This window comes from Schistocerca gregaria, chromosome 2 (genome assembly GCF_023897955.1).
Source record: "Schistocerca gregaria isolate iqSchGreg1 chromosome 2, iqSchGreg1.2, whole genome shotgun sequence".
NCBI classification, from domain to species: Eukaryota; Metazoa; Arthropoda; class Insecta; order Orthoptera; family Acrididae; genus Schistocerca; species Schistocerca gregaria.
In genome coordinates, this window is record NC_064921.1 from 856,635,782 (window position 1) to 856,707,870 (window position 72,089).

The window sequence follows — 72,089 nt, forward strand, 5'->3', positions numbered from 1 at the left end:
TATACAAGTGAAACAAACTTATGGGCAATAATGCCACTTTGAAACCACAATCAACTCCAAATCCGAAGGCCCGGTTGTCAATGAAGCACAATACTTAAAACTGAAAATACGTTTATTACTGGCCTCAATGTACAGGGAGAAGAGAATTTACCTCCTCAACGGAGAATATAGCTATTTATGCGAACATCTAACACTTTAGAATGTTGTTGGAATACTGGCATTTATACAGAGATCGAATATTTCAGAATATGCGGACACTACAAACGTAAAATATTTTAGGGTCATTCCAGAAAGGATAAATACTAAATAACTACTGATGGTAAGGTTATAACTGGCTAACCATAACACTCTAGCGACGTTAACTGCAACGTCACACTGCACGTCTTAATCCATCCCCTGAAGTAACAGCGTCCCACCGAGTCAAACGTTTCCATTGGGACCACCTACAGCACCTTGTCAACGAACGAGCGAGGTGGCGCAGTGGTTAGCACACTGGACTCGCATTCGGGAGGACGACGGTTCAATCCCGCGTCCGGCCATCCTGATTAAGGTTTTCCGTGATTTCCCTAAGTCGCTCCAGGCAAATGCCGGGATGGTTCCTTTGCAGCAGCACCGCCGACTTCCTTCCCCGTCCTTCCCTAATCCGATGAGACCGATGACCTCGCTGTTTGGTCTCTTCCCCCCAAACAACCCAACCCAACCCTTGTTAACGGTCCTCCGTAGAGCAGAGCCGGCGGATCGTCGCAGTCTCGTCGTGTAGTTACATACTCTTTGCTAAAACTTGCACCGCTATTGCAGAGTGTGCTTTTAGTTTCCTTGAACTTTCCATCGATCTGTGTCTCTATACTAGGGCTTGAGGCGGAGGAAATGTGCGCAAACGCAAGTTTTCTAATAGTAATCTTGTGTAGTGCCAGTTGAGCCGTTTCGGTAGCCACAACATGTTACAGTCCTGTCTCTGGTGAGCTACAGATATGGAAAAATTCCCATAAAACCATGAAAATATTAAGAAAATGAAAATGTAGTGCTAACCGATCGTCTTATTGAATGATAATTAACAGGTGTGGTCTAATCAAGCATCGTTTATCTATAACAGAAGGAGGCAGTCACTATTACAACAAGGTTTATTATCATAAAGTTTCAACATATGAAATACGGAAAGGAACATTTAATAGAGTCTATAAAATTTTTCAGGATATGTGGCCACATTGTCAATATGCAAAATTCCTCCAACGTTTCGGTCACTGTTGCGAACAGTAAGCAAAAGACTCTAAGAAAGGCCATCTGCGACAGTGGCCGAAATGGAGGAGAAATTTTACGTATTGACAATGCAATCAAGTACTCTGAAGAATTTTATGGACAGTGACAACGGCTGTAGCAGCCTATATTGAACATTTAATAAATGGACAAGCTATTATAACAGTGAACTCTAACCCTGACACAGGTGGTTGAGCACGATAAAAGCATAGTTTTGAGAATAAATCGTGGATATGTCGAGTGGCTGCAAGAATGGTTAGTTGGTTAAAGAAAAAAAAACATGGAGCATATTTGAACTCCAGTCCGCACGTGTGTTTAGTTTTCGATCCACCAGTGGCAAGAGTTTTTGTATTCATGCTCTGAAACTTGGCAAGAGTAATGCTGCTGGCCAGGTGTAGCAGACAATTACGAGTTACATTCAGTAATAACTTTGTAGATAAGTTGAACAAACTCCTACTCCTGCCTATTTTGCTATTATTAACTAGTGGTGCCATGACGTGAGGACGAAACAAAAAACCTTTCTCACTTCACGGCCAAAGTCTGTAGCTGGCTAATTGGAAAGTTTTAATTCTGCAAAGATTTAAAACGAACATTCTGCTGTGGCATAGCTGCCTTGGCAAACAGTAGTTATCATGCTGCACCGTCTGAAAGGTATAACCTCGCTTAGAATTTGATTTCTCCTGAAAGGATTCTTCCCAACGTCTTGGAAAATACTGTTTTTTTGACAGATTCTCTCTGAACTGCCCGGAGTTCGGGATTGGGTGAAGCGAATTCTTCTTTCGACTAACTGTGCTGGGAGACAGTCCCCAACACTGAAAACATATACGGCCTCTCCTAGCGCTTTTCAGTAAACATGTCGCCCAAGCCACTTTGGAAGCTTTCAGATCTGCAGGAAAATAGCAAGGTCCTCACCAAGAACAAAAAAGGGGGGAGAAGAAGCAATTAACAGGGCAGTCACTGGTAGTACTGAATATTATCCGCAGTTATGATGAAGCATAATAGATCAACGACATTGACCAAAGGGAAAGTGTGTCTAATTTCATGAAATATATTGTGTGACAGTTTTGGGGTAAAGTTGTCATGTGAAACTCTTACTCGATTGATGATGGCTAGTAGGAAACTCGTCGAGACGTTACGAAAACATCACGCGACAACTTGGCTGAAAACCCGAGCTGTAAATTTAAACGCAGCCAAAACCTCTCAGACAAACAGAAGCTAAACGATGCCAAAGTTGCCTAAGGAGGGCAATGCGTGAAGCGTACACTGAATTCGAAAGTAAAATTCTATGTACCGACTTGACAGAAAATCCTAGGAAGTTCTGGTCTTACGTTAAATCAGTAACTGGATCGAAACAGCATATCTAGACACTCTGGGATGATAATGGCATTGAAACAGAGGATGAGACACGTAAAGCTGAAATACTAAACACCTTTTTCCAAAGCTGTTTCACAGAGGAAGAAGGCACTGCAGTTCCTTCTCTAAATCCTCGCACGAACGAAAAAATGGCTGACATCGAAATAAGTGTCCAAGGAATAGAAAAGCAACTGAAATCGTTCAACAGAAGAAAGTCCACTGGACCTGACAGGTAATACAATGGTACTCACCTGAAGATTGCCAGAAGACTCTGCGCCGAAATATCGTGGCAGGACGTTACTGACATCCGGCAGTTCTCCCGTGTTTTTATGGAACAATCACTACGCCGGGGAAGCTTTAAACACCACATTAAATGAGGTTCCTTGGAGGAAAGACGGCGCAACTGTTTCAAAATACTGTTTGGTAGGTTTAAAGAACGTTTATTCAAGGAAGTTCGTGCTACCGTCGTGTTTCTCGCCTAGACATGATGATAAGAGATCAGCACGCGTACAGAGGCTGGAGATCACATTCTTCCTCGCTCAGTACAAACAGAAAATCGATAATACTGGCACGATGTACCCTGTGCGCACTGTACTGTAGGAGCTACGTGTCTTTTGTAGATGCAGTTCGAAATGACAATGTAACAAACTGCAGACTACAAAGCCGGTCGACAATGTATGGTAGGCCGCCGAACGAGTGCAATCGCTCTGCAGTTTGTCTCCTCGACTCCCAATGGTTAGCGAACATGGCAGTAGTTGTCGTACGATACAACGAGTAATGCGCTCTGTAACCTGGCTCGCAGATTACCGATGCAAGTCAGCTACATCAGGCACGTGTCGCAAATGTAAAATGTCAGCTTCTTCCAACAGCGCGTCAGATAAGATCGGGCAGTAGCGCAACAAGTGCTGGATGTTGGGTAAAAGTGTGCGGGGAAACCTTGAGTTGAGCCGTAAGTAGCGATGCCAGTTCTCAGCTGGGGGGACGCCTGACCTGACCTGCAGTCACGAGCATTCGCAGAACCTAACAAAACTCACCGCAGAGGCGAGGCGAGCATCTTCATCTGCTGACGCACGCGCGACCTGTCCTTTGATCCGATACGTCACAGCCGCACCTGTTCCACGACAGAGGAAAACGTTGCCCTTTCTGCGCTTCACAGGACCATATTTAGGGTCTATAATGCCTACAGTGAACTTGTGGTGAGATTCAGACCAAGGGAAATTTTATCATATTCAATCTACAAAACTAGCATTTCAGCGCATTTTCGAATTAAAAGCCTATAACACAGCATTAAATCACCGGAGGGAACACAAGCAGATGAGTATCGACGAATGAGAGTTCTCTCCTGTGTAAATAGAAAGAGAGCACGAGCGAACATCATTCGGCCGTGATCGCATTCGCTTGTGTTCTCTCCTATTTTGCTCTCTGTCCGTCTATAAGGCTCTGAGCACTATGGGTCTTAACTTCTGAGGTCATCAGTCCACTAGAACTTAGAAATACTTAAACCTAACTAACCCAAGGACATCACACACACCCATGCCCGAGGCAGGATTCCAACCTGCGACCGTAGCGGTCGCGCGGTTCCATACAGTAGCGCCTAGAACCGCTCGGCCACTTCGGCCGGCCGTCCGTCTATTATAAAACCATCTAGATGCAGATGGTGCCTCTCCGCTTCGGCGCTGGCAGTATACAAAGCTTTCGGAGGCAGTCTTGTCAACTTTTGTTGTTGACATGAGTTGTGTGAACGATGGAGTGATGTGAAGAGAATGCAATGAGTGTGGCATGCGAGGTCTCAAAATAACATCTTTTGCAAATACATCTAACGGCACGTTTTTCTTGTATTTCTCACTTGCATGAGCTTTCTATCTGATGATGAAGATTACTCGAAACGCGCCGTAAATAAAGTTTTTAGTTACCAAGACGTTTCCTTGGAATTCCTACATGCTACGTGCGGCTTGTGGCATCCCTTACAAATGGATGATTTCAACAGCCAAACGAAAAAATATAATGTTTCTGATGAATACAGAGGTCGTGGGTGCTCCTACGGTTGCCGGCCGTTGTGGCCGAGCGGTTCTAGGCTCTTCAATCCGGAACCGCGCTCGGTCGTAGGTTCGAATCTGCCTCCGGCGTGGATGTGTGTGATGTCCTTAGGTTAGTTTGGTTTAAGTACTTCTAAGTCTAGGGGACGGATGACCTCAGATGTTAAGTCCCATAGTACTCAGAGCCATTTGAACCATTTGAGCTCCTAGGGTCCTAGGTAATCACAACACAACTGACGAAGGAACAGAAATATGGAATAATATGAAACTATTGAGCTGATTAAAATTAAAAACAAACGAAAGACGTGTTCATTCCAATTGTTTGCGTTCGCGGTAGCTTTAATTAGCTACCTGGTGTATCACAGCTAAACAGGAAAGTACTTGGGCTCGAACGAACACAAATACACCAAAATCGTATGAGAAATAATGTAAAGCTCTCTTATTGCACTAGTGACACTCCCGCATCTGCAAAACTCTGCAGTCGTCCGTTAGAGGCCTGTGCGTATGCCATGCCGCATTGCACACTGACCTGCCGGTACGCCAGTCGGGACCAGTAGGGACGGTACAGTGTGCCCCTGAAGTTGCGTTTTGCGACATTATTTGTGTATTGAAGCGTCAGATGGCTCAGCGATTGGTAATCAATCCTGCTAATGTATTGCGATTGATTGAGATGAAGTTACGAAGAACCCTTCTTCGTGAAGATGGTATTGGTGTAGAAGACGAATCATTCGCATGTTTTCTGGTATCTATTATAGTGCAGAAATATGAGCATAAGTTAGAAACAGATACTGTGGTAACACTAAAACACATGATGATGATAGGGATGATAATGACGAACAACTCATTGCAAACGGTAGTGGTACGGCAAGTGCAGGAAGAGGCGATGGAAGCAGTGACAGTGAATACCAACCGTCTGCAAGACGGAGGTTAAAGTTGCAAGTATCATCACGGCGTTTGATGTCAACACACTGGAAAACATATACGATGATTATTACGTAAGTGGTTTCGACACATACGACAAGCTTCTAAAAAGATACCCCAAACTGAAGTATAAGAGCAATATTAAAAACATAGTGGATTACGTGGAAAAGAAAAAAGAAGGAAATACAGTTTTCAAAGGAAATCGTACACTGCTCTTGAAGACCATCAAGGAGCCTGTAATGGCGAAATTTGATGAAGCGTGAAAATGCGGTTCTGCCGTTCATTATTGGCATTTACAACATTGGGCATTGGACGTAGCCAGAAATCTTGGGTGTACAAACTTTTACAGCTTCACTAGGATTTATTACTAATTTGAAAAAGAAGTTTAGGATAACATCACGCCGTATCACTATGCTCCAAGCACGAAAAGAAAAGGACGACGAAGTAGAGCTGATTGAAAGAGCTCAAATGTTTGTTGCTGACGTCAATGAGCATATCACGAGAGAAAACATCGATATTAGTTCTCTACGGAACAGTGATCAGAGTCAGTTCAACTATGAACTTTCTTGTGACAGAACACTATCCATGAAGGGGGAGAGAAACACTGTCGCGATATTGCAGTCAGTTAACTGTGCAACACATAGTTACACGATCGATGTTGCTATATCAATGGACGGACGATTGGCAGACAAACTCTATATTTGATTGCAAGGATCCAGTGGAAAGTTTGGAGCACGCGTGTCAAGGGAAATAGAAACGCGGTGCCCTCCAAATGTCGTCGTCGATGCAAGTGCGAGTGGGAAGATGACGCAACAACATCTGAAGACGTTTTTTCTGTCAGTTTTGAATCCACATTTGTCGTGAAAGTCATTAGTACATTGTGACTCCTGGTCTGAACATAAGGATGAACGATTACTACTGGAAGCATCTTGCGGAAAACATGTAGATTTAAAAATCATTTCGCCTAAAACTACAAAATATTCACAACCTCTGGATGTGTATTTCTTCAGGCAATATAAAATACATGCCAAGAGAATAACGGACCCCATTAAACTACGTTCCAGTAATATGCAGCCGAAATTGCATGACAGATTCTTGATCATGAATATGCATTCTGTCATTTACAATCAGTTATCTGCGGGAGTATGCAGACCAATGCTTCGTTACGCGTGGCAGAATGCTGGCTACGGTATTGGTGAACCAGTGAACAACTTCAACAGTGTCACTGACGTGGCGTTCAACACTGATATTATAGAATGTGCAAATACGCCATGCGATCAACTTGCATTTCTTCACTGTGCGATTTGCAGTCATTCGTATTGCTCGGAGCATTTTATTGACATTCCGCATTTACATTTATAGTTAAGATTTCTGCATTGCGTATCGCGTCTACAATTACATCTACAGTGATATCTAGAGCATGACTGCAGAGTTTTGCAAAAAAAAAAAAAAAAAAAAAAAAAAAAAAAAAAAAAAAAAAAAAAAAAAAACGGCGCCCACCAGCAAATTCAGAGGTACATAATGGTCCTGTAACCAAACGTTCATACAGATCTGTTTATTCGAGCCCAAGTTCTTTCCTGGTAATTCGGAGATTTTTGGTGATACATAAAAAAACGTTTTACCTGGGATCACGATATCTGCCCTCACTAACTAACGGTCCAGTCATATTAGCATTACCACCCCCTATGTTCGACTTCAACGTGCAGTAACCACTCACAGACGGCGGATGACAGCATTGGCAGTGGATGGTACATAAAGCGTGCCTGACGACGGGTAAACAGTGCAGTCGTTGTCGTAACGCGGAAACGGAGCGATTTATCTTACGTCCAAAAGGGGATGCTCATTGACTTTCAGACGAAGGGTGGAAGCATTTCCGAAAAGGCTAAGTTTTCAAAACGTTCGCGTGCCGCTGTGGTTAAACTACACTGTGCATGCCAAATGGCGGTATCCAAAACCGGTGCCGAGGTGAAATTGGTGCACCAAGGATCTTAGATGATGGGGCTGATCGACGCCTGCTGAGATGTTTACGGGCGAATAGACGTGCAACTGTTGAGCAACTGATCGCCCATATCAGCTAAGGAACTGCCAACAGTATGTCCTCAACAGCAGTTCAGCGAGCGTTGCTCCGTACGGGCCTCCTCAGAAAGCACCTGTTTCCTGCACCCATGTTGACTGCTGTTCATCGGGGACGAAGGCTGGAATTTGCACGCCATTGCCGCTATTGGACGTCCACTCAGTGGACCCGAAAGTAGCATAAATTTCCTTTACTTCACGTCTATTGTCACAAATTTTTTGTAATCAGACCACCGGTTTCGGTCTATAATGACCATCTTCAGATCTGTTTTATAAAATCATGTCTGAAGATGGTCATTATAGACCGAAACTGGTAGTCTGATGACGAAATGTTTGTAACCAGACGTGAAGTAAAGGAAATTTAAATCACGTTTTATGCTCCATCGGACAGACGGCCGCTGGTACGTAGGTCGTGAAATGTCTGAAAGCAAACGCCCTGCATGCGTTATGCTCTGGGGAGTGTTTTCGTGGCATTCCGTGGACGATCTCGTCATTCTAGAAGTCACGATAGATCAACAAAAGCATTCAGCTATGCTTTGGGACCATGTCCACCCCTACCGGTTTACAGTAGGGTTTTGGAGCATATATTGTATTCAAACATTATGAATCATCTCGAAGGGAACGTGTAACACCATAGCTCTAATACTCCAATGATTTATTTTGCTTTTGTTTCATTTAATATTACATCGTTAAGCTTCTGTAAATCTGTTTGATTGAATCGATAACACAAAATTATATACTCCTTTCTTTGTTTAAAACTTTGATGTTGTGGCTTGATTCTATGCAAAGTAGTGTATCTGTCATTTAAATTCTTTGTCCCATTTGGAGGGAACAAAACTTACTGTATATAATTGTAATTTTGTGTGAATAATTTTTGGTAGGAATGTCAATATGTGCAAATGTTCTGTTTTATTTAATGCATTTGGTGCTGTTATGTAAACTGCTTATCCTCACTTAGGGTTCTTAGTTAGTTTGTATGTAAAAGGTGTTGTGGTTCCCCTCGGGAACGGAACTGGGTAGCGCGCGCAAATTGTGGTTGCCATAGGTAGAAAAGGTGGAACAAGAGTCAGTGAGCTAAGAGTGTTGAACGCGACGGCGTGACGGACGCGGAGTCGGCGGCAGAGACTTGCAAAGTGTGGAGCGGTTTGCGCGTGGTCGCGGCAGGTAGAAATACTTTGCAGTGCCGACTTGTGCCTTTCTGAGATTTCCATGGCTTCTACAGTGAAGACGTAGTGTGCGTTTAGAAATGAATATCTCGCAAGCTGTGTTGTTGTTTTTAACTAATTACGTGCTGTAGGAATCTATTGTTTCCCTGTTCAAAAAATGGCTCTGAGCACTATGGGACTTAACATCTATGATCATCAGTCCCCTAGAACTTAGAACTACTTAAACCTAACTAACCTAAGGACATCACACTACACCCAGTCATCACGAGGCAGAGAAAATCCCTGACCCCGCCGGGAATCGAACCCGGGAACCCGAGAAAGCTACCGCACGAGCACGAGCTGCGGACATTTGGAGCCAATTCCTTGCAACTCAAATCTCAAGACAAACACATAGCCAATCCAACATTAATTGCTGCTACAGTAGTGAGAACTCCGACAATGAACACCCAGACGGAAAAAAGTTAGAAAAATACGAACAGGCGCGCTCTGCTGAGCTCTGATTATCACCAAGGAAAATCCCTATCTGCCGGTGCTGCGTACATACATTATCAAAGTGTCTTCTTAACTGCAAGAACACGATCTGGCGTACCGGAGGCCGGAGGCGATGGCTGGTTGCTTCGACGTCCCGTCGAGGTGATGATAATGTCGCGAGTATAGCCCGAAAGAAATTGTCCTGGTCTAGTTGTTCCAGACTACAGACTTCCCAGCAATACAAATGCGCCTCTGATGGAGACGAAGAAGGCTCGCCACACAATCACTGGCGGTACAGTGATTGATTTTAACAAGCGAAGTCACACAGTAACTCCGATACAGTCAACTTTAGCCAAAACTGCTCAAGACAGACAACATAGGCCGCTTGTATGCAGAACGCTCAATTGTCAACTGTACCCGGAAAGTTACGTTGAAGTCGAAACTTCAGCAACTTCGTCAAACAGTTACAATTAAATAAAATTATATTAGACAGCCAACGGAAGGCAGGCTGTCCAGAGCAGAGAGAGCTCAGTCTTGTAACCTACTCCGACCGAAAAGCGAGAGCCGATTCTCTCAAGAGCACCCATACAAGCCGAAAACAGAACATTCCCGCCCCCACGACAATGGTCGTGGTTAAACGTTCCAATCAGCAACTCGAAAAACGGCTGGAAATTCCACTCTTTTGCCGAAGCACTACCACTCCACCAATGGAGATTCTTGGCGCCAATTTCTGCACCGATTTTGCTACGTCACGGAGCTATGCCCTGAGCAAGCCAATCACAGTTACGATTTTGCAGAAAACGTGGGAATTTGCCCACCAAGACTGCCTGAGAACACAAGTCATTCCCACGCCTCGCTGGTAGCGCGCCAGAAACGGTTTTCACTAAGTTTCTGCGAAGTAACGGAATCTCTAGCCCAGCCGCCCCTTCCGGCGCATCTGGGCATGTCGCTCCCGCTCTTATGACAATGTCGGCTCCTGTAAAGCATCCACTCGACTCCCTCACACCCGTCGGCTTAACCCTTTCAAGCTCAGCGGAACTCGCCTGTCACCGGACTACCCAGGTGACGAGAGACGTTGCGTGGGAAGGCCGCGTGTGAAGGAATAGCAACTTTTCACCGCATTCAATTAGAGAGGAAAATCGAATTACTCAGAGTAAGATAGAAATATCAGAGGGGGCTTCTGCCACCTCTCATATATATCAGATATAAACAAAGACATAGGTGAATAAATATGCAGGGTGATCAAAAAGTCAGTATAAATTTGAAAACTTAATAAACCACGGAATAATGTAGATAGAGAGGTAAATATTGACACACATGCTTGGAACGACATAGGGTTTTATTAGGAAAAAAAAGTTCACAAAATGTCCGACAGATGGCGCTGGACAGCAAAACTGCTACCGTGACGGGTGAGAGGTACGCCGATATGTTACAGAATAGGATCACCCCCAGCCTGGCTGTTAAACACCTGCTGGAACGTACGATGTTTATGCAGGATGGCGCTCCACCTCATATTGCTAGACGTGTGAAAGATCTCTTGATCGCATCGTTTGGTGATGATCGTGTGCTCAGCCGCCAATTTCGTCATGCTTGGCCTCTCAGGTCCCCAGACCTCAGTCCGTGCGATTATTGGCTTTGGGGTTACCTGAAGTCGCAATTATATCGTGATCGACCGACATCTCTAGGGATGCTGAAAGACAACATCCGACGGCAATACCTCACCATAGTTCAGAACATGCTTTACAGTGCTGTTCACAACATTATTCCTCGACTACAGCTATTGTTGAGGAATGATGGTGGACATATTGAGCATTTAATGTAAAGAACATCATCTTTGCTTTGTCTTACTTTGTTATGCTAATTACTGCTATTCTGATCAGATGAAGCGCCATCTGTTGGACATTTCTTGAACCTTTTTTTTTATTCTAATAAAACCTCATGTCATTCCAAGCATCTGTGTCAACTTGTACCTCTCTATCTACATTATTCCGTGATTTATTCAGTTTTCAAATTTATACTGACTTTTGATCACCCGGTATTTATAAGCACGCCGCAACAGTTTTTTCGTGTAACTTTGGAGTACTTATGGCCTGACGTGATCGATAGTAATCGGCCACTTTGACCTCCAATAACGCATGTGTTATTCAAGTTACATGCCTGTAATTCATACCAGTTTAGGTTTACACTAACAGCTTTCTAAAGACATGGCGATCGACAAAATCTGATGGACCATTAAATTTTGGGAACTCATTGCTTGGCGTTACTAGTATAATTTATTGTCAGATACTAAATTTTAAAATAATAAAGATATTGAAAATCTGATTACACCATCAGAATCGTTGTGCAAACAATAGTGTCGTACATGTTTCTTTTTGAGGCATCATGATTCATCTGGCTACTATTAATTTCTATACGAACCGTGCAATGTCTGCCATTAAGGTTTCACGAAGTTCGCCATCGTTGGCCCTTCCGGCGCACAGCGTCGCCAAGGAGTTCCCAGCCACGTGCTCGCTGGACCCCTCTCGTCTGGCTAACATGCTGCACCGCGTGTTTGCTGCCGGGCCCCGGCTGGCCGAGCGGGCCGTGCGGCCGCAGCTTCCTCAGAACTAAGAATATTTTCAGGGCGCCATGACTCGCCTGTTACCTCACAAGGCTCGAACTACACAAAATTTTACTGTACAATGTATGATTTGATGAACTGATGATAAAGTGAACCACTACTAATTTTGAGAACGGAACGTGTAGTACAATATTCCATCCATCTAATCATGTGTGGAGAATTAATTTATTTCGAATCTCTTTGTTCAAATAGAGTTAATCGTGGTTACGGGACTAAAAAATTCCTAAACAAGCGAGGTGTTCGTTCTAAGTAAGTCACTACTAATTAATCTAAACGTAAGAACTCATTACTAAAGACTTCGCACCAGACAAGAGCATCATTAGGAGCTACTTTAATAGTACGTACCAATGAGAAACTTTCTTTAAATATTTCAGTGACCAATCTAAGAGCTGAGATATACCAAAAATAACTAATTAATTAAGTTAAAGTCCAAGGAAGTTACTGTTCTCCACTCAAATGAAAGTCGCAAAAACGCAGTAAGGAATTTATTACAACGTAAGATTACATCTAACTTTCATATTCAAGAGCAGTACAAAAGTGATTCACTTTATAGCGGTCGTAATATGTTGTTGTAGCTCTCAGTCCGAAGACTGGTTTGATGCAGCTCTCCGTGCTACTCTTTCTTGTGAGAGCCTCTTCATCCCAGAATAACTACAGCAACACACATCTTTCTCAATCTGCTTACTGTATTCATCTCTCGGTCTCCCTCTACAATTTTTACCCAGCACACTTCCCTCCAATACTAAGCTGGTGTTCCCTTGCTGTCTCAGAATGTATCCTATCAACCTATCCGTTCTTTCGGTCAACTTTTGCCACAGATTTCTTGTCTTCCCAATTCTATTCAGTACTTCATCATTAGTACTAATCTTCAGCATTCTTCTGTAGCACCACATTTCAAAAGCTTCTATTCTCTTCTTGTTTTAACTGTTTATTGTCCATATTTCTCTTCCATACATGGCTACACTCCAGGCAAATAGCTTTAGAAAACACTTCGTAACAGTTATGTCTATATTCGATGTGAACATATCTCGCTTCTTCAGAAATGCTTTTCTTGCCATTATCAGTCTACATTTTACATGCTCCCTACTTCGACACTCATCAGTTATTTTCGTGCCCAAACAGCAAAAACTATCTATTGCTTGTGACGTTTCCTAATGTTATTAAAAATAGTTCAAATGGCTCTGAGCACTATGGGACTTAACTTCTAAGGTCATCAGTCCCCTAGAACTTAGAACTACTTAAACCTAACTAACCTAAGGACATCACAGACATCCATGCCCGAGGCAGGATTCGAACCTGCGATCGTAGCGGTCGCGTGGTTCCAGACTGTAGCGCCTAATGTTATTACCTCAGTATCATTTGATTTAATTCTACTACATTCCTTTATCCATGTCTTGCTTTTGTTGATGTTCACCTAGTATCCTCCTTTCAAGACACTGTCCATTCCCCTCCTCCAAGTCGTTTGTTGGCCCTGACAGAATTACAATATCGGAAAACATCGAAGTTTTTATTTTTTATCCTACTCCAAATTTTTCTTTGGTTCCCTTTACTTCTTCACAATGTACATATTGAATAACATCGGGGATGGGCTACAACCAGTCTCAATCCCTTCTCAGCCACTGCTTCTCTTTCATATCCCTCGACTCTTATGACGGCCGCCTGGATTCTGTACAAGCTGTAAATAGCTTATCACCCCATGTATTTTACCCCTGCTGCCCTCAGAATTCGAAAGAGAGTATTCCAGTCAACATTGTCAAAAGCTATAAGTCTATAAATGCCGTAAACGTAGGTTTGCCTTTTTTTAACCTATCTTCTAAGAAAAGTCGTGGAGTCAGTATTGCCTCGCGAGTTCCCACGCTCCTCCTGGATCCAAATTGATCTTTTCTAAGGCCTGATTCTACCAGTTTTTTCATGCTTCTGTGAAGAATTCATGTTTGTATTCTGCAACCATAACTTATTAAACTCATTGCTCAATAATTTTCGCACCTGGTGCTTTCTTTGGCACTGAAATTACAGTCTTCTTGAAAACTGACGGCATTTGGCCTATTTCATACATCTTGCACACCAGATTGAAGATGTTTCTCATGGCTCTCTCTCCTAAGGCCATCAGTAGTTCTGACGGTATTTCGTCTACTCTCGAGGCCTTGTTTCTACTTACACAGGGTGTCCCAGCTATCTTGTCCACCCAAAATATCTCTGGAACAATAACAGCTATTGGAAAACGACTTTCACCGGTATCAATGTAGGGCTGGGGCCCATGAATGTACATATTTGGAAAAATTCTAAAACGAAAGCATATATGTTTTTTAACACAAACTTATGTTTTTTTTTTTAAATGGACCTCCTATATTTTTTTCTTCAGCAATCAAGAGCATGACAAAGCTCATATACAATGGCGTTGATTGCATCGCAATATTCCCATTACATCCCGAGATATTGAGCCGCGAAGTTGACCCTTGCTAGCGCACATAATGGTTTCCCTCTTGCACGTTTTACGTATCTACGTATACAGTATGAACCAGTACCGATCGGTGTACACCCGTCAGGTTGCCTTATTTATCCTGCACACCTAAAATAAGGTTTATCTAATGCTCTGTATGACCCATTGTGCCTGTCGCGCAGCGCCTGGCTCTACCTAGTCAAGAGTCCAACGTTGTTCCCACTACTGCCACAGTTACCAATTCGCCTGGTTTATGATTTGCGACCCATGCAAACTCCTTTACTCCAACACCCTCCGAGCATTCCATTTGTTGTTGCTTTGGCGTGCAGTACATCGCTTGCCAGTGTAGTCGTGCATAAGAGTAATCTAGTGACGGCATGGAGGTAGTGCTGAAGTTGCTGTGCTCGCTACCATAGCTGTGAATCCTCAAATCAGCACACGTCAAATTGAACGTGAAGTTGGTGTGTCGAAATCAAGTGCACAGCGTATTCTTAAACGTCATGTACATTTACAACAGGATCTTCATGCAAATGACTTCCGCAATAGGGTAACATTTTGTCGGTGGGTTCGGCAAAAATTTCTGACTAATCCAATTTTTTTGCAGATTTTCTCTTTACCGACGAGGCATCGTTCTCCAACAAAGGAATTTTCAATATGAGGAATATACATTATTGGTCCTCAGACAATCCAAAATGGCTCCGTCAGGTAGAGCATCAGCGTCCGTGGAAAGTTAATGTTTGGTGTGGGATTATTGGAGATACCATTATCGGAACTTTCTTTATAAATGGCATCCAAAATGGCAGACAATACTCCAGATTTATACGACACAATCTTCCTGTTCTCTTCGACACCGTACCTCTGAACCGGAGAATGGTCATGTGGTATCAGCATGACGGATGCCCTGCAAATAACGCCTTACGAACACGACGACTTCCGAACCGTAAGTTCCCTGGTAGGTGGATTGGACGAGGTGGCCAAGTTAGATGGCCTGCCCGATCTCCGGACCTTACACCGCTGGATTATTTTCTTTGGGGAGCAATGAAGGATGCTGTTTACCAACATGAACCAACAACACCAGAGGACATGAAGCAACGCATTATTGATGCTTGTACAGCCATCAAAGAGGAAACAGTAGCACGAAGTAGGGCATCCTTCATCCGCAAAGTGACCCTATGTATGCAAGCCAATGGGCATCACTTTGAGTATGAGATGTGAACGCTATGTTTAGCATGTAGTGCTGGTATCACAGTGGAAGTTTCTACAAAGGGCCATTTTGCCCAGGACGTAAAGAAACATTTGTTTGCAACTATTTGTCATTTAACGCATTAGATAAACATAACATTGATAATTATGTGATAGTAAAACTAACTGGTTAAACATGTTTACATTCATCTTCTATGTCCTACCTGAACTTCCCAAATCAACACATTTTTACCTAAACAACGGTAAAACTTTTAGTCCACTTGCTCGTTTCACTAAAACCATCAACATGAATTTTACTATTACGAGTGAATGATTAAGTGTCACTTGCCCTAGATCTACAGTAACGTAAAGTTTTAACGTTGAGCGGTATAACCTTTTGAGTAACGGATTAACGATAAGCGAAGTTAACGTTGCGGTATACAGATATGTTACAGAACCACATCATCCCTAGCCTATGGGATAAATACCTGCTGGAATGTACGACGTTAATGCAGGATTCGGACCTCTTGATAAGTATGGAAGTGTGATTACGCATCTCCATCACATCGCGATTACGGGCAGCATGGGTTCACACCTGAGCCTCGGGACGTGCGCTAGCAGCGCATGTCGGGTGTTTCAAGCGTCAACTTCGCGTCTTAATATCTCGGGATGTAATGGGAATATTGCGATGCAATCAACGCCATTGTGTATGTGCTTTGTCATGCTGTGGATTGCTGAAGAAAAAATATTGGAGGTCCACTCAAAAAAACATAAGTTTGTGTTAACAGACAAATATGCTTTTTTTTAGAATGTTTAAAAATATGTACATTCATGGGCCCCAGCCCTACGTTTATACCGGTGAAATTCGTTTTCCAATAGCTGTTATTGTTCCAGAGATATTTTGGGTGGACAAGATAGCTGGGACACCCTGTATATTTCAGAGCTTTGTCAAATTCTTCTCACAGTATAGTATCTCCCATCTCATCTTCATCTACGTCCACTTGCCTTTCTTTAATATTGGTTTCCTTTCGTACAATTCCAGCGATAGCAAACAGATATTACAAAGACCAAATTATACATTCCCTGACTATTCTGTGTACAAGATTGTCATGACGGAGCACAGTGCGTTATGGTAGCATAATATAAACAGCATTTCCATAATCGGATCGGATTCATTACAGCGAGATTAAAAAAATGAATTTTTAAACCAACAAGAACAGCTACGTTAAAAGAACGAAAATTTCAGATTGATGTCCATGCCAGAGATAGTATTTCGGTTTTAAAAATAATGTAACTATGAGCAAATACATTGATGAGCCAAAATATGATGACCACTTACCTTATTGATCGTTTATCCGTCTTTGGAACGAAATACATCACTGACTCTGCGTTTCAGGGATCCGACAGCATATTGATAGGTTTGTGGAAGTATCTGTCATTAGATGCCTACGCACAGGTCATGTAATTCGCATAAATAATGGACCGCTAATTTGCATGCGCGGTAATGGAAATGGGCGTTTGGCGTCATTGGCCGGGAGGTCCCTTATGGGGAAGGTCAGGCCGCCTTGGTGCAGGTCTTAATACATTCGAAGCCACACTGGGCGACCTGCGAGCCGGATGGGGATGAGACGATGATGAAGACAACACAACACCAAGACCCTGAGCGGAGGAAATCCCCGACCCAGCCGGGAGTCGAACTCGGGCCCCTAGGACGACGCTGACCACCCAGCTATCGAGGCGGTCTCCGTACGCGGTGATGGCTCCAGATAACAACCCAGATGGGTTCGAGATGATTTACACCAGGTGAATTTGATCATCGAGATGTCAAACTGAGTTCGCTACAACGCTCCTCAAACCACTGTAGAACGGTTCTGGCTCCGAGACACGGACAATTATATCGCTGAAAGGTGTCATCGCCGTCAGAGAAGACATCAATCATGAAAGGATGCAGATGTTTCGCAGCTGTCGGCGTGCCTTCGATTACTACCACAGGTCGCATGCAATCATAGGAGAATGTCTACCATAGCACAATACTCCTATCCGCCTGCGTGCGTGGTCCGCTGCACGTTTAGAGCCGCCGTTCACGTCGATGAGGGCGTTTGTGGAGTCGACCATCGACCTAGTGCAGCAAAAATTTGATTTTCCCGAAGAACAGACACGTTTCCATTGATCGACGGTCGAATTCCGATGGGCTCGTTCGCACTGTAATAGGAATTGATGATGTCGTTGGCTCTACAAGTGAACGCGTAGTGGTGTTCTGCTGCGAAGCACCGTGTCCAACAATGTACTATGAAGGGTGATCTCCGAAACGCTTGTGCAAGCACCAGCATTGTGCTCTTTGGGCAGAGATGCCACAGATCACAATCCGTCCTACTTCACAGAGCAGACCAGCCTCCGAACCCCACGTTCTATGAAGAGTCGTGGACGTCCAACCATTTAGCGCCTCAGTGGTAGTCGCACTATCCTTCTCTCTCTTCCCGTAGATGTCCATGACAGTAGCACGTGAACATTCGACCAGCTTCGCCGTTTTCGATATACTCATTCACAGGCTGTGCGTAATTATAAACCGCTCTCTATCAAAGTCGCTTATCTCAATGGATTTCCCCGTTTGCAAGCCATGGCTTCGGTAGGGCGATCCCCCGTCAGTGTCTGCCCCGCATACATATTTTTGTTACTGCGTCACCACCGGACGGCATCCAGCGTCGAGGTGGTCAGTGGCCATAATGTTTTATCTTATCAGTGTATATTTATTAGCCAAATGCAAGATAACAAAATGAATGTACAAACAAAACAAATTTTACCTGTACTTCATTTAGTGCTTTCCCAAATAATGAGCCTTAAAATTAAAGTAATAAATAATCTTATTGCCTAAATTGGTTTTTTCCTTCACTTGGTACTAATAAAGTTCCTTTCAATAAATATGCTCATGAGACACTGTCTTAACACGTCCTTACAAGTGAACCGCGCCTACTTTTGATCATCAGATTATGGCGTATGCTGGACTCGGCCAGAAATGGAACTGCAGTACTAAGAATTACAGATGCCCAAGCGTTTAGCAAAAATGGCGGGCAGCGAATGGTGCGACGGGAAAAGCACAGAGCGGTAATCCAAAGGTCGTGGTGCCGGGTCCCTACGTTATAACTTCTTTTTTTTTTCAATTCTTACGTTACTCTAAGAATAGAAAAAAAAGAAGTTACAACGTAGGGACCCGGCGCCACAACCTTCAATTCTTACGTTACTCTCGCAAGCAGTAAAGGAAACAAAAGAAAAATTTGGAGTAGGTATTAAAAGAAATAAAAACTTTGAGGTTCGCCGATGGCATTGTAATTCTGTCAGAAACAGCAAAGGACTTGGAAGAGCGGTTGAACGGAATCGACAGTGTCTTGAAAGGAGGATATAAGATGAACATCAACAAAAGTAAAACGAGGATAATGGAGTGCAGTCGAATTAAATCTGGTGATGCTGAGGGAATTAGATTAGGAAATGAGACACTTAAAGTAGTAAAGGAGTTTTGCTATTTGGGGAGCAAAATAACTGATGATGGTCGAAGTAGAGAGGATATAAAATTTAGACTGGCAACGGCAATTTAAGCGTTTCTAAAGAAGAGAAATTTGTTAACTTCGAGTATAGATTAAGTGTCAGGAAGTCGTTTCTGAAAGTATTTGTATGGAGTGTAGCCATGTATGGAAGTGAAACATGGAAGATATATAGTTTGGACAAGAAGAGTATAGAAGCTTTCGAAATGTGGTGCTACAGAAGAATGCTGAAGATTAGATGGGTAGATCACGTAACTAATGAGGAGGTATTGAATAGGATTAGGGAGAAGAGAAATTTGTGGCACAACTTGACTAGAAGAAGAGATCGGTTGATAGGACATGTCCTGAGGCATCAAGGGATCACAAATTTAGCATTGGAGGGCAGCGGGGAGGGTAAAAATCGCAGAGGGAGACCAAGAGATGAATACCCTAAGCAGATTCAGAAGGATGTAGGTTGCAGTAGGTACTGGGAGATGAAGGAGCTTGCACAGGATATATTAGCATGGAGAGCTGCATCAAACTAGTCTCAGGAATGAAGACCACAACAACAACAATGTTACTCTCACAGCAAATATACCGATAATGAATAAAGTAACCCACATGTATACAGCTCTGTATGCTGTAACCTTTCCTCGAAAGTTACTGCTAACAGTTTAGAGATGCCTACAACATGGCACAGCATTGGCTCCCCTCAACTGACATTTCAAAAACGGCGAATGAGCACCAGGCAAAATAGAAGAAAGTAGACAGACGTGGGAATCTTACAGCAGCCATCTCCAAAAACTTTTTGACCGATATGATTAACAGTTTTAAACATGGATGATTCTCAGCAACCGTATACAATTTTCCAACATAGGAATTTTCGGCCAATCGGTTGCAAATAACACTATCAAATAATACACAGAAAATTAAGCACGGCTAAACAACACATTAACCAAGATGACAACTGTCATAACGTACAAAAGTTTCCTACGTAAAATTTCATTGCAAGAAAGTAATGGTCAGAATTTAAAGCAGCTATGCTCATGCCAAAAAAAAAAAAAAAAAAAAAAAAAAAAAAAAAAAAAAAAAAAAAAAAAAGTAGGTTCCAGCCTTGTTTCATATGCCTAGCTAGGAACCACATCTAACAGACCGGCCCAGTGGCTTACATTGCTGCCACGAAAGCAATACAAATAGCGCCAGCTATCGGGCGCGTACAGTGACATGTGCCCATTTGAAACATTTTAACAGACTATACAACCAGCATGGCGGCCTGGCAATAGGTAAGCCACTAGCATGCATATTATACGATATTTTCATCATTTCGCTCGAAGAGAAACTCTTTAATAATTTTTCTGCTGCTGATCTGCGTATTTTGTTATGTACTCGGTACGTGAACAATATTTTCATCATATGCAGTGGTTCCCGGGAAGGATTCAGCGTCACACCGCCTTCCTAGCCCTTTACCCTATCCTTCAACGTACCCTCCAAACCCACCTTGACCAATTCGCCGCTTGGTGCAACCAGTGGTTCCTCCGTGTTAATCCCTCCAAGACGCAGGCGATCATCATAGGCCGCACCACCCGCACCTTCCGCCTCCATGACTTCTACCTCACCATTTACGGCTGTCCTATCCACCTCACTCCTACCCTCAAATACCTTGGCCTCACACTCGACCGCCATCTCACCTGGACTCCCCATCTCCTTACCATCCAAAACAAAGCTCACCACTACCTCCGCCTCCTGAAACTCCTGTCCGGCCGGACATGGGGTGTGTATCCTTCCACCATCCTTCACACCTACAAATCCTTGATCCGCCCCATCCTCTGTTATGCCAGCATCGCTTGGATTTCAGTCCCTCCCCGGTTCTATCAAGCCCTCCAAATCCTCGAACGCCATGCGCTCCGCCTCTCCTTCCGCATCCGCCTTCCGTCCACGACGCGCATCCTGTATGACCTCATCCCCTTCCCCCACCTTCTCCTTTTCCTTGAACACATCCGCATACTCTATATTGTCCGCCGCCTTGATCCCCGTCACCCCCTAGATTCTCCCATCCTCTCAACCCCCAACCAGTTGCCGAGCCTTTACCATTGTGTCCCACCCTCTCTCCATCTCCACACCCTCCATCTCCTTTCCCAACACGACTTCCACCATCTACCCCTCCCGGATGATGAGCTTCGCCCTGACATCTACCCTTCCTAGCAACTCTAACTCCTTCTTCCTGCCTCCTCTTCTGGGCTCCCTTTCCTTCCCCTCCCTCCTCCTGAGCGGCTTCCCCATCCTACTCCCTCTCCGTCTCTTGTGCCTCCTTCCAGTGTCTCTGCGCCCCCTCCTGCCCTGTCTTCCCTCTTCCTCTCCCGCCCCATGTGTCTCCTGCCTCTTCGTGAACCCACTGATGCTCCTCCTCTCTTCATCCCGCCGCTTCCCCAGCTGCCCCTTGCTCTCCCCTCCTTTTCCATAGTCTCTGACCTTCTCCCTCGGCAGGTCCCACCTGGCAGTTTTATTGTTCGTCGTGTGTGCTTCAAATGGGTTTTAAGTGTGTTGTTCTGGAGTGTTTTTACTACTGTGATCGACTTTTAACCTGTGCCTGCGCATTCACTGTCTTCTCTGTGTTTTAAGAATCGCCAATTGTGTTTTTTAACTTACTGGTGACTTTTTTTTAAACTGCCTCCCATGAATGTGTCCATGTCACTGTATATTTTACCTCCATTTTCTCCCCTTACTCTGTTTTACGTTCCTCTTTTTTATCTCCTTATGTATGTATCGTTTTATTCTTGTTTTAGTTGTAGTGTCACTCGGCTGAAGAGCGGCGGATTGTGCCGCTGACAGCCCTCCCCTGCCTGTATGGGGAATGAAATCACAATAAAGAAGAAAAAAAAGGATTCAGCGTCTTCATATAACAATCAGCTTCATCTGTGAATTAGAAAATAATGAGTGTCAGCTTAATTACATGGACATCAGTATTGCCACTGACGGTGACAGACTTTCTTTCAGTATTTTTTGAAAATCAACTAACACAGATCAAATTGTGATAGCTAGTTCAGTGCATCCTCATTCCCATAAAAAAGCATTTTCCCATTCTAACATGCCTCGTACAATTTCTATACCTGGCAAGCTCAATGAAGAGATGCGTATAATTAAAACTGATGGATTTAAAAACGGCTGTGCTTCCTCGATAGGTGACAAGATCTTTGGAATTAAAACTCATGCATAAGTGACTACTTTAGGCATCATTGCTGTTTCTGACAGTTCCATTTCCAGTCCTTGTTTCTTATAAATTCGTCGTCTTCGTATTAAAAAAAATACTGATGCAAAATTACCTTCTCCACTAGCAATAATTTGCATAAAAATCTTACAGTCTCAAGCCCACACTTGTTCCTATACATAATTCAGGAGTGTATAAAATCACTTGTGATACATGTCCCGCTTACTATTGTTTATGTCAGCGGCAAGAAACAATCAATGCCTTCTCTGCGCTATAGCAATGGAGATACTATCAAAGACAGTGCTGCCAAAGCAGAGTTTCTAAACAAAGCCTTCCGAAATGCCTTCACAAAAGAAGACAGCTGCCAACATGAGTAATGGAGAAGTAAATATCCTTGGAGTAGTGAAGCAACTTAAATCACTCAATAAAAACAAGTCTTCTGGTCCTGACTGTATACCAGTTAGGTTCCTTTCAGAGTATGCTGATGTATTAGCTCCATACTTAACAATTATATAGAACCATTCGCTCGACGAAAGGTCCGTACCCAAAGACTGGAAAGTTGCACACGTCATACCAATATTCAAAAAAGGTAGTCGGAGTAAGGCACTAAATTAAAGGCCCATATCATTAATGTCGATATGCAGCAGGATTTTGGAACATATTGTGTTCGAACATTATGAATTACCTCGAAGAAAACCGTGTATTGACACACAATCAACATGGGTTTAGAAAATATCGTTCTTGTGAAACACAACTAGCCCTTTATTTGCATGAAGTCTAGAGTGCTCTTGACAAGAGATTTCAGAAGGTAGGAGACGAGATACTGGCAGAAGTAAAGCTGTGAGAACCGGGCGTGAGTCGTGCTTCGGTAGCTCAGATGGTAGAGCACTTGCCCGCGAAAGGCAAAGGTTCCGAGTTCGAGTCTCGGTCGGGCACACAGTTTTAATCTACCAGGAAGTTTCGGACACATCATTGTCCTCGTCCGATACGCGGCGCTGCTTGTATTGCTTTCGTGGCAGCTATTTAAGGCACTGAGCCGATCAGTCAGGTGTTGTTCCTGTCTGGGCATAGGTGACAAGGCTGGAACCCATTTTATTTTATTTTTGACTTGAACGTAGCTGCTCTAAATTCTGGCAATTACTTTGTTGCAATGTAATTTACATAATTAGCCTTTGACATCATAACAATTGTCATCTTAGTTAATATGTTTTTGCCATGCTTAGTTTTTTATATATTATTTTATAGGGTTTCTCAAAATTTCTTTCTGGTGTAAAAACCCTTATTAGGTGTCGGGACCTAGATTAATTGTACCAAACAGTTATTTGCAACCGGTTGACCGTAAAGTTCCTATATTTGCAAAATGATATTATTAAGCCCTACGTCCAGGAGAACAAATTTCTTCTGTTGATTAACTCGTGTGAAAGACAAACAAGTCCATAATTATATATTATTTTTTGAGATGAAAAAGGATTGTCATAGTGCAGTATCAAAATTACTACTCCCAAATGCACTCAGCTAGTGTCATCCTGCGATTTCTATTTCTGTCAACAGGTAAAGAACGTGAGCAAAATTCTCCAAAACTGCTCTTATCTCATCGAGAGAATAGATATCACGTCTTCGGATGACTGCTATATCACCAGCTATCCTCGCTAATATTTGGCGGTATGATGGACTGTGCGGGGTTTCCTGCCAAACCGTACGATGAAAGAGAACCTTTTATGAGTGTAAACCAAGTTTGTTTGTCAATAGAAACTTAATTGTAAAAATACGGCGTTTCTAGCATCTGCAAAATGCCGAGAAAATTACTCCGTATCCTGTTTTTAGGATGAATCTCTATCCAGCCGAGTAAATTGTCAACTGGAAAATAATAAAAACATCTTATTGTATTACGAAGCTCTCGTGCATGACTTAGAATCTATTCCTGGAAAGTTATTTCCAATCCAAAATTTTCCTCTTCCCTTTTTTTATCCCTTTTATGAAAATATTGATAATTATGATATACTGAACAATATTTCAGATTATGTATAGTGCAAGTGACGTAAAAATTGAAACTGAAAAACATCGACGTAAGAATGGACCACACGACCCTCGGATTACTTTTCTGGATTCTTCCGGCTGAGCCAACCGCAACCTAAACTCTGCTCCAACATAAATGGCTGATCTTTCACCCGACTCCCGTCATTAATGCTATTTTCTGTAACCGCTTGTCATTTTCATTCCTGGCCAAGCCATGCAATTCCATGAATCTGGACGAAGTCAATGACGAATATTCGGTGTCGCCGTTTTGTTGGAGTGACTTCGGTATCAAAAAACATCTTTGCATTTTTACGCGTACCGGTCTGGATGAGATATGGAATACGTCAGCTTTCCGCGCTGCGAATCCATTTAAAACTGTCACAATTCCGTTAACAATATTCTTTTAAAAGTCTCGGCAGTTTTACCAGCTGAAGTACCAAGCACTTCACCGGATGCTACTGCGAACTTTAGGCGAACTAGAGTGAAGTTTGAGATATGTAAGCTGACTTAACCCATATCATCTGTCAAATGAAAAATTTATCCGAATAAGCCCATAACAAATAATTATGTCTCCGTCTATTCCGATTGTAAGACTTTTTTTCTTTACGTTAAAATTTTACCACATTGCCCATTTTGTTTCACGACACCCTTAATACCCTGCGCGGAAAAACGCTCCTACACTCTGCTGTAATCCCGGCCACAGTCTTACAGCCTCACAGACGAATTCGTAAAAGAAGCATTGGAACTCACATTATCCCTAACGAACAACAGACCATTAAAGTTCGCGGAAGAGGACAAAGGCAGTGACGCATCTAAATGCAGAGGAAAGCTTAAGACTTCGGCTGCTTGTTTTGTCTGGAGTGACACAATAGAACACTGGAGATGGCAAGTCAGCCAATCAGGTGCTGGCTAATGTGCTCTAGCGGTGACGCAGGAGGTGAATAGTTTCCAGGAACTCCGGTAGCGGTGACCCACTGCACAGTAGCTGATTCAGACTATCTGAACGGTTTTAGTGCGCCTCGTCATTTAGTGGCTCCCCGCGTGACGTCATCATCGCGACACGGGGACACAAATCCTCTGGCGGTACACAAATACGGTTACGCACGAACCAGCCCATATCTCCAGAAGTTTTGAAATCTGGGTCAAGGGCAAAAGGATGCCATATTTACCCATTAAAAATTTACTGCAACTCTGAGCCACGAGACAAGAAGCCGTGCTAGTCATCGATGGCAACTGAAATCATAGAAAAAAGTCCTTGAGTGACGTGAACTTCTAAGACACTTAACAACTGTGGAAATTTCGTACCAGCTTCCAGATACTGTAGCTAACCCAAAAGGGCAATTACGCTACCCCAATAAATGGGCAGAACACGCGGAAGTAACTTTTTAAGCAAACCTCTTGTGGCAACAGTGAATGACGCTTTTAGCCAAAGAAGCAATGAAGATCTCCAGAGATGTTCTGTAGTAAGCAAGTAAAGAGGGAATCGAAAAAATGATTTTTCGTGTTTGCAAGAGAAAACGGCATCGCCACTGTCTGAAAGCAATAATGAAAGATATAATAAAAATATCTATAACAGGAGACGATTTTCAAAATAAAAACGATATTACGTAATGAAAGATTTCTTTACATACCACGATTCAATTTCATTACAACAATTTTTTACTCTCTCTCTCTCTCTTTCTTTTTGCTTTTTATCTCTCTCTTTCTCTCTCTCTGTTACACACACACACACACACACACACACACACACACACACACACACATTCTTTTTTTACTTTTATTTGTTTGTTGTGCTCGACTATCGGCGAGGCACGAAAACATTTGCGAATGAGTTTCTTAGTTTTGAGTACACTTACGAAAGAAATGTAAAAAACTATGAGAGTTACTGATTTATGATACTTAGTTTGCAGTCAGTTTTGAGTATTATTAGTAACTAAGCTCGAGTCCCTAAACCTTGTTACAGAAATGCGAATCAGACGCATTACGTATTCCACGCCGTAGCAGCCGCGTCTTGGAGACACCAGCTATGGTCACTTCCCAGCCCGCTGTAGGATCACATCGGTTCGTCTTCTTCCTGCTAGTACCGTAAGTGAGATTTGGCAACAAGGCAACGTATGTTTGGCAACTCTGTGATCGACGAGTTACTTCCTGTTGTGCACGGAATTAAGTCTCAAAGTTCACTTGATTTCACCTGTCATTTCCATTGAAAAATCCGAGTTATTATCGCTTGAGGTGTAACAAAAGATTTTAAATTTACGGTTTTCCGCCCAAGAAAGTTGTTGCACTTGGAAATCGCAACTAATCTCGTCCTTTAAATAGCGGTTTACGAGTTCTAGCCACTATTGGTCTCGTAATAGGAGGGTAAGAGACATGCATCTTCGCCAGCTCTATAGTAACGTGCTGACCTGTGAAAAAGCGTCCGTTATGGTTCGCAGTTCCAGTCTCAATGATTGTAGAGTTTTTATCTCTTCAGTGAAAGAGCTACAAGCAGCCAGGTCGAACATCGATAAGGAAATGGCAAGAAAATACTTTCGGCTCATAGTGCAATGGTGAAAAACTTACAATGCTGCACAACACGTAACGCCTCTTTCCGCTGCTGAGAAGCAGGTTTTGGGTTTCTAGGAATACATAACTTTATTTATGAAATGCCACATTTGCATACCTCTTGAGTATGACACAGCATACCAATTAAACACAGACCCAATCAAAATCTAAGTGAGTAGTATTTTACTAATTCGTGACGATAGAGGCACGCTTGTGTATAGATACTCAGTTTTATTAAAACAGACTTTCGTCGGAAGGTTATCGTGGGTAGTTTTATTTCATTTCTTATAATACAGCTCACAATTTTCGTAAGGTTTCCTTTAGTGTTGTTAAAACAGTAGTAAACATGGGAGAGAAATTAATCATCAACGATATATGCGACTTCTCTGATGTTACCTATGACAGTCTGACAATGCACAAGCAGTTTATTGATTACATGCATGTAGAAAACTTGTTCTGAGTTAAAGCTGTCAAACAAGATTTGAAGAAGAATAAAATGCCACCACTAGACGACAGCTAATGTAGAAAATACTTTTCTGACGTATTTTGGCACGATGCGCTCTCCCCATTCATAATACAAAAGTTTCGATATGCATCTGCTGCCTCGTTGTTTATTAAATCTGAAGAGAACAAAATGTCGCTGAAGTTAGCCCTTTTTCCACATGCGACTACTTTGGGTTGAGAAGTGAAGATAGTTATGTTACAAGTTCCATTGCGTTGATAACTTCAGCATACAGAATTGTTTCTTAAAGAATGTAGCAATGGATGTACTCGAACTTGCGACATCATATCTACGGGTCACGACACTTACCATTACGCTACTAGATGGCACATAGCATCTACATCTCCAGAACGCGGAACAATTCCTCCAGAACTTCTGCATTCCACAGTGCTGTGAGATATTGCATATGGCGAGGTCTATACTTATGAGAGACAAACAGTTATACCTTTTCTTTTGCACTGCAAGACGATTTCAACGAACAGATAGCGCAATAGAGTAGCTCAAGTGGAACGGAACACTTCCTATGTAAACTTCTGCATCCTACGCTGTTGGCAGTTCTGTGTAGGTGGCAGTTACGTGATTTTATTTCGGTGTTTACAAAATAGAGTCGAATGTATGCACTAGGTAGCCGAGGCAGCTAGTTTATGGTGATGAACATGCTGCAAATTACTACAGGGAGCCAGTGTGTCAGAATTCTCAACCAGTGTGACGCAACGGCGTTATGATAGAAAAATGAGCAACACAGAAGAGGAGTTGGTGGTCTGTTGGACTGATGCTAGGTTTATATATCTATGGTCTGGGTTAGATTCCAACTTCTGTCAATGATTTTAGATAGGGAGAGACAGATTCCATTCTCTTCTGGCTACACCAAGTGAAGAGGTTATAATGGCATTGTGGTCTGAAATTCACATTAAAAATGATATTCCTTCTCTAGCAAGTAGACGTTGGGTTGAACCACAATAAAGACTGTAGTGGCGACACGTAGAAACTCTATCACCAGTAACCTTCCTTATACTATTTATTTATTTCTAGTGACGAAACAAACGCTATGTAGGCTCACAGGACACTTATTCCATCTTTTATCTTAGCTTCTGTATGTCGATAAAATTGGTTCTGAACTGGGAATGCAACTCAGACCGCCTTTAACGCAGAATTTGATCCCTTCGTGACAATACATCTCGGCTACAATTTGTTGTTTGTTCAGAACTGCAGATTCCTCAACATCTCCACATATTTAACGTTCGTTTCCTATAGAATATAACAGCGATAGGTGGCGGGTTGGAGTCCTGGGAAGGAAAAACTTAATCTTTCGTCTCGTCATTTCAGTTAAAACATCTAGCTACTGCCTAGAAAGTCCTATATGTCACAGGTCATTGTGCTTCGATAACAATTCGATTAGGTTCTGTGTTCGAATCCCTGTCCAACACAAAGCTCTACCTCACGGCATTTCAAATAAGTTAGTTGTGAAGAAGCAATATTTAACATCTCTCGTAGTTCGTTAACAGGGACAATAGATGCTGAATAGGCATTCGCGTCGGTTAAAAATGTTTGCGTTGTGTAATTTAAAGTTGATATTTGCTAACTCATACTGTCTAAAATAGAGGTGTATCACTCTCTGTATGCCCAATCAAGAATGACATAGTTTCCGTCAGTCACGAAATCCTTGCTTTGTCTGCATGACCTGGTTTGAACCCATATGCAGAACGAGACGGTTCGTCGTGTCATTTGAATTTCATGCATATTCTTAACTAGCTGCTCGTGAATAACTTAAATTGTTAATGTCATTTTGTGTTAAATAATAAGTTCAGTATGTTACTTTGAAGAGGAAATCATGAATATGACGAACTTACTACGTGCATTAACTATCTGACGTAATAATGAGAGTGGTAACATTTCAGGTATGTCATTTATTGTAATAAATGTGAGCTTACAAGCCGTAAGTACAGTCTTATCTGTGATAAGGTGTTCCCTGATATTTGTAGTATCGTGATATTACTTTACATCTTGAGTTATTGCGATGCAGAGCAGTGTTTTCTAGTGGTGACTTCCTGGAATCATTTTCAATAGTCAAACGACTGTACCAAGGAGCGATTAGAGAACCTGCTAGACAGCTGCTGTTTGTGGGTTGCATGTGAATGAGGCGAAATGCAATTCAGGTCGTTTGGATACTTTTGAGCATGACTGTACCTCTGATACCGAGTAGCACGCTCTCTTACCTTGATGCATGCCTGTATTAGTCGTGGCTTACTATCCACAAGTTCTTCAAAGCACTGTTGGTCCTGATTGTTCCAATCCCCAACTGCTGTTCGTCGCATACCCTTCAGAGTGGTTGGTGGGCACGTTGTCCATAAGCAGCCCTTTTCAATCCATCCTAGGCATGTTCGATAGGGTTCATGTCTGAAGAACATGCTTGCCACTCTAGTCGAGCGATGTCTTTACCCTGAAGGAAGTTATTCACAAGACGTGCACGATATGGGGGCGCGTAATTGTCGTCCACGAAGACGAATGCCTAGGCAATATGCTGCCGACATGCTTGCACTAACGGTCGGAGGATGGCATTCACGTATGGTACAGCCGTTACGGCTCCTTCCGTGACCACCAGCGGCGTACGTCGGCCACAAATAATGCCACCCCAAAATAGCAGGGAACCTCCACTTTCCTGCAGTCGCTGGACAGTGTGTCTAAGGTGTTTATCCTGACCGTGTTGTCTCCAAACACGTCTCCGACGATTGTCTGGTTGAAGGCACATACGACACTCATCGGTGAAGGCAACGTAATGCCAGTCCTGGGCGGTCTATTCGGCCTGTTGTTGGGCCCATATGTACCGCGATGCATGGTGTCGTGGTTGCAAAGATGGACGTCGCCATGAACGTCGGGAGTGAAGTTGCGCATTATGTAGCCTATTGCGCACAGTTTTAGTCGTAACACGACGCCCTATGGCTGCACGAAGAGCATTATTCAACATGTCAGGGTTCTTCCAAGCTATAATCGATAGGCAGCGGTCATCCACTGCCATAGTAGCCCTTGTACGGCCTGAGCGAGTCATGTCATCCACAGTTCCTCTCTTTGTCTTCTCCATGTCAGAACAACATCACTTTGCTTCACTCCGAGACGCCTGGAAACTTCCCTTTGCTGGCACGAAGTAACAACGCGGACGCGATCGAACCGCGGTATTGACCGTCTAGGCATGGTTGAACTACAGACAACACGAGCCGTGTACCTCCTTCCTGGTGGAATGACTGCAGTGATCGGCTATCGGACCTCCTCCATCAAAGTTTATCTTCAAGAGTTCTGGGAATCGGGGTGATTACAAACCTTTTTTTTGGTGTGTGTATTAGATTCCTCTTGACCAGGAATGCCGTTTTTGCAGTGCTACTCTGCATTTTGTGTCCTCCTTTCTCCGTCAGTCATTGGCTATTTTGGTGCCTCGGTAGCAGAATTCCTTAACTTCATCTACTTCGTGACCATCAGTCCTGATATTTTGTTTCTGGGATTCTCATTCCTGCTACCTTTCATTACTTTCGTCTTTCTTCGATGTACCCTCAATCCATATTCTGTACTCACTAGACTTTTCATTCTATTCAGCACATCATGTAATTCTTCTTCACTTTCACTCTGGATAGCAATGTCGTCAGAGAATCGTATCACTGATATCCTTTCACCTTGAATTTTAATCCCACTCCTGAAATTTTTTTTATTTCCTCCATTGATTCGTCGATGTACAGATTGAACAGTTGGAGCGAAACACTACATCCCTGTCTTACGCCTTTTTAATTCCGAGCACTCCGTTCTTGGTCGTCCCCTCTTATCATTCCGTCTTGGCTTTTGTGAATGTTGTATATTCCTCGTCTCTCCCTACAGCTTACCCCTATTTTTCTCAGAATTTCGAACATCTTGCACCATTTTACACTGTGTTATGCTTGTTCCAGTCCACAAATCCTATGAACGTGTCTTGATTTTTCTTTAGTCTTGCCTCCATTATCAACCGCAACACCAGAATGGAATTCTCTACCGCCTTTAGCTTTCCTAAAGCCAAACTGATCGACATCTAATACATCCTCAATTTTCTTTTCCATTCTTTTGTACATTATTCTTGTCAGCAACTCGGATGCATGAGCTGTTAAGGTGATTGTGTGATAATTCTCCCACTTACCAGCTATTCCAGTCTTCGGAATTGTGTTGATGATATTTTTCCGAAAGTCAGATGGTATGTCGCCAGACTTATTCGTTCTACACACCTACGTGAATAGTCGTTTTTTTTTTTTGCCACTTCCCCGACTTATTTTAGAAATTCTGATGGAATGTTATCTGTCCCTTCTGCCTTGTTTGATCTTAAGTTCTCCAAAGCTCTCTTAAATTCGGATCCTAATACTGGATACCCTATCTCTTCTAAATCGACTCCTGTCTCTTCTTCTGGCCTTCAGCGTAGTCTTTCCATCCCTCCGCTCTCTCGTCCGCATTTAACAGTGAAATTCCTGTTGCACTCTTAATGTTACCTCCCTTGCTTTTAATTTCACGGAATGCGGTTTTGACTTTCCTATATACTGAGTCAGTCCTTCCGACAATCATTTCTTTTTCGATTTCTTCATATTTTTCTGCAGCCATTTCGTCTTATCCTCCCTGCGCTTCCCATATATTTCATTCCTCAGTACCTTGTATTTCTGTATTCCTAAATTTACGTTAATATTTTTTTGCTTTTTCGTTTCATCGATCAACTGAAGTACTTCTTCTGTTATCCATGGCTTCTTCGCAGCTATCTTCTTTCTACCTATGTTTTTCTCTCCAATTTCTGTGATTGCTCTTTTTAGAGATATCCATTCCTCTTCGACCCTACTGCCTACTGAGACGCTCCTTATTGCTGCATCTATAGCCTTAGAGAACTTTGTATTTTGTCATTCCTTAGTATTTCAGTATCCCAATTATTTGCGTATTGATTCTTCCTGACTAATCTCTTAAACTCTCAATGTAATCGACTTATTTTCATCTAGATCCTCATTCCTTGTTGTCTGGTGCAAGGTCAAATCAGATCTTTTTGATACTCAGGTAGCAAACCTACCCACGGTGAATATAATGCTACATTCAACATCACCTGCATGTCAACGACCTCTATAGGTCTACCAAACGCTGACTCCTGCTTGTTGAATTGTTGCCATGATACACTACTCTATTACACTGGTGAGCCAGAAGATTATGAATACCTACCGAATAGCCGGTAGGTCCATTTTTGGCATCGATAACAGCGGCGACGCGTCGTGGCATGGAAGCAATGTGGCCTTGATAGGTCGCTTGAGGGAGTTGGCACCACGTATGCACACACAAATCACCTACTTTCCGTAAATTACGGGGAAGGGAGCCATAAACTCTGACTCCACGTTGAATCACATCCCAGAGCTGACGGGCTGGAGTGCCAGCACATCAAATGGAACTCGCCACTGCGTTCCTCGAACTACTCCGACATCACACTCCTGGCCTCGTGACTGGTGTATTATCTGCCATCGGTAAACATGATCGTTATGAATAGGTGTACTTGCTCGGCAATCAGTGTGCGATACTCCTTAGCCGTCATGGTGTCTTGCACGAGCTCCACTTGACCCATGGGTGCCCAAGTGAATGTCCTTGAGAGCATAAGTGAGCCGCCCCAGATTGTCTCCGTTCCGCAGTACAGGTGTGAAGAAGCCGTTTCCCTGGAAGACGACGGATCCGAACCCTCCCATCGGCATGATGAAGCAGGTATCGGGATTCATCGGACCATGCAACGCTCTGCCACTGAACCAACGTCCAGAGCCGATTATCACGTGCCCGTTTCAATAATAATAACCGATGTAGTGGTGTAACATTGACTCATGAATGTATCATCGGCTGCGGAGGCCCATCGGTAGGAGTGTTCGTTGCACTGTGTGTTCAGACACACTTTTACTACTCCTATTATAAAATTCTGATGTTAGTTCCGCCACAGTTCGCCGCCTGTTCTGTTTCACCAGTCTGCCCATTCTACGATGTCTGGACGTGGTTTCACCACAGCACTCCTCGAACACCTGCCAAGTCGTGAAGTTTCCGAAATGCTAGCACCGAACCCCCAAGCAATAACAATTTGCCCTCGGTCAAATTCAAATAGATCGCATGCCTCCCCCATTCTACACACAGACAGCCGCTCGCTGATACTACGTGCACCGTGCGTGTTTCTGACTAGCCATTCCTCTCCAGGTGGCGCTGCTATCGCCTGGACGGGTTTATATCGATAGTAGGTCGGTGGTCATAATGATGCTGCTGATCACTGTATAGTGTATGGATTGCAGACTGTTAGCATACGCTGAACTTTTGTATGACATAGGCAGTAGCTCTCCCTGTGAGAGGAGAATATTTGTTGATTGGCGACACCATGGAGTGCTGTGTGCATAACGACCATATATGTTAAATTAAAAGGAAGGTCAGCGTTGGCCGTAATATTGATGGTTTATAGATAGCAAAATCGATTTTCAATCACATAGTGATCATCTTCAGTGCTGTGGTGTACAAATTAAACTCAGACACTGGTATGGCTCTGAGCACTATGGGACTTAACATCTGAGCTCACCAGTCCCCTAGAACTTAGAACTACATAAACCTAACTAACCTAAGGGCAGCACACACAGCCGTGCCCAAGGCAGGATTCGAACCTGCAACCGTAGCGGTCACGCAGATCCAGACTGAAGCGCCTAGAATCGCACGGCCACACCAGCCGGCGACATTGGTATCAAGTTATCAGTAACCAAAACTGAGAAGTGATAACAATAACTGAATTCAGTTAGTTTGGTTACTGGTGGTTACTGATAACTTCATACCAGTGTCTGAGTTTAATTTGTACACCACAGCACTGAAGATGATCACTATGTGATTGAAAATCGATTTTGCTATCAATAAAACATCAATACTGCGGCCAACGCTCACGTTTCTTTTAACTGGAGATTATATGAATACATCTGACCAACATGATCCACGGGTAAACTTCACAGGGACAGAGCAAAGGCGATCAACAGGGCCAGGAGATTGCTCTGCGTCTGCTGGCAGTTGCCTTAACAGACAGCATTAACGTTTCCGTGAGAGAATCGTTTTTCAGTGCGGGCAACAGTTATTAAACATCAAACATCGGTTCTTCGAAGTACTGATGGATATTTTCTGATGGTTACCGAAGCGTGTTCTGGGAGTTCACATAACCTGACAGGCTGAACCAGGCTTCATCTGAAGAAATGGAAAACTGTGGATCCAAAAGTCAGAAGCCACCAAAAAGACTCAACAAGCGTAAATTGGTCTGGTCGTTTTAACTCTTGCACAACAGCAAATTTGTAAAAATGCTGATGCAGCTTCTCTTTAATAATGGTTCGAGACGACGATCTACTATTTCCGCTTGCGCAGATAAACGACGCTGAGGTTTCGCCAGATTTTTCTCCAGAATTTCCTTGAGTCGAGCAATGTTTTCCGGTGTTCGAAATATTTTTGGATACTTAGGGCTTTTATTCGATATAGATCCCGTTTCGCGCTATTTTAGCGCTAAGTTTTTCATTGCGTAATTTGCTGAGAGTTTTGCCAAAACACGTCTAGTTTTAAACTCTTCCACAAACCGTTCCGCAGACGTTTCCCATAAATTGTGCTACGCATGATAACCGACAACGAAAACGCACTGTTTTATCGTACGTTCTGCTTGGTAACTAAACACGTCTGCTCCTTTTACTCACTCGAAGGCAATGGCACAGAGAAGCACTCGCGACAGAGCGCCGGAAGGTGCGCACGTGCAGAAATTACTGCAGCGACCGGAGAACCTAAATCACAGTTCCCAGCATTTTAAGTGATGGGCAGTTCTCCTGTTCGTTAACAAAGGTCAATTTCGCGTCACTCTTATAAATACACCAATGGAAAAAAAACACAACACCAAAACAAAAAGAATAGCAATGCAGAGTAATGAAATTTCGAGAATACACTCGTATTTAAGTGATTAACATTGCAAGATCACAGGTTAGTGAAAATGAGAGATAATCCACTGGAAATGTGAATTGACTGTACAGTAATGACCGGTGTAACTGCCAGAACGTTGATTTTAAGCATGCAAACGTTCATGAATTGTGTTGAACAGATGTCGGACGTCAGTTTGTGGGATGGAGAGCCATGGCTGTTACATTTGGTACGTCAGTACAGAGACGGTTAATGCCGTTTGTGGGTGACTTTGGAGTTGTCATTCGATCATTTCCCGTATGTGCTTGATTGATGGCAGACCTGAGGCTCGAGCGGGCCAACACAACAAGTCGTCACTCTGCAGAGAAAGTTGTGTTACACCAGTGGTATACGGACGACAGTTATCCTGTCTTCCAAAGCTATTCATGAATGGAGACACAACAAGTCGAATCAAAAAACTGACGTACAGATTTGATTTACAGTCAGGATGTCTGGGATGACCAAGACAGTGAGCTCATGCTGTCATACGAAATCACACCCCAGACCATAACTCCAGGTGTAGCTCCAGTGTGCCTAACACGCAGACCAGTTGGTTGCAGGCCCTCAACTTGTCTCCTTCTAACACGCGGCCATCACTGGTACCGACACAGAACCACCTTTCATCAGAAAATACAACGGACCTCCATCCTGCCCTCCAATGAGCTCTCTCTTGACACGACTAAAGTCGCAAATGGCGGTGTTTGGGGTCAATGGAATGCATGCTACAGGGCGTAACGCTCGGAGCAGTACTTAAAAAAACCGATTTGTAGCAGTTCGTTGTATCACTGTGGTGCCAACTCCTGCACCAATCGCTGCTGCAGATGCAGTATGATGCGCCAGAGCCATACGCGGAACACTATAGTCTTCCCTCTCGATAGTGTCACTTGGCCATCCATTCTGGTGACTGTACATTCTCGTGACCACAGCTGCCAGCAGTCATATACAGTGGCTACATTTCTATCAAGTCTTTCCGCAGTATAGCAAAAGTAACACCCAGCTTTACGTAGCTCTATTACATGACCACGTTTAAACTCAGTGAGGCGTTGATAATGGCGTCCGTCGCCTTGAAGGCATTCTGGACTGACATCAACTCATCAAGTCCAGTTTCAAAGGTAAGGCCGGTATTACACTATCAAATTTCTTTGTGAAAGGTTTGATCAAAGATGTGAACAAATATTTCGTCAAATATATTTGACAAAGATCTTTGACGTAGCGCTAGAAGGGGTATTACACTGTCGTCATATTTTCTGTCAAAGTTAAAGATGGCTGACAACAACAACTTGCTATTAACCGCAGCAGTTGCATGTGGAAGAAAAGCATGGGGGGGGGGGGGGGGGCGGCAAAGGAAACACACATACATGGGTGAAGCCGTGGGTTTTACGACGACACGATAAAAGCGTTGATCAAAACTTGTTACGTGAACTTATAGTGGAGAACGTCAAGTTGTACAACAATTACTTAAGAATGGATGAGCATACATTTCTGTATGTGCTCAATGAAGTGTATCGTCATACCAAAATGCACAATATTCACTTAAGAACTGCTACATCTACAGAAGACAGGCTCACTGTAACACTCCGATTCCTTGCTGCAGGAGAGGGTAATATTAGGTTAGGTTAGGTTAGGTCAGGTCAGGTCAGGTCTCCAATCCTAATCTATTTTTGTATTCAGCGTGCCTCATGTTGTAAAGCGCCTCATCAGCTTCATACACCTCTATTAATTTTGTAGTTGTCGGTAAACACCTATTGTATTTACCGGCAATGTTTATAAAAACACAACAGACGACAGAATGCTGCAGCGATGCTAGCGCTCCATGTGGGAACATGTCACATTGCAGTGAACAGAAGACAAGCGACTTCTTTGATCAAATCTACAGCGAGGCCCTAGATTTGATCAAATATTGGACGACATTTGATATTGGACAAAGGTATTTGACAAAGAAATTTGATAGTGTAGTACCGGCCTAAGTGACGTTCACGACCGTTACACAGTTTATTTATAGCAACCCTCTTTTACATCCTCATAGTTGGCACTACCAGCGCCAACCTTTGTCTTTCAGATGTAGAACCACGCGTACCAACTTCCGTTTATGGCTCACCACCCTTTCTTGGTGTTGCGATCTTTTTCCGTCAGTTTATTTTTCTTTTTTCCACCTTATACACGACTAAACGTCCCAAAGCAACACGCTGTATTTTATTCGGTGGGCGATATAACGATAAAGAGTGAAAATTAATGGGCAGCTAACCATCCCGATCAGTTCCAACTACAAGTACTATGATAACAAGCCACGCCACGCTTTCATTTGCCCATTGCGTTCAAAATCTGAAGCAATCGATTCTGTGCACTACCTATTACAGTCAAACTGTGTCTGCCAAATGTATTGTGATTTTGTTTAACGTTTTGGAGTACGATTTAGTCAAATAGGCACGTTCTCTCTGTAGAGCTGTAAAACAAGATCCCATAGACGGATGCTGGAGAACGTGTTCGGAAGTACAAAAGCCGTACGTTCCCAGCCAAGCCATAAAACCACAGGGCGTCCTTCGTGCTTCATTGGTTCGCGAGCGCCCGCTATGCTCTTTGAGCAGCACAAATTCCGCAGCGTGATTCGGCTTCCACGGAATTCAGTCCGCCGCCTGCACGCTACTTGTTCAACAGTGGCAGTGTTTTCTTCCCTGGCCTTTATCTCCTGCTGAAGGCTGTCGATGGCCAAACCTCAGACTGCAGTAACAGCTCAGTTCTCAACGAAGCGTTCTACGCTACTGGCAATTAACATTGCTACACCACGAAGATGACCTGCTACAGACGCGAAATTTAACCGACAGGAAGAAGGTGCAAATGATTACCTTCTCAGAGCATTCACACAAGCTGGCGCCGGTGGCGACACCTACAACGTGCTGACATGAGGAAAGTTTCCAACCGATTTCTTATATACAAACAGCAGTTGACCGGCGTTGCTTTGTGAAACGTTGTTGTGATGCCTCGTGTAAGGACGAGAAATGCGTACCATCACGTTTCCGACTTTGATAAAGATCGGATTGTAGCCTATCGCGATTGCGGTTTATCGTATCGCTACATTGCTCCTCGAGTTGGTCGAGATCCAATGACTGTTAGCAGAATATGAAATCAGTGGGTCCAGGAGGGCAATAGGGAACGCCATGCTGGATCTCAACGGCCTCGTATCAGATGATGGGCACCTTATCCGCATGGCTGTAACGGATCGTGCAGCCACGTCTCGATCCCTGAGTCAACAGATAGGGACGTTTGAAAGACAACAACCATCTGCACGAACAGTTCGACGACGTTTGCAATAGCATGGACTAGAGTATCAGCTCGGAGACCATGGCTGTGGCTGCGGTTACCCTTGACGCTGCATCACAGACAGGAGCGCCTACGATGGTGTAGTCAACGACTAACCTGGTTGCACGAATGGCAAAACGTCATTTTTTCGGATGAATCCAGGTTCTGTTTACAGCATCATAATGGTCGCATCCGTGTTTGCAGACAGCGCGGTTAACGCACATTGGAAGTGTGTATTCGTCATCTCCATGCTGGCGTATCACCCGGCGTGATGGTATGAGGTACTACTGCTTACACGTCTCGGTCACCTCTTGTTCGCATTGACGGCACGTTGAACAGTCAACGTTACATTTCAGATGTGTTACGACCCGTGGCTCTACCCTTCATTCGATCCCTGCGAAACCTTACATTTCAGCAGGATAACGCGCGACTGCATGTTGCAGGTTCTGTACGGGCCTTTCTGGATACAGAAAATGTTCGGCTGCTACCCTGGCCAGCACATTCTCCAGATCTCTCACTAATTGAAAATGTCAATGGTGGCCGAGCAACTGGCTCGTCACAATACGCCAGTCACTACTCTTGATGAACTGTGGTATGGTGTTGAAGCTGCATGGGTAGCTGTACCTGTACACGCCATCCGAGCTCTGTTTGACTCAATGCCCAGCCGTATCAAGGCTGTTATTACGGTCAGAGGTGATTGTTCTAGGGACCGATTTCTCAGGATCTATGCACCCAAATTGCGTGAAAATGTAATCACATGTCAGTTCTAGTATGATATATTTGTCCAATGAATACACGTTTATCAATTGCATTTCTTCTTGGTCTGGCAATTTTAATGGCCAGTAGTGTAGTTTCCCCTTTTGTGGAACGTCATCCAGCCTCAATTCCTGGCAGGCTGTTCTGGGACGTCTCCTTGTTAAGGTAACTCGCGCAATCAACGCCCATCAACCTATAGCTTGTATCGCTCATTAAAAGACGCATTTTTGAACGATCTGAATATTGTACCATTTCCAGATTTTTTTCAAGACAGGTGACTGTCAAATCGTTTCTAATGTCACATGCTATCTCGGAAGATAGGTTCATTTACTGTCACAACTGACTAAATACGACAGTCTCAACTAAAAGAGACGTGTCTGGATGGTCTATGGGGGAAAGTGGGGCAAAATCGCTTGCTGGAAAAAGTGGTTATTGAATCTTTTTTGCCCCGAGCAGTGCTGCTGCCTGCCGAAAAGTGACGAAACTAGTTCTAATACACATCATCATGTTCTCAGAGTTTCACAGAGGAAGTTTGTTCCGTTAATCTTGAGTAAAAACGTTTTTAATGTGCACAGGTCGCATGTAAGATGTATACCTCTTCATTGCACTTGCAGTGTACGGCTGACAATTGCCATTAGGAAGAAAACGCGAGACAGCTACGTTATGTGGGCTGCACGAAATCAGGTGAAACCCCTCAACAGGCAAATTTCACTTGGTGGAGACACTATTGTTCTAGACGTCTTTAAATGATCACTGTGAGCTGAGAAGAAAAGTGTGACATGACAAGATAGACAGAACAACTAGCGATTGCGCAGCACATCTGTGGTTTCAAAGTCGTGTCTGGTCTGACGTTGAAAAAACTTCAGACCTCTAGTACATTTGTACCGAAGCTTGCAACATATGGCTGACTTACATCAGGCACATCTGAGAAAGGTTTTAGCGTGGTCAGTTTCCCGTACTCCCCTTGATGAGCTATGTATGGCAGATGTGCTGCCTTTTAACTAAACTTGGACGTGATCAATTTGGAATGGTTTTAGTTGCACCTGAAGATTGGGGTGAGACACCAAAATCGGGCTGTGTAAGACTTCAGTCATACAAAGATTTTACCACTGTAGCGGAAGTATCAATTATGAAAAAAGTCATCATTCTCTTAAAACTGTTGATATACTTTCGGGATGTGAGGTCGTGGTCCAAGAACTTTTTCTGCTCCTTACGTTTCGTCCAGGACTGCGCTGGACTTCCTCAGAGGCGCTGCTCCGCTGAGACTTGCCGACTGACTGGTCGGGTGTCTGAGAGCGACTTATATATTGTGAGAAAGGGGGCGTGGTTCAGGTGACAAGTGATGAGCAGTGATAATCCATAGCAAAGATAAGGTTGACTATCGATTACCACCTTGTCAAGATAAAAATTTTTAGCAATTTTGTAGAGCCACTGTCCAGATATCGCTGAGTTTCATAGCCTCCTCTTTCCTATTAAAATTATCGTTATGTTTATAAATTTCAATAGCTTCTCTGTATAGGCGTGGATAGTAATTTAACGTTGTAGATAAAACTTCGGTATCCGAAAACTTTACTTGGTGGTTTCCTGGTTGAAGAGCATGTTCCGCTACAGCTGATTTTTCTATTTTTCCAAGTCGACAAAGACTTTTATGCTCTTTCAGTCGCGTATTTACGCTTCTTTTGGTAGTACCAATATAAACTTTCCCATAGGTACATGGAATTTTATACACACCACATGTCGACAGAGGAGGGCGTTTATCCTTCACAGGTCGTAGTGCTTGACTTATTTTCTTTGTGTCCTTATTCACAATGAATCCTGTTAACGAAGTTATGATTTTCATAGCGGATATTTTTCCAGAAGACTTGACTGTTCTTTTTAGACATTGTCTGTTGGACCCTAGACGACTGGAAAACGGTGGCCTGGTCAGATGAGTCCCGATTTCAGTTTGTAACAGCTGACGGTACGGTTCGAGTGTGGAGCATACCATTCGGGCCATGGAATCAGAATGTCGACAAGGCACTGTGCAAGCGTTGTGGCTAGATAATGGTGTGAGCTATGTTTACGTGGAACGGGCCGGGTGTTCTGATCCAACTGAACCGACATTGACTGGAAATATGTTTGGCTCCTTAGAGACGTCGTGGCACCGGACTACAATTGTTCGCGATTGGTTTGAAGAACTTTCAGGACAGTTCGAGCGAATGGCTTAGCAACCCCAACAGCCCTACATGAATCCCGTCGGACATTTATGGAATATAATCTAGAGGTCAGCTCGTGCAGAAAATTCTGCACTGATAATTCTTTCGCAATTATGGACGGCTATAGAGGAAGCATTACTCAACATTTCTGCATGGGCCTCCCAGCGACTTTTTGATTCCATGTCACGTGGAGTTGTTGCACTACACCGGGCAAAAGGCGATCCGAGAAATTTAGGAGGTATCTCATGACTGTTGTCACCTCAGTGTACGTGTATGTAATAAACTGAAATAAAACGGGTGGCAAAATAAGCACACTGGACACAGTATAAATCAGCTCCCTTACAGAGCAGACTGCTCTCTTTGTAGCGCTGTATGTGGCTTGGAACTGTTACCAGGCGGTCGGGTGGCCGTCCACCACTGACTTTGTCAAGGCAGCAATGTGATATGCATCTGACTCTCAGTTGTGTTGCATCAGCGCAGCAAGATAAATCGAAATGAAGTTGTGACAGAATGACAGAAAGTGTGTCGTCTCGTTTTTTTTTTTTTTCGGCTCTATGGTGATGGTGGCCCAGTCGAGATGACGTGGAGCTGCGTCCGTCAATCAGGACAGCACCAACTCCTCGCGCGTTTTGGTTATTTTTCAGATAATGTCTCTCAAGACTGATATCAACGTCTCGATGGAGCAGCACGCTGGAGTGTGTGCGCCGCCCTTGCTTGTAATTAAAGCAACGGTGTTCGATGTCTATCGATCTTCTCCACTTATAAATATAGCGACTGCGCCACTCGATAGCGTGATGACTCCCTTAATCTGAAACGATAACCGAAAGTCCTTTGGGTGTTCGCGACAGACTTTTCAGTTTACGCGTACTTGTTGACTGTAGTTCTTATACCCGGTTTGAGAATGGGTACTCAAACGTTGAAAATATAATGTCTTGAATCATCAATCTGTCACCAAAGCCGATGTCACATCATGATTTTTGCGAGGATCGTGAGTTGTTAATTATTATTCAGTCGTCAAGGCGTGACTACGTCGCGTATTCAACAACTACACGACGTAATTCCAGAGATAACATACCCTTGAGCAATGTTCAGAATGCGTCGTATTTCGGTGTAAACTTATGCTGTTTACAGTTAAATTGTCACTGAATCACTTTTCACTTTTATTTTAACCGAAGAATCAATTAATTTCACAAATACACTTTAAGTGTCCAGTAATGATGTATGCGACACGAAGAATTAACCCTAGCATTACCAACGTATTTTTTGTTACATGTAATACCAACGGGGGGGCCTCAAAGGCCCATAAAGAATACCACAATTTATTTTATCATAAATCAAGTTTATTTACTTCTGATACCTCTAATAACAATTCAAAATGCTTAGACATTGTTTTTGTATACTGGATAATAAAAGATTTTATTATAATAGGAATAAAATGAACAAATCACGAGATTCAGTTTATATATTTTTTGGAGTAATGTTTCAAAATAGTGTTTTCTTATAAAAACGACTTTTTTAATTCGATACACTATATGAAGCAAACAAAATTTACTGTCTCATTCTGCAACGCATTTTTCACACAACACTGTCTTCCTGCAGTGTTTCCCACAGACGTGTTTGTGGCACTGAGAGCAAGTAACAGTTGACTTTCCCAGCTTGTTGTACTTGATCTTTTTAGATGCAGCTTCTTGGCAGCATAGGTGGCAGCGTCCACGTGTTCCTGGTTCTGCTGTTGAGGATGATGGTTCTACAGAGCAGCTGAGCTTCCGTTGTGTGATGCTTTCCATTTCCATTATTACTGGCTTCTGAAGTCCATACAAATTTTGTGCCCGTTTATCTACTTGAGATCTTATTAGTTCGAGACCTAAGTTAGTGATAAAAACCCTTCTGCGGTTTAGCAAATTCTTTTTCCAATTCGGAAAGTTGAGGAGGAAGAGTGAATATGCATTTATTGCTGCTATGTCAATGAGTGTGTAGAAGAGGGACAAAGGCCATCTTCTTGTTCCTCTCTTTGTGCTGTAGTGTCTTGCCATCTGGTCTATGGTGTCCACGCCTCCCTTTGTAGAATTATAAAAAAGATTTATGTTAGTCTTTTTTGAGTCTTCATTCAACACCCCTTCTGAGTGATAAGTTGAAAGCATCAACAGCAGTCGCTTTGGCTTCTCGCGGACTAGCGTTGATGCAAGAGTAACTGGTGGCCTCTGTGTCTGAGGGTCAGTATAAGCAAAGATGGAAGAGTGTAAACTGCGGCCAGTTGTAGTCTTCAGCTCTTCAGGTATGTGTCGTCTGTTAGACTGTAGGGTGCCAACAAGTGTGAGGTGAAAATCATTCCATAGAGTCTCAGCAAGCTCCACTGAAGTATAGTACCGATCTGTGGTAACATTACGGCCTGATTTTTCAATAGGTTTTATTAGTCTCTTTACAATTTCCATCGGTCCATTTGAATGCTGTGTATTTCCTGACTTGCCTGTATAGATGTCCATGCTGATCACATATCTAGTCTCAGAATCAGACAGCATTCGAATTAGAATGCCGTATTTTACAGGTTTTTCTTTTAGAAACACCTTGAATGGACAGCGACCACGGAACAAAGACAACATCTCATCCACTGTTGTATGTAGACCAGGAATGAAATACAATGGAAGTGAAGAATTGAAGCTTTCAAAAATTTCCGTCATTGGAGCAAACTTGTCAGTCTGGCGACGAATTTCTCTTGTGTTCTTATCATCAAACCTCAATATTTTAGTCAATTCGAAAAATCGGGTCCCACTCATTGATCCGTAGTACACTTGTCGGCCCTGAAGCAAAGACCATAAATCTTGGACATTTATCTTATTGTCATGATTTGAACCCATGATTAGCAAGAGTCCTATATAACAAAATAACTCATCTTCATCTGTGTGCTGAATACCTAGTCGAGAAGCCTCTTCATTTGAGTGTAGTTTTATTAGATTCATAATTTGAGGTGTAAAAAAGAGCTCTATAGACTCTTTCGGAGACGCAATTCTTCCTTGTTGTCCTAGCCCCATTCTTTCTCGCACTATATTTTGTACAGAACGCCGATATTGTCGAGATGGCTTCGTAATATACTCTCGTCCACTTTTTGCAATGAATTTATCACATTCCGTATCATTATCATCTGGTGGATTGGCTTCAACCTCAGACGATGAATCAGTTCTAATGTCTTCCACATCATCATCCACTTCACTTTCCTCTAAATCTGATTCGTTCAAAACGTCTTCTAGAACTCTTTCAATGGAACTATCACGTTAACGTTGTCTACTCATGTTGCTGGTTCCACAGCAGCAGAAACACTGAAAATAACAATGGTCCGCTTCATAATAATATGTCTGAAGGCAACAATGCCAAAATTCGTTTCATGGTAAGAATTTGAAACGAAAGACTCAACCTCGTAAATCTTTCCTTGCTATTACCAACGGGTGGGCTTCTAAGGCCCACAGAGAATTAAATCAAGTAAATAAATTTTAATTACATTTTTATTCCGAAATTCTGTAATGACTCAATAGTACATTCAATAACGAACAATTACCTTTGCTTTCAAGTTCATATATCAAAGGGTGTGGATACAACATAGAAAAACTGAGTCAGTGGGCCTACGAGGCCCCCCCCGTTGGTAATGCTAGGGTTAAAGTTGAACTAAAGTTTGTTGTTCTTCGTGCACACACCCACCGATTTTTCATTCAGGGAATTTCTTCCGTTAACATGGGCAATTCTGACTCTGACGGTAGCTTTTGACAACACGGCGCAATTGTAAGTTCTTCGTGATTGCATTTATCTGTTGTCTACTCAAGTCTAATAATTGAGTTTACGTCGGCAATCAGAATCTTTCCGTGCCCTTTGATGTTCGTGACTATTAAGTATCACTAAGGCTAAGTCCCATCACAAATCACCAATCGAACTAGTTATTTTTCTGTCACATATATCAGCTACACCGTGATCTGCCTAACGGTAAAGATGATTTTACTTCAGTCCGACTTTTGGCTAATACTTCCAACCGTGAGACTTTTAAACTTCAGGTCGGTTTTGAAACAGTATAGTAGCGCTAAACATGAGTACTACTATCGCAAGAGTACAAGAGAGAAGTGAAGTTAACATCTCCATTGCCGAGTTACATTGTAGTCACATCGAACTTACAGCTCGATGCGGCTACAACTCTCTTCTAGGATAACTGTTCTCTTTGCACAATTTATGGTCTGGGCTTTAGCCTTCGTAAATATTATTTTTCAATTCTTTCTTTAAATTTTGTTTCCTATCATATGGTATTCTTTCATTCCGTCTCTTTTTTGTGATAAGCATTAGTATTTACATAACATTCTTGCCAATCAAACCGTCAGAAGTGTAAATTTTGTTGTCAGTAGCTGTCATCACTGCCAGGATGATTGATTTTTCTATTTCTTTTTGCAACAAAAGGGTGTTCATTATGGGTTCTATAATTGGGGTGTTACAAAATGACTTGCCGTATTTGAACTCGCACATGAAAGCACCCTGAGTGAAGTTGCCGTATCAGTTAATACACTCCTGGAAATTGAAATAAGAACACCGTGAATTCATTGTCCCAGGAAGGGGAAACTTTATTGACACATTCCTGGGGTCAGATACATCACATGATCACACTGACAGAACCACAGGCACATAGACACAGGCAACCGAGCATGCACAATGTCGGCACTAGTACAGTGTATATCCACCTTTCGCAGCAATGCAGGCTGCTATTCTCCCATGGAGACGGTCGTAGAGATGCTGGATGTAGTCCTGTGGAACGGCTTGCCATGCCATTTCCACCTGGCGCCTCAGTTGGACCAGCGTTCGTGCTGGACGTGCAGACCACGTGAGACGACGCTTCATCCAGTCCCAAACATGCTCAATGGGGGACAGATCCGGAGATCTTGCTGGCCAGGGTAGTTGACTTACACCTTCTAGAGCACGTTGGGTGGGGCCCTCTCGCAGTGTCTGGAGCAAGTATGGTGGGTCTGACACACCGGTGTCAATGTGTTCTGTTTTTCCATTTCCAGGAGTGTATATAACGCGGACCATCGAAAGTGTCTACAAGGAATGGTGTACCATTGTCAGGCAACTACCACGGCGTAACAACAGTGGTCTTAGAAATATCCTGACCGACGCGGACCCGAGAAGCCAGTACGACTTGTTATGACAATCGATTTCCAATCCGACTAGAACTGCTGCTGTCTGTTACGGCAGGTCCGTCTCAACAAGTTTCCGAGCGAAAATTTCTAAGGACACTACACAGAACGGATATTTGGAGTCAGATACCTCGCAAAAGACCAATGCTGACAGCACACAGTGGGCCAAGAAACGCAGAAAGAACAGAATTACAGACCAATATCGTTAACATCGGTTTACCGCAGAATTCTCATGCATATTCGAATATGATAAATTTCCTAGAGACAGATTAGCTTCTGCCCACAAACCAGCACGGCATTAATAGCATCGTTCGCGCGTAACAGCTTGCCATTTTTGCCTATCATTACATCCCAATAAAGGATGAAGGGCAAACGGCAGATTCTATAATTCTAGATTTCCGGAAAGTGACTGATGCAGTGCCCGACAGCAGGCTGGTAACGAATTTTAGGAAAGTGTAGCTCATTTATCAAGGTGATCATGTATAGAATACGTGTGCGACCCATTCTTGAGTGTTCGGGATCATCGCCGGGTCGGATTAAAAGAAAACAACGAAGCAATTCAGAGGCGCGATACTAGATTTGTTACTGATACAAAATTGTTAAGACTTTCGTGGCCACTTGTTGACAAACAAGTGGCCACGAAAGTCTTAACAATTTTGTATTGCGCCTCTACGGGGAGGAAATTTGCAGATTGTAACGACGCCTTGACCAACAACGGAAGAAGAAAGCGCGATTGATGTCCTCTCTCGCCTTCCTTTCGCGGTGCAGAGATGAAGATGCTACACCGAAGTTCTTGAAATGTAAGCGCCTATTCACCACCGCCCAAGCTCATCGTATCTACAACAGAATGGAACGAGCTTTTCTTCGTGAGCGAATTCACACAATACGGAGAAACTTGGCAAAAACGGATCAGGAACTTTTGGACATGTTCTACCAACTAAGTAGCAGAATGCATCGAGACGACTGGGACAAGATCGACAGGAGCATGCAGAATGAACTCGAGCGCTGCACAGAGCGACAGAAGAAAAAGTTTGAAGGATTCCGGAAGAAGACTGACAAGGCGATTCCCGACATGTCACGCACTGTGGTCAACCTCACTGAACGACAATTGACCGAAGAGGAAGTATCCGTTCTTCAAAAAGGAGGGAATTTCGCTGTCATCCCAAGAACTATACCTGTGGAGGACATCATTGCTAACACCGAAGCGGCCATTCGGACCCTTCCTTGTGAAAGGGCAGAGGAAATACGCACTGAATGGAGGGTGAAGCTTTGACAATGACAGCCACTCGTGCTGGCGAAACGTCAGCAAAATCATCACACGAACGTCGGCCGAAGAACCCGAGACAGAAGCAAATAAGCAGTTTGTTACTGATAGTTTCGATCAACACACGATTATTACGAAGATGCTCCATGAACTCAAATGGGAATTCCTGCAGTGAAGACGACGTCTTTTTCGAGAAATGTTGTTGACAAAATTTTGAGAACTGCTATTTGCGGCTGATTGCAGAACGGCTCTCCCGCCCGCCGACGCACATTTCACGTTGCGGCCACGTAGTACGGAGGCATAGAGACACACGTTCTTCCCTCGTTCCATGCCCCGTATCGTGCCTTGCGGTGTGTGTGTGTTGACGTAGATGAAACTCAACAGTAGCTGACTGGAAGGGCACAGTCTCACCTGGCGAGTCGAAGGATTTACAAGTCATGTATTGTCCTCCACAAGCACACCAACTTCAAAACTAAATAACGATTGCGCAAAGAGCTCGTCGCAGTGTTGGGAGTGATTCGTGACATCTGTTTACAACGTGAGGGTGGCCAGTGAGGACTGAAACTTGTAATATCGTTCTGAAATTGGTGTGGCAATGACGGAGAATAAATTAATTTGTTGGTGCGTCAATTCGTAACGTTTTTGTTTTGCATGTTGGTATTACTGCTATTTTGGGTTTATTTGTGGATTTTCATCTTTTATTTGTAGATCACTGTTGCTGTTTGAGTTTACATATTCTTATTTTGTCATTTGGAGAGAGTGAGTGGAACTGTGAACGCCAGAGCCGGCCGCGGTGGTCTCGCGGTTCTAGGCGCGCAGTCCGGAACCGTGCAACTGCTACGGTCGCAGGTTCGAATCCTGCCTCGGGCATGGATGTTTGTGATGTCCTTAGGTTAGTTAGGTTTAAGGAGTTCTAAGTTCTAGGGGACTAATGACCACAGCAGTTGAGTCCCATAGTGCTCAGAGCCATTTGAGCCATTTTGAACGCCAGAAAATGGAGCGCCAAGTGGAGAACTCTTTCAGTTGAACAGAGATGTCACAGCAGTGGGGGCAGCCAGAAATATTTTCACATGTATGCGGATACCGCAATTGGACAGATTTTAAGAAGGATAGTCTTGACATTAGTGAATCTCCATCTTCAGGAAGACTTTCGGGGTTTGATAAAGATCGTTTAAATGCATTAATCCTCAATGATGCACGTCAGTGTTGTCGAGAAATGATAAATGTAATGACGTGTAACCATTCTACCGTCGTGACCCATCTGCAAACAGTGGGGACGGATAAAAAATCGTATTTATGGGTACCGCATGCTTTGAGCCAAAGTCACAAAAATCAGTGATTGGCCACATACGCATCTCTGCTTGCTCGTCATCAGATGGCTCGTGAACAACACCGACCATTCATATCGTGTAGCGTTACTGATGACTAGAAATGATGTCCTTATGCTACACTACTGGCCATTAAAATTGCTACACCACGAAGATGACGTGCTACAGAAGCGAAATTTAACCGACAGGAAGAAGATGCTGTGATATGCAAATAATTACCTTCTCAGAGCATCCACACAAGGTTGGCGCCGGTGGCGACGCCTACAACATGCTGACGTGAGGAACCGTTCCAACCAATTTTTAATACACAAACAACAGCTGATCGGCGTTGCCTGGTGAAATGTTGTTGCGATGCCTCGTGTAAGGAGGAGAAATGCTTACGGTCCTGTTTCCGACTTTGAAAAGGTCGGATTGTAGCCTATCGCGATTGCGGTTTATCGTATCGCGACATTGCTGCTCTGAGTTGAACGAGATCCAATGACTGTTAGTAGAATATGGAATCGGTGGGTTCAGGAGGGTAATACGGAACGCCGTGCTGGATACCAAAGGCCTCATTTCACTAGCACCCGAGATGACAGGCATCTTACCTGCATGGCTGTAACGGATCGTGTAGCCTCGTCTCGATCCCTGAGTCATCAGATGGGGACGTTTGCAAGACAAAAACCATCTGCACGAACAGTTCGGCGACGTTTGCAGCAGCATGAACTATCAGCTCGGAGACCATGGCTGCGGCTACCCTTGACGCTGCATTACAGACAGGAGCGCCTGCGATGGTATACTCAATGACGAACCTGGGTGCACGAATGGCAAAACTTAATTTTTTCGTATGAATCCAGGTTCTGTTTACAGCATCATGATGGTGGCATCCGCGTTTGGCGACATTTCGATGAACGCGCATTGGAAGCGTGTATTCGTCGTGATTCGTCATCGCCATGCTGGCGTATCACCAGGCGTGGTGGTATGGGGTGCCATTGATCACACGTCTCGGTCACCTTTTGTTCGCATTGACGGCACGTTGAACAGTCAACGTTACATTTCAGATGTGTTACGACCGGTGGCTCTACCCTTCATTCCATCCCTGCTAAACTCTACATTTCAGCAGGATAATGCGCGACCGCATGGGCTTTTCTGGATACAGAAAATGTTCGACTGCTGCCCAGGCCAGCATATTTTCCAGGTCTCTCACCAACTGAAAACGTCTGCTCAATGGTGGCCGATAACTGGCTCGTCACAATACACCAGTCACTACTCTTGATGAACTGTGGTATCGTGTTGAGGCTGCATGGGTAGCTGTACCTGTACACGCTATCCAAGCTCTGTTTCACTCAATGCTTATCAATGCGTATCAAGGCCGTTATTACGGCGAGTGGTGGTGGTTCTGGGTACTGATTTCTCGGGATCTATGCACCGAAATTACGGGAAAATGTAATCACATGTCAGTTCTAGTATAATATATTTGTGCAATGATTACCCATTTACCATCTGCACTTCTTCTTGGTGTAGCAGTTTTAATGGCCAGTAGTGTAATATAAGGAAAAGAAAGGAAAGATTGACCACTGACAATGGAGCAGCTCCCCGTACAAAGACCAGCGCACGTCCACAAACGAATATGTTATGCATTTGACTGAACAGCGGTGGTGTGCTGTACTACGAATTGCTTCCCCGAGGTGTGTCAATCACTGCTGACATGTATTGTCAACAACTGAGACGTCCTGCAGACTCAGTCCAGGAGCAAAGACCAGTAAGGCTGCGTGAAGTGATTTTTTTTTAATCATCAGTGTTTTATGGCTGGTTTGATGCGGCCCGCCACGAATTTCTCTCCCGTACGAATCTGTTGATGTCAAAATGGCACTTGCAACCAACGTCCTCAGTTATTTGTTGGATGTATTCTAGTGTCAGTCTTACCCAATTTTTGCCCTCAGCACCTCCCTCTAGTACCATGGAAATCATACCCTGGTGTCTTAACAGATGCCCTCTCATCCTGTCGCTGCTCCTTGTCAGTGTTTTCCAAGTATTCCTTTCCTCTCCGATTTTCGCAGAACTCCCTTATTCCTTCCTTACCTTATCAGTCCGCGCAATTTTTACATTCATGTGTAGCACCAGATTTAAAATGCTCCGATTCCTTCTCTTCCGGTTTTCCCACAGTACATGTTTCTCTATCATAGAATACTGTGCTCCAAACGTGCATTCCTCGAAATTAAGGCCCAAGTTTGATATTAGTCACTCGTGATTTTGCTGAATAAGTAGGAGAAATCCTTTTACTGCTACTCCACGTTAAAGCCTTCCTGCATTCCGCTAGACTGACAAAAACCTTCTTCCCCTTGTCTTGTGCCCTCACTCCTTCACGTTTTTCACTATCTATCGAACAACTTTCAAGGGACTGCCTTTCCGGATGAAAATGCGTCGTGAACATGGCGCGATGAGTTGTTCGCCTCAAAACCATGTGATTTCGGTAATCGAGGAATCGAAAAGTTTGCAGATTATTGTAAATAGTTGAAACGCACAGGGGTATAATGTGTATCAAACATCTTTACTTATTTAGTGCTATGCGACGTTGGCTCTGTTTAACTGCGCGAAGCCGGCCGCGGTGGTCTCGCGGTTCTAGGCGCGCAGTCCGGAACCGTGCGACTGCTACGGTCGCAGGTTCGAATCCTGCCTCGGGCATGGATGTGTGTGATGTCCTTAGGTTAGTTAGGTTTAAGTAGTTCTAAGTTCTAGGGGACTAATGACCACAGCAGTTGAGTCCCATAGTGCTCAGAGCCATTTGAACCATTTAACTGCGCGAATAATACCGTCAATACCGTTTGCATCAATACTGAATGATAATTTCTGTTAATAAAATCTTTTATTCTCAATAAGTGATTTACAACCTACGGAAATGATAATAAATTTAATCATGGTATGTAAACAAATTTATTAATTAAACAAAAGATGAGCAATGTTACTAACCTAAGACGTTACAACACCAATCAAATTAACTCCCTATACTAACTGTCCCACCATTGGCACAATGGGAAATCTATTCGATATCACGCCCCTTTCCCTAATTTATATTGGTTCATACTGATCACGCAAGTCGTTGTTCTACTGAAGCTCCACCTAAACGGACACAGAATCAGAGAGCTCAAGCAAAAGGCTAGTGGAATACGTACTCATTTACAGTTACAGTGTCCTACTTTGCAAGCTATTAGCGCTATCACCGTAATTCATTGCGAAGATTACGACGGTCGTCCCCAGGCAACCGGCATGACGTCGTCTTTCCCCTGTGAAAGCTCGACTTTACTTAAAAATTTCCGTCCGACAACTCCTGACTGTAAGTTGCTCAGTTGCGGAGCCCGTCACGACTCGATACACAATCTACTTGCACAAGTGTCAGGAGTAGTTGATAGACTCAAGTGCGTGGCACCAAAGGAACACTTAATATTGCATTCGAACGCCCCAAGTGAGCACAAATCTGTTTTCTCTTCTCAGAGCAACATATGATTCTGCTCTTGTCTACACGTATGCACTCACTCTGAACAATCACTGGTCGCAGGGACAGCAGTATCTCGAAACCTATGTCTAGCCCTCCACTCGCCGACCAGACACTTCCTGTCTGCCCAGCACCACACCTGATAGAGTTCTTACCTCTTTCTGCCGCCAAACTTTCCACTTCCTCTCACACGTATCCCTACGCGTTTTCGGCCAATCAGGACTGACATTTTGCGCGGTTCTCCCACCTTTCATGGGCGCGCCGTATTTGTGTCTCGTTCCAACCGTCGTACTGCCTCTGCTGCTAGAAGCAGTCTCTGTCTTGCCTCGCATGTACGCTCTCTCTCTCTCTCTCTCTCTCTCTCTCTCTCCTCTCCCCTCTCCTTCCACCAGCGTGGTCTCATGCACGCCTGGTGCCCCCTGCGGTCACTGGTGACACTCTTGCGCCAAAGCAGCTGCCGTCTGAAGCTGCGGTCAGCCGACGGCCACCTCGCTCTTTCTACAGTTCAAAACAGCTCTTTCCTATGTCCGCCCATACCATCTTCCCAATGATAATATCCTCAGTTCTCAAAATCTTACGTACCAGTATGAACCTTGGTATGTTGGTATTAGTATTATTCTGTCTAAAGGCTATATCTGTCCGCGTGGTATTTGTCCTCTATTTTCTGAATGAATCTCATATAAGGTGCTAATATTTGCCACCTTACATAGTGGCGAAGGAGGATTCGTTATTGAAGATTAAATTCTCTGTTAGGTGCTTCTGTTGTGTTTATTAAGCTTATGGGAAAACTCTACGAACTTATGCACCACCCAAATATTTTCGATACCAGCAGTGACTGTGTTTTGTCAGTTCGGCTTCGATGCTGTTATTTTCAAAAATCCCCAAGTTTGCCTCTTTCTAAACGATAAAAAGACATCGACTGCACCGGCGCCCAACGAAGCATTTAACCTGCAGTGGCCTACCGCTGTGGCCGAGCGGTTCTAGGCACTACAGTCCGAAACCGCACTGCTGCGACGGTCGCAGGTTCAAATCCTGCCTCGGGCATGGATTGTGTGATGTCCTTACGTTAGTTAGGATTAAGTAGTTCTAAATCTAGAGGACTGATGACCTAGGTTGCCAGTCAGAGACCGAGGCATTTGATTTTCTGACGGAATCGTGTTGGGCGTGTGCCGTAACTATGTGTTAAATAAGTGACGTATAGGTTGACTTTAAGATGATAATACCATGATGTTTTAAGTTACAGATGCGTAAGGAAATTCTGACTTGGAGTAATATAGCACCATCAGATTTAGGACACAAGTAGGCTCTTGGAAGCGGGTGGCTTTCAGCCCGGAGCTGAGCGAAAGATTGGCTGCTAGAGCCTGACCCATGACTTAAATCGCAGCAACTGCTGTAATATCTGCGGGCGCTTGGCAGTTGCGTGGCCCATTGACGCAAACTACACTCCTGGAAATAGAAATAAGAACACCGTGAATTCATTGTCCCAGGAAGGGGAAACTTTATTGACACATTCCTGGGGTCAGATACATCACATGATCACACTGACAGAACCACAGGCACATAGACACAGGCAACAGAGCATGCACAATGTCGGCACTAGTACAGTGTATATCCACCTTTCGCAGCAATGCAGGCTGCTATTCTCCCATGGAGACGATCGTAGAGATGCTTGATGTAGACCTGTGGAACGGCTTGCCATGCCATTTCCACCTGGCGCCTCAGTTGGACCAGCGTTCGTGCTGGACGTGCAGACCGCGTGAGACGACGCTTCATCCAGTCCCAAACATGCTCAATGGGGGACAGATCCGGAGATCTTGCAGGCCAGGGTAGTTGACATACACCTTCTAGAGCACCTTGGGTGGCATGGGATACATGCGGACGTGCATTGTCCTGTTGGAACAGCAAGTTCCCTTTCCGGTCTAGGAATGGCAGATCGATGGGTTCGATGACGGTTTGGATGTACCGTGCACTATTCAGTGTCCCCTCGACGATCACCAGAGGTGTACGGCCAGTGTAGGAGATCGCTCCCCACACCATGATGCCGGGTGTTGGCCCTGTGTGCCTCGGTCGTATGCAGTCCTGATTGTGGCGCTCACCTGCACGGCGCCAAACACGCATACGACCATCATTGGCACCAAGGCAGAAGCGACTCTCATCGCTGAAGACGACACGTCTCCATTCGTCCCTCCATTCACGCCTGTCGCGACACCACTGGAGGCGGGCTGCACGATGTTGGGGCGTGAGCGGAAGACGGCCTAACGGTGTGCGGGACCGTAGCCCAGCTTCATGGAGACGGTTGCGAATGGTCCTCGCCGATACCCCAGGAGCAACAGTGTCCCTAATTTGCTGGGAAGTGGCGGTGTGGTCCCCTAGGGCACTGCGTAGGATCCTACGGTCTTGGCGTGCATCCGTGCGTCGCTGCGGTCCGGTCCCAGGTCGACGGGCACGTGCACCTTCCGCCGACCACTGGCGACAACATCGATGTACTGTGGAGACCTCACGCCCCACGTGTTGAGCAATTCGGCGGTACGTCCACCCGGCCTCCCGCATGCCCACTATACGCCCTCGCTCAAAGTCCGTCAACTGCACATACGGTTCACGTCCATGCTGTCGCGGCATGCTACCAGTGTTAAAGACTGCGATGGAGCTCCGTATGTCACGGCAAACTGACTGACACTGACGGCGGCGGTGCACAAATGCTGCGCAGCTAGCGCCATTTGACGGCCAACACCGCGGTTCCTGGTGTGTCCGCTGTGCCGTGCGTGTGATCATTGCTTGTACAGCCCTCTCGCAGTGTCCGGAGCAAGTATGGTGGGTCTGACACACCGGTGTCAATGTGTTCTTTTTTCCATTTCCAGGAGTGTATATTCTCATTACAGCTGAAGCGAACGTTTCCTTTATCAATATGATACAGCTGTGCATGTTCTCCGTATCAAATCCTTTTTGAATCCTACATAGGTCAAGTTATGTTTTCGATACTGTTTTTCGTTAATTCTTGCAACTTTCCGCTATGTGTACTGGCATCGACTTTTGGTTTTCTGTATTAATATCCGCTTTTACCTTTCTAAACATCTATCAGGCTCTTCAGTTGGGCATAAAGAAAATAACATTTAAACATATTTATTTACCTCGAAGGTCAGATATTAGATTTCAAGGACAAGCAATACTTACTAGCGGAAGGCTCGCAGGTGAATCGGGACACAAATTTCGCTTTACTGGTAGAACACCACGGAAATACAGCTCATCTATAAATCACTCGAGCGACCCATCCTACAATATTGCACAAGTGAGTGGGATCGGTGCCAAACAAGCCTAGGAGGGAATGTTGAACGTATAAGGGGCAGTGGAAAGAAACCAAGAGAGATGTACAAAAGAAAGTAAACTGTTTATTATTTAAAAAGCAACCGCTTTATCTCTTAGTACGTTTATCCCACTGTGAAGCAAAATGGCCAGTGTCTTCATGGAAAAAGGTTTGCAGTTGCCTGCGAAATCAAGATTGTACCCAGGCGTGCACCGATTCGTCCGCAGGAAATCTACTACCGCGAAATTTTTGTGAGCCTTAATAATATTGGATTCGATCTGGGAGCGATCGGGACTGTACGGAGGACTGTAAGAGCTTCCCAGCATAACATCTGCAGGGTAGTGGAGAAAACCTTGGCAACGTGTGGTCGCCACTATCCTGAAAGAGAAAGTTTCCAAGACGTTTCCCTGGGAAGACCGTACACATTCTCCGTCCGGTTCCGAAGCCTCCCCCTGGGATTTCCGTATTTTTGGAGCGCTGAAGAAAGACTTTCGTGGTTGTCGATCTGCTTCGGCGGAAGAAGTTCTCGACTGGGCACAATCACGCTTCCATAGGTAGCCTCACATATATTTGTACGGAGGCATTGACCTCCTCCTGATAATTTTCAGCCGGATCCCGTCGCCATTCTGCCACGATATTTCGACACAGAGACGCTCGGCCATCTTCATGTGAGTGTCTAGCTACTGAAGAGCCCAGTTGTGTTCAAACATTTACTGCGAATTTCGCGCATGAGAAATGCGCTGGTATCTTTCGGCGCACACGTCAAGTGATTACCTGCGCGGCACATTCTAGTCGTGTGCGCAGCCCTCGGTGGTGCAAGTGAGAGAGCATCTAATCACTGAGTATCGAATGACCCGTCGATTGCGCTGTGACGATAATTTTGATTATAAGTTTCCTGTTCTCATATACATAAAAATCTGTATATAAATCAACTGTGTTCCTTCCATATGGCGGCAATGTGCCTTCTAAAATAGGCAGATTGCTTAGGAAAGATAAAATCAAGTTTATCTTCCGTCCGCAAGCGAAGGGCTTGGCCGTAGTTGGATCCGTTAAAGACGACTTACAGCTGAGAAAAGTGGGCGTTTACCAAATTCCCTGTGAGTGTGGTGCTGCTTGTATAGGTCAACGACACAGAATGATGACGGGATCCGGCTGCACACCCGAAAATTATTAGAAGAAGAAATATGAAGGGGAAATTTCATAATTTACGTTGTCCTTCTTGTCCCACAATGGGATGAATGTGTTAGTAGTTATTATGATTACTCTTGAAATAGCAAACAGTTTACTAACTCTTTTTCCATCTGTATCGTTTTCATTTGATTGTCTTTTATAACTTACAGATATTTCGGCTAAAGTGCAGTTACGGTGACCGCAATTTTTCCGTTGTTTGCTGACATTGCAACAGTTCGCGAGATGAATGTTGCGAAGTGATCATGACAAACAATGAGTTGTATGTGGCTAGTCAATCACATTGCTCATTCGTAATCTCTTATGATGCGTAAATAAAGTTAGCTGTTATGCCGTTTTACTCGCAACAGTTTAAGATGCTAAACAAAATGTACACACATACACCTGAAAAGAGACGCAAACTATCCAGAGAAAGTTTGAAGAACTAGCCTTAAAAGATGAACCCAGGAACATACTAAGGCGCCGTACATAACGCTCCCATAGGAATCGTGGTGACATTCTTAGTTTAATTACAGTCACCACGGAAGTCTTTAGTCATTCTTCCAACGCTCCAAACGTGAATTGAACTTAAAAAAGCCCTAATAATAGGTACAACGGATGTACCCGTTACCCTGCACTTCACAGTGGTTTGCAGAGTGTGTATATAGATGTGGATGTAGATATTGATATATCTATAGATGAGGAACCTCTACACCAACAGAGGTCACATCACCACGAAACTGCGTATGATTTCGCTATTGGTCCTTATGCTGCACTGGCAGCGCATTTTCACACAAATGTACTTACCTATCACACCGCGACATAGAGGTACGTCAGACGTTAAATCTGTAGTCGCAAATATTACAAAGTAGATTAAAACTGTGTGCCCGACCGAGACTCGAACTCGGGATCTTTGCCTTTCGCGGGCAAGTGCTCTACCAACTGAGCTACCGAAGCACGACTCACGCCCGGTACTCACAGCTCTACTGCTGCCAGTACCTCGTCTCTTACCTTCCAAACTTTACAGAAGCTCTCCTGCGAACCTTGCAGAATTAGCACTGCTGAAAGAAAGTATACTGCGGAGACATGGCTTAGCCACAGCCTGGAGGATGTTTCCAGAATGAGATTTTCACTCTGCAGCGAAGTGTGCGCTGATTTGAAACTTCCTGGCAGATTAAAACTGTGTGCAGATTAAAACTGTGTGCCCGACCGAGACTCGAACTCGGGTTCGCAGGAGAGCTTCTGTAAAGTTTGGAAGGTAGGAGACGAGGTACTGCCAGAAGTAGAGCTGTGAGTACCGGGCGTGACTCGTGCTTCGGTAGCTCAGTTGGTAGAGCACTTGCAAGCCAAAGGCAAAGGTCCCGAGTTCGAGTCTCGGTCGGGCACACAGTTTCAATTTGCCAGGAAGTTTCAAATCGGCGCACACTCCGCTGTAGAGTGAAAATCTCATTCTGATTACAAAGTATTTTCTTGATAAGGAACGCATCCTTTGCGTCCGCTTTAGTTAGAATACACGGCGCTGGACCACAGTGGCTGGGAAACGGAATTGCGCTATGCAGGGAAAAAGAGATAATTATACGAAAAGGTAATAACACACGCCGAAAAACTACTCATGAGCGGTACTGCGTGCCGTTGCACCAGGAAGTGCTGGAGTAATTGCAATCGTCGAGGTTCATTCGCGATGGGTGAAAGGCGCTGATGCTGAGACTCAGTGAGGCACGTTCTCGTGTTGCGGGATTACAAAGTTCCCCAAAAACAGCTGCTGCAGACATAACCACACAGCTAGGTGACTTTTGCTGTACATTAATAACTCGACTGACACTAACAGTAGCTCAAACAAGTATAAAAAGTGCTTCAAAATATTTAATAGCAGATACTGGGCAAACAGAAAATGTAAACAAGTTCAAATATTTTGGGGCTGCTATTCTTGAGAACTGTTTAGAAAAATGTGCTTTGGAGGAGAGAAAACACAAGATGAAAAAAGCGTATGGTATAACTAAGAATATATACCACAACAATAAAAGCCCTTACACGTAAAATATTAGAAAAATGTAACATTTTGGAAAGTAAGAAGCAATCATGAAGTTCGAAACTTCCTGACAGATCAAAACTGTGTGCCGAACCGGGACTCTAACCCAGAACCTTTGCTTTTGTGGGCAAGTGCTGTATCAACTTAAAGCGTGATACCTCCCACATTCATTAACGATAACTTCACGCAGTACAAAAAAAGAAAAAAAAGGTCACACTGAGCTACCTCCTAAACTTCATCTTCATTCTGAATGTCATGGAGTTTATCATAAAATAGAAAACATACCACAAACAACAACAAAATAGGACAATTTTTGGGCATACTTACAGAATGGATGACCAGGTACTCAAATGTTTTAGGGAAAAGAAACTAAGATCCGTCTGGATTCAAGAGGCTTACGAAAGATTTGGAAAGAAATAACATATGGTTCAAATGGCTCTGAGTACTATGGGACTTAACTTCCGAGGCCATCAGTCCCCTAGAACTTAGAACTACATAAACCTAACTAACCTAAGGACTTCACACACATCCATGTCCGAGGCAGGATTCGAACTTGCAGCCGTAGCGGTCGCGCGGCACCAGACTGTAGAGCCTAGAACCGCTCGTTCACTCCGGCCGGCGAAATAACATAACAGAAGTATTGGAAAGAGTGATTTCTTTTTGGATAACGTTTATAAAACTGAAGGGATTCCTAGGCAGGACGGAAAAGAAAACCGACCCAAGTAGTCTGAAGAAAGGAAAAAAGTACTGATATAAACAAATAAATCTGGAAGAAAAGGAAAGAAGTACTGAGGATTAAGAGTTGAAAATGGAACATGACCCTAGGAGGTCTCAACGTAAAAAGAAGAAGAAGTAACAGACATTTTTACAAATGTTGTAGTTATATAACTAAGTACTATCTGAAGTGTGCTGAACTACTAGAAATATGTTGATAATATTCCATAGTATCGCAACTTGCAACTTTCTTAATGAGCTTTGCGTGGCTCGTCTTCCCATGTACTTTACACCCTGTTTTTAACGTACTTCCACCTCACTACGTTAATTACATCATTACTGTCACTGAGATGCTGCTTTGCCTGACCATGAGCGGCGTTAGCAGCGCGTATCGATATACCCCCTCTCTTAGTATCTTTGGTCGGCTGCTATTACTTCCCGGTCGTTGTCTGTCATAGGCCGGCGGGATAAGGAGTTCGGTTCGCGAGTTCGGGGCTGCCAGTCAGTTGGAACGTGTCTGGAGCGCAGTCCAGACCTGCCAGTCGGAGAGTTGCAATGCGGCGCTAGTGCAGTCGGGTTGGAACAGCAGTGCGGTCTGCGTCGACACGGCTCGCCCGATCATTGCCGCCACGCATCACTGGAGCCGCGCCACGATCTTGGTGAATCGTCGGTCGATCGTCCTACCGGACTATGTTCGCCAATCGCTCATGTGTGTGTGTGTGTGTGTGTGTGTGTGTGTGTGTGTGCGCACCGACTCCCAATTTGTCTTCGTGCGTGCTTTGTTACTGTTGAGTATGATTCAGGTCTTCGTGCAAGTGTTTGTCAGGTTGTGTGTGTAGTTGGTGTTATTTCCACTGACAACTGTTTTAGATGCTGTCGGCATTCTGAGGTGAGTCGGTCGGTTTCTGCGGACGAAGGAAGTTATCTCCGAGCGGTGCAGTCCGCTGGGTCCGCTGGCAGCTCCTGCGCATTCCCGGGCGTGTGTGGAGCTGTCCGATCGCTACGAGCTTCGTGGTTCAGCGACCCAGGACGTCAAAGTGGAGTAGTGGTTTCAACTATCCAGGCCACGTCCATTCATGTTGTGGTGGTTCGTTTCGGTGGTTTGCTGTTGGGGAGGTTTTCTGTGAGCAACACCGAGTGTTTCTACTGCTGAAATTTAGCCGCCATGCAGTGCAATTAACTGTTTTGGCCGACTACAATTTGGTTGCACCAGTGGTGTTTTCTGTCTTGTGGCCGTTAGTATTCTGGTTACCAGCCCTGGGCACTGACGTAAATTCAGACAGTGTTCTTTTGAGTGAAGTTAACTATATTACCATGTTTCAAATTCAAGTGTACCAGCGGAATTTTCTGCCTAGTGGCCGTTAGTGTTCAGCTACCTGCCCTGGCCACTAACGTAATTTCAGGCAGCTTCCTTTCTTCACCTGTTGTTTCTGTCCAAGATGGTGTGTCATTTTGACAACTAATACATACTCCATTGTGGATTATCACGTTTGTAACATTGCCGGTTTGAGTTCTCATGTACTGATTGACGGGAAGGAAGTCGTGTCGGTCGGTCCGTGGCTGTCCCCTGTTTAGTAGAGATGGGGTATCCGCTCCTGAACTGGTTCATAGAGTTGAATCTTTCAAAGGAGTGAACAATCAGTGATTCAGAAAAAAAGAACGGTAGCTTCAAACGTTTCCCCGCAGCAGAGAGAGAGAGAGAGAGAGAGAGAGAGAGAGAGAGAGAGAGCTTATCAGCGGGGCCTCTGCTGGTCAGAGCACACTGCACGCCACACAACACAGCCAGCGCCGGCCTCTGCCCTGCTTCTATCTTGGCTGCCTGCATTGTGCAGTGCCCCATTGGATTTTGGGTTTCACATATGCCGTGCCGTCTCTGTGCTTCCTTTGTAGCGTTCAGTGTCTGGACTCGGGCGCAGCTTAACTTAGCATCGCACTCTGTCGGTCGCACGTCCTGCCTCTGGGCAGTTGATGCGAGCAACAGGACAGAGAGCCTCCTAGCGGAGAACATAAGAACTACTTGCAACAACCTGCTCGCAAGAGAAATTTCTCGGAACTCGCCCGCTCAACGCTCATCCCACCGTTCTCGACTCTACCCAGAGCGTCGAGCAAAGCAACTCAGGTGTCACTCTTGTCTCTGCGGTCTCAGCTCACGCAGTAATACAGCTCGCTGCTCGACCTGCTTGACTCAGCGCCTCTGCATCGGAGTTCGTCTCTACTGGTTATTGTTCTTCATACAAACACCTCTATGTATATTACATTATTATGTTATGTATACAACATTTGTTTTTATTTTATTTTTATTTGTTTAAACTGATCAGATTAGGTTCCTGACGACTCCTCTTACTATAGGATTTTTATTATGGACATTCGATTTTACGCTTTAATTATGAGCGAACCGATAAACGTATCGCGAAATGTGATACATCAATATTTTCCTTGTTTTATTCTGCGTAAGGCTATATGCAGCACTTTAGTCTTACAGTCAATTTTTTTTCCTTATTCTGGTACGGATTTTGCGGTTTTAGGCGTCTTTGGAAGGAAACGTTCATTTTAAAAATATATGTCTTTCGACATATTTGTATGAGGTTAATGAAATTTTAATACTTTATAGCCAAACATATTGTTAATGTAAATCTCAAGTTAGAACACTTTCCGATCACCCGAAAAACCACGATAGTGCAAAATAAATCAGTAATCAAAAACTTTGTCATATCATGGAAATTTCAATAAACAATACAAAATTCTCACTCATTATGTGTGTTACTTCAAAATAGGATCAAATAAGATCAAAATACAGGTATAGTACTGGAATAAACTAAGTTTAAAGGGCAATGTGCCTTCCATTTATTTTCTATTGTGAATGAATGGTGAGTCATGAAAAAGAGAGCTAGTTCATTTCAGGGAGTGAACAGTTCTGATTCGATCTCTGAAAAGAACAGTTTTGCCCATCTCTATTGTTTGGGTTCCGATGGATCAGGTGTAGTTGGGCTCACCACCTGTCTCACTTAAGTGTACGAGGGCAGACGGACCACCAGGGAGGCTTCTGAGTGCCAGTGGTGTTTATCTGTTGTCGGCTACTTTCAATTTAAGGCTTATGTTAATCTGTTTTTATTTTTTTAAGAATTTTGATAAATTAATTTTTAAATTTATCTTTCAAGCTTAAACATTGTGGCCTTCTGCCTTTAAAAGATACGGTAATGTTTTTTTTAAAATTTGGAAACTTAATTGTGGCCTTCAGTCATTGGTATTGCAGCTTGCATGTCTGTTCTATCTGCTTAGCCTTAAGGCTTTCTGTGTAGCCCTGATACGTTTTTTATTTTATTTAATTTGCCTCTTTAATTGCATTTTAATCGTGTTGGTTTTTAAGATTACTTGTTGTTAAACATTCTGGCCTTCCGCCTTTAAAGGTCTATAGCAATATATGCTAAAATATTGAAATTTAATTGTGGCCCTCAGCCATTTGTATTGTACTTTGCGTATGTTTTCTGGTTTTTTAAATTATTTTTTGTTGTTTTAATTGGATTTTTATCTTGTTCATTTGTTAAGATTTCTTGTTTGGAGGCCTTCAAAATGGTTCAAATGGCTCTTAGCACTATGAGACTCAACATCTTAGGTCATCAGTCCTCTAGAACTTAGAACTACTTAAACCGAACTAATCTAAGGACATCACACACATCCATGCCCGAGGCAGAATTCGAACCTGCGACCGTAGCGGTCGCGCGGTTCGAGACTGTAGCGCCTAGAACCGCTCGGCCACTTGGCCGGCCGAAGGCCTTCAGCCGTGAGAGAGTTGCATTCGGTAAAGATCCGGCTATGTGTCTCTTTGGTTGTAAAGGTTTTTAAATTACAATAAATGACAATTAGAAGGAGAAACTGACCTCAACCTTTGCCCCTTCCACAATCCTATTACCTGTTCCGCGCAGTGGGTTTAGCGGGCGTATCACTTTAATGTTCATAAATGTAAAATTTTGCGCTAGTGAGACAATTGGAATACCTCAACACATACGAGGTCGTGCTGAAAAGTAACGCCTCTGAAATTTTGTGCGAAAACTCTTAAAGCTTCTTACGTGAAACAAACGTTACTACATTGTAAATGCTTATCCTTTATGTCTGCATATTGATTTCGCAACATAATCAACCGGGCGACAACACAGTTCTCCCAATGAGAAAGCAGTTTGTTGATACCGTCACTGTAGAAGAGGTGGATTTGTCGAGGGAGCTTGCATTGCTTCATTACTGTCAAACTGAAGTTCTCGAAGTGCTCTTTAAGTTTTTGAAACAGATGAAAATCAAATGGGGCCAAGTCGGAGCTGTATGGAGGGTGATCGATGACAGTGAACGAAGGGCGTCTGAATGTTGCAGATGTCGCAGGCGCTCTTGTGTGGTCTGGCGTTGTCAAGTTGAAGCAGAGGGTGTCCCACTTGTGGACGAACTCTTAGAATTTGAAACTCGATTACACCACGATTTTTCTCACGCACCGACTTGGTTTCGTTTAACATTACCATGGTTCACGGTACAACTCTGAGGCCTCTAGTGGCAGTCGGCTGAAAACGCGATGTATATGTGAAGAATAAAGCTCAAGAATTTTAATAACGTTTGTTTTATTCAAAAAGCTTTAACAGTTTCCAAATAAAGAACTCAGAAACATTAATTTTCAGCACGCCTTGTACAAATTCCTGTGGGTATATGAATTGGAACAAATACACTAATGGCCATTAAAATTGCTACACCAGGAAGAAATCCAGTTGATAAACGGTATTCATTGGACAAATATATTATACTAGAACTGACGTGTGATTACATTTTCACGCAATTTGGATGCATAGATCCTGAGAAATCAGTACTCAGAACAACCACCTCTGGCCGTAATAACAACCTTGATACGCCAGGCCATTGAGTCAAACAGAGCTTCGATGGCGTGTACAGGTACAGCTGCCCATGCAGCTTCAACACGATACCACAGTTCATCAAAAGTAGTGACTGGCGTATTGTGACGAGCTAGTTGCTCGGCCACCATTGACCAGACGTTTTCAATTGGTGAGATATCTGGAGAATGTTCTGGCCAGGACAGCAGTCGAACATTTTCTGTATCCAGAAAGGCCCTGCAACATGCGGTCGTGCATTATCCTGCTGAAATGTAGGGTTTCGCAGGCATCGAATGAAGGGTAGAGCCACGGGTCGTAACATATCTGAAATGTAAAATCTACTGTTCAAAGTGCCGTCAATGCGTACAAGAGGTGACCGAGACGTGGAACCAATGGCACCCCATACCATAACGCCGGGTGATACGCCAGTATGGAGATGACGAATACACGCTTCCAATGTGCGATCACCGCGATGTCGCCAAACACGGATGCGACCATCGTGATGCTGTAAACAGAACTTGGATTCATCTGAAAAAATGACGTTTTGCCATTCGTGCACGCAGGTTCGTCGTTGAGTACACCATCGCAGGCGCTCCTGTCTGTGATGCAGCGTCAATGGTAACCGCAGCCATGGTCTTCGAGCTGATAGTCCATGCTGCTGCAAACTCGTCGAACTGTTCGTGCAGATGGATGTCTTGCAAACATCCCCATTTGATGACTCAGGGATCAAGACGTAGCTGCACGATCCGTTACAGCCATGCGGATAAGGTGCCTGCCATCTCGACTGCTAGAGATACGAGGCCGTTGGGATCCAGCATGGCGTTCTGTATTACCCTCCTGAAGTCACGATTCCATATTCTGCTAACAGTCATTAGATCTTGACCAACGCGAGTAGCAGTGTAGCGAACGATGAGCCGCAATCGCCACAGGCTACAATCCGACCTTTATCAAAGTCGGAAACGTGATAGTACGCATTTCTCCTCCTTACACGAGGCATCACAACAACGTTTCACCAGGCAACGCCGGTCAACTGCTTTTTGTATTTGAGAAATCGGTTGGAAACTTTTCTCATGTCAGCACACTGTAGGAGCGAGGTGGCGCAGTGGTTAGACAATGGACTCGCATTCGGGAGGACGACGGTTCAATCCCGCGTCCGGCCATCCTGATTTCCCTAAATCACTCCAGGCAAATGCCGCGATGGTTCCTCTAAAAGGGCACGGCCGACTTCCTTCCCCATCCTTCCCTAATCCGATGAGACCGATGACCACGCTGTCTGGTCTCCTTCCCCAAGCAACCACCCAACCAACCAAACACGCTGTAGGTGTCGGCACCGGCGCCAACCTTGTGTGAATACTCTGAAAAGCTAATCATTTGCACATCACAGCATCTTCTTCCTGTCGGTTAAATTTCGCGTCTGTAGCACTTCATCTTCGTGGTGTAGCCGTTTTAATGGCCTGTAGTGTACATGCTGGGTGACAATTATTGAACTACATGAAACAAAATAGTCATGACTTCTGAACGGTTTGCGTTAGGACGTTCAAATTGCACGGTTGGCTGTGGGGCATGATGGGAATTAGTATATGTATTGTTGTTTAATTTGGCGACGAAGCCAAATTTCATTAGAACAGGTTCGTCAATTAGCAAAATTGGCCCATTTGGGGGACGGAGCATCAGCATTTCGCAATCGAGAAGTCTCTTCACCCTTAACGGATGACTGTGTGGTGTGCAAGTTCCAGGCACGGAAAAATCAGTGCGATGTTCCTTGATGGCACGGCATCATCCAAAGTGACCTCGATTTCGACATGATGTTCATGCAAGACGGAGTTTGACATCATCGAAGCATGAGAGGGTTTGATGTCCTGGAGAAGCACTTTGGGGGCCACATTCTGGCTCTGGGGTACCCAGAGGCCACTGGCCTCGATTGGCCGTCGTATTCTCTGGATCTGAACAAATGCGATTCCTTTTTGTGGGGCTATACCAGAGACAAGGTGTACAGCAATAACCTCAAATCCATTGCTGAGCTGAAAACAGCTATTCAGGAGGTCATCGGCAGCATCGATATTCCGACGCTGCAGCGGGTCATTCAGTATTTCGCTATTCGTCTGTGCCACATCATCGCCAATGACGGCAGTCACATCGAACATGTCATAACCTAAATCCGAATATGTGTAGTGACGTGTACGTGTTGAGTAAAGTATGTGCACTCCGTAGTTTGTAATTAATTTACGTTTTTTCATATAGTTCTATAGTTGCCACCCTGTAGGTTCAGTAGTAAACAAATCTGGTACCAGATTTCATGTCACAGGTAGGATCCTGAAAAAAAAACAGTCTACAATGGCCGTTGTTTACAAAACACTCGTACGACCCATTTTAGAATATAGCTGAAGTATGTGGAACCCATACCAAGTAGGGCTAAAAGTTGCTATTGAAAGAAAGCAAAGAAGGGCTTCATGAATGTTCACACGTCTGACTAATGGGAAAGCATCACTGAGATGCTGAGAAGTCTAAAGGTAAAAGTCCCGCAGAAGCCTACTTACAAGTTTCAAGAACCAGTGTTAAGTAACGATTCTGGGAATACCCTGCAGTCCGCTACGTATCGCTGCGGCAGAGACCCTGAGGCCTGAAGGACAGACTATAGTAATTACAGTGCGTACAAAGTCATTCAAGCAGTCATTCTTCGTGTGGTCCATACGCGACTGGAATGGAATGAAATCCTAACAAGCCGTGCAGTAGGACGTTCCCTCTGTTGTACACTTCACAGTAGTTTGCGAAGTATGGATGTAGATGTGAAGATCAGCTTTCTCATCGCACTTTTATAGGACAACACGAATAGAGCTAAGGTCTGTTGTGAACTAGAAGGGAGAATTATCACCAGAAAGGATTACGGGCATATACCCGATGAGAAGTGGGGTACTTACATGCCCTCACAAGAGAACGAAAAAGTGCACACAGAGATATATCAGTAACATACTGTCTGCGAATAGGAACGATTATATTACTCGGGAAGGGAGCAAAGCACATTTCCAAAATTGTTATTTTTGGTGCATCAGATGGTTATGCTCAATACAGAGCTGCTACAAAACGTTACGTCACACCTAACAAATGAAATAAACAATATTTTGTCAGAACCAATAGCTGAGGACAAACTCAGAGATGTTGTGAAAAGTTTGCCAAAATGCAGGAGTCCGGGAGGAGATAGTATGTGACCGATGCATTTGTCAATATACCTTTGTAAACGTCAAGCTGTAGAACCAAACAGCCAGCATTTGTGAACCAAAACGAATAGAAAACACAAATTTTAAAAATCTGATATTTCAATATGTAAGGCGTAGTTTTCTGTTGGAGAACCACAAAACCACTTAAGAACGGCGTAGAAGATTTCAGCAAGATAATTTCATATGAATTACGAATTAAGACCATGACGTCGTCCGCATATGCTCGCACCGAAAACGTCTCTCCAAATATCGTCCAAATATCGTGGATGAACAGCGATGCAGCGAAGTAAAGGCTCCAGAAATACGCTCCCTTGTGCGACACTACGAAGGACGATGACCTGGGGGCTGAGCTGGCCATTCAAGGCCACAGACGCTTGGATGACAGTGAAACGATTGAGTGAAATTCGAGATGCTTCATCGTTAAATCCGAAAGCTTCTAATTCCCTTAACATGAAAGTGTGACTTATTAGTTCAAGCACCTTCTTAAAAGGAGTAAAAATTAAGGCGTCAGGAACAGAAGTTGTGGCAGCCACCAACACGACATCACGGCATTCTGCGACAGGGGTCACAAACTTGCGACCATGAACACAATTTCGACGAACTGCAAGGAGTTTTGCAAGCAAGACCGGTAGGTGGCTATTTATTGTCCTCGCAATTATTTTGTGATCAAAATCTAAACTTCCAGATTTTTATGGATTAAGACGATCTTGCCAACCTTGAAAAGGGCGGAAATTAAAACCTCCCCCCGCAAAACCTCATTTACCAGTGACATTATTTTGTCACAAGTGGCCAAATAAGCACATAAAATTCTTTAGGGAGACCATTTAACCTCTGTTATCTACGGGCGGGTGAATGAACAATCATAGCTGTTAACCCGGTGAAAGCCACTTAAAAATTCAGCTTCTAATGCGCGGGTGACTACGTAATTCATAGAAGAGGTAAAATCACCAGCAAGACATTACCAGAAAGACCAGGAAAGGAATGGTGTGTCTTACGCTATATGTCTTGTTCCGATGTCGGCACGTGCCACCTTTTTTTTGTAAGAGTCATGATACACGCGCATACATAACTCGCTCGAATCCGAATAAGTTAGTATAAGAGCGTTAAACCCTCTTGAAGCAAGTTGCATGGTTTTGACCTTATCCTCCAACCGTTCCATTTCCTGCTGTTTTAGCCGAAGCACTTTCACTTTCATGTGCAGAGCGGCTGTAATCCGCAAGGGAGGGCGCCATCGTAAAGATCATGTAAAAGTAAAATTCGTGGGTATTGCGAATTTCTCTCATACTTGCAGCGTTGAATCACATTAACGACGCTCGAAGCCGCGGTTTTCCATTCTGTATCCACTAGGCCATAAGCGAGGATTAGTGTCCCTTGGAACGAAGTTGCGATCCCATACTTCTCTAATAACATCGTCGAGAGAAATATCCTCTAAGTATTATATACACTGATCTAATAGCCGGTATATACAGCTTTCGCACGGATAGCAGTGGCGACACGTCGTGGCATGGAAGCAGTGAGGCCTCGATAGATCAGTGGAGGGAGCTAACACTATATATGCACGCACAAGTCAACTAAATCCCGTAAATTCCGGGGAGGAGGGCGGTAAGCTCTGATGCCAATTCCCAGATGTATTTATTTGGGTTTAGATCTGGCGAGTGGCGGGAGCGGCGGGCGGTGGGGGGAGGGGGGTGCAGCGCATCAATTGCAACTCGCCACTGTGTTCCTTGAACCACTCAATCACACTCCTGGCCTTGTGACATGGTGCATTATCTTGTTGAATAATGCCAATGCTCCAGGAAACAGGTTCATCGTGAAGGGGTGCATGATACTTCTTAGCAATCATGGTGCCTTGCAGGAACTCTACTGCACCTATGGATGTTCCTCAGAGCCAGCTTGTCTCTGTCCTGTAGTGTTAAGGCGTAAAATCAACCGCCGGCATGCCATTTGCGAGAGAGTAGAGAGGGCTGTGAACAAGTCTACAGCCAATTGCACGCTGACCAACCCCTCTCCAGGATGACAACGCGATGGCTGCGGCCTCCATGTGAAGAGAACATAAGAGAAGCGCCGACTGTTGGCGGCCCACTTCTACAGTAGCATAAAGATTAGGCACTTCACTGCATTACTTCCCTTGTATCAGGAATCGTATATACTGAAGAGAGTTCTTATTTTGTCTGTCGCCCCCTGGTTGTGACACATCTGTTTAACACAAAGTTAAGTGTTGTACTCATTTTCTTTTGTAATAAAATACATTAATACTATTTGTCTCAATTGTTGTCTAGCTATCTGAGTAGCAGGTTTCCTAGACACTCCATCTTCGACAACTAGGCAGGATTCAACATTGATGAGTTTTAAGAAGATCCCAGTGCCTGACAACCATGGATTTTCCTTTTTGATTTCCTGGCGCCTTATTTCTACGTTGTCTTTTCGTTGTAGTGGTGTGTTTACTTTAACAGTGTCTCTTATAGCGTTTTTGCAAATTAGTGTTTTCAGGTGGGCGTTGCAGAAAGTTTCTTTGCTTGTGTACTTATTTTTATTGCCTTCCTTGTCTGCTTCGAGTGACATACCGCCTTTCCGATAGTTTTATGAACAACAGGAAGAATGGCTCGAGTGGTTGCAATAGTTTGAAGCTCACGGAATTGCTCTCAATGTACCAGGTACTGTGAAACTCAATTACTTTTTGGCAATGGAAGAAGGTGCAGTGTTTCGACTCATTCAAAAATTATTCCCTACACTACTCCGAGTGAACGTTCCTATGATTAGGTTGTAGATTCGCTATGACCAACAGGTGAGTGTGGTAGTAGCTAGGTAACAGTTCCTTAATTGCAAGAAATGGTCAGAAGAAACGTATCGCGAGTGGGCATCAGATTTGCAGTGTATGACGAAGAGACCAAATTCAAATGTGCTTGTGGTCCTTTATATTCTGCTGTTATGTTGTATGATACCATCGTGTACAATGTCAGTCTTCGAGAACACATTTTGAAACAGTCTGATCTGTCATTCAAGCACATAGTGCAAATACTAGATCAGTATGATTCAGGTGCTGTGTCGGCCGATAAATCTGAGCAACCACCAGTTTGTTGGGTTGAGCCATCTCTTGCTCGCAACTGGCCCAGTAGGTAGCAGCAGCTTGCGCACGCCACGCCGCGTAAACAGTTCTCCACACCGCGTAAACAGCTCTCTACTCACGCAAACAGAATTAAGTCATGCCCTCGGTGCTATTCATGCCATAAACGCCCAGATTGCCTGTCCATTGTGGCAAGAAAGATCACATACAATCCGTATGTTTGCAACAGAATAACCATAAGAATTCCGCCCACTCCCAAAAATGCAGACCCAAGACCCATGTAATCAATGTAGTGTATTGAAATCCTGCTGCGGGCATTAGCAAAATTACCAAGCGTAGAGTTTCTTCAGTGCTACTCCAGTCCAACAAGCTCTTTGTTCATTTGCATATTAGTGGAAAACGTGTGAAATTTCAATTGGGCATGGGTACCTCTGTTACATTGTTGAATCGTAACACTTATGAACGCTTAGGCTCCCCACGCCTGCCTAAAACTAGAACCTGTACTTTGCCTGCCATGTATTGCTCGCGTATGCAAACTGTGAATTTACTGTGCTAAAATCACGCTCTTGTGAGAACATTTGGTCTTGATTCGTTTGATTTGTTTCGCTTTAAAATTCAGGACAATGTGTTGCCAGTGACTGCATTCAATGCCAACGACAGCTGAATGAATTCCCAGAACTCTTTTCGGAAGCTTTTGACGAGGCTAACTATTTTGTTGTGGATATTACTATGACAGACAATGCTCACCCGAAATATCGCTGGGCTAGAACTGTTCTCATTGCATTACAGGACAAAGTCGGTGCTGAACTTAAAGAATTGCAAGCTAGCGGAACTATTGCGCCCGTACAAGCTAGTAATGGGCAAGTCCGCTGGTTTTGCTCCCTAAACCTTCAGGTCGCATTCGTTTCTGTGTTGACTTTAAGTCTACAGTCAAACCACAGACTGTCACTGATACTTACCCATTGCCACGCCCAGAGGATCTCTTGGACAGATTAGG